The 72089-nt window shown below is 31.5% G+C and overlaps 5 protein-coding genes, 1 non-coding gene and 1 pseudogene across 12 annotated transcripts; 4 read left to right on the top strand and 3 right to left on the bottom strand.

The window, feature by feature from the left end:
- The first annotated feature begins 3290 nt into the window (after positions 1–3290).
- MIR9746H (microRNA MIR9746h) lies at positions 3291–3762 on the top strand. The gene has a single exon (NR_126790.1). It is a non-coding gene; the product is annotated as a microRNA MIR9746h (primary transcript).
- Positions 3763–11491: 7729 nt separating this feature from the next.
- LOC100814412 (DNA damage-repair/toleration protein DRT100) lies at positions 11492–12980 on the bottom strand. The gene has a single exon (XM_014778979.3). The coding sequence runs from the start codon at positions 12940–12942 to the stop codon at positions 11839–11841; it is 1104 nt and encodes a 367-aa protein (XP_014634465.2). The 5' UTR covers positions 12943–12980; the 3' UTR covers positions 11492–11838.
- A 7347-nt stretch (positions 12981–20327) lies between these two features.
- On the bottom strand, positions 20328–26214 carry LOC100813874 (putative tRNA (cytidine(34)-2'-O)-methyltransferase-like). Its single transcript, NM_001252968.2, has 7 exons — positions 25982–26214; positions 25774–25886; positions 23243–23311; positions 23068–23126; positions 22675–22735; positions 22537–22590; positions 20328–20931 (listed from the first exon to the last, which is right to left on the bottom strand). Exons 1-7 carry the CDS (start codon positions 26124–26126, stop codon positions 20650–20652), a joined length of 783 nt encoding a protein of 260 aa, NP_001239897.1. The 5' UTR covers positions 26127–26214; the 3' UTR covers positions 20328–20649.
- A 1517-nt stretch (positions 26215–27731) lies between these two features.
- On the top strand, positions 27732–34732 carry LOC100813337 (SURP and G-patch domain-containing protein 1-like protein). Of its 6 annotated transcripts, none has more exons than XM_014778977.3 (9): positions 27732–27873; positions 29078–29517; positions 31202–31328; positions 31417–31523; positions 32414–32569; positions 32800–32931; positions 33061–33234; positions 34013–34191; positions 34314–34732. In XM_014778977.3, exons 2-9 carry the CDS (start codon positions 29115–29117, stop codon positions 34338–34340), a joined length of 1305 nt encoding a protein of 434 aa, XP_014634463.1. In that variant the 5' UTR covers positions 27732–27873; positions 29078–29114; the 3' UTR covers positions 34341–34732. The 6 variants fall into 6 exon arrangements, with proteins under 6 accessions (XP_014634463.1, XP_003531431.1, XP_040874129.1 ...); XM_003531383.5 differs by having other exon boundaries at positions 32797–32931; XM_041018195.1 differs by having other exon boundaries at positions 31190–31328.
- Positions 34733–44394: 9662 nt separating this feature from the next.
- LOC100812802 (transcription factor bHLH130) lies at positions 44395–47506 on the top strand. Its single transcript, XM_003531382.5, has 7 exons — positions 44395–44591; positions 44945–45601; positions 46134–46468; positions 46580–46750; positions 46854–46919; positions 47002–47070; positions 47174–47506. The coding sequence occupies exons 2-7, from the start codon at positions 44962–44964 to the stop codon at positions 47243–47245; spliced, it is 1353 nt and encodes a 450-aa protein (XP_003531430.1). The 5' UTR covers positions 44395–44591; positions 44945–44961; the 3' UTR covers positions 47246–47506.
- Positions 47507–50169: 2663 nt separating this feature from the next.
- LOC100816894 (clustered mitochondria protein) lies at positions 50170–65927 on the bottom strand. 2 transcript variants are annotated; one of them, XM_006585281.4, is made up of 29 exons: positions 65742–65927; positions 64918–65155; positions 63921–63982; positions 63494–63683; positions 63278–63418; positions 63011–63167; positions 62727–62920; positions 62531–62632; positions 61739–61877; positions 61480–61608; positions 60778–61165; positions 60002–60106; positions 59603–59721; positions 59146–59254; positions 58888–59064; positions 57380–57514; positions 57034–57204; positions 56791–56877; positions 55864–55998; positions 55505–55660; positions 54976–55044; positions 54246–54404; positions 53574–53630; positions 53459–53499; positions 53055–53174; positions 52030–52339; positions 51848–51955; positions 51195–51266; positions 50170–50815 (listed from the first exon to the last, which is right to left on the bottom strand). In XM_006585281.4, the coding sequence occupies exons 2-29, from the start codon at positions 65144–65146 to the stop codon at positions 50345–50347; spliced, it is 4332 nt and encodes a 1443-aa protein (XP_006585344.1). In that variant the 5' UTR covers positions 65147–65155; positions 65742–65927; the 3' UTR covers positions 50170–50344. The 2 variants fall into 2 exon arrangements, with proteins under 2 accessions (XP_006585344.1, XP_003532873.1); XM_003532825.5 differs by having other exon boundaries at positions 61739–61874.
- A 2927-nt stretch (positions 65928–68854) lies between these two features.
- On the top strand, positions 68855–70094 carry LOC100812257 (thioredoxin-like protein Clot; annotated as a pseudogene).
- The last annotated feature ends 1995 nt before the right edge of the window (positions 70095–72089 follow it).

The following is a 72089-nucleotide window of genomic DNA, read 5'->3' as shown; positions in this document are numbered from 1 at the left end:
CTATTAATATATATGTGTGTCAATTTCAGCTTTATATATATTATATATCTCATATCTGGGATGACTAAGGAAAATGAGAAAAAGACATACATAATTACATACCGACGGTGGGTGTTTTTATAAAACGATGTAATCTATAAGTTTTGCACTTATGCTTTGTTTATTGCATGCATGCTCAAAACGATGTATGGTTCTTGATGTTAATTACATACTGATATGACGTTGTCCATGTAAGTTTTTAAAGTTGTACGTGTACATTAAGCCCAAAGAAACAATCGTTATACATTTTAATTAATAATAGATATCGATCCTAAAAATCAAATGTGGTTTTTATGTCTGTGGAATTTAGATTGAATCTAACACAAAAGTAGCATTGACCAGAGATTAAGAAAGTAAACTGCTACTAATAATTTTTCCAAGTTAAAGGGTTACCTAGTTCCTTAGACATCCTAATTATAGGAATTGGCATTAGTTGAGGGTGCTTAGTGATTAAACAGTGTCCATGTAAGCTTTTAAGGACTGTTTCTGGAGACCAAGCTTAACAGTGTAAGTGTCTCTTTTCTCTCTTTCTCTGTGTGTGTTAGAATGTGGATATTAGTTGGTAATGTTGTTCTAATGAATGATTATGGATATATATAAGCGGTTTGAGAGGCATTGACTTTAATTTGGCTCACTCAATTTGCACGTATTTTTTTATCCTTGAAAATAATTAATTTACATCTAACTTATGTTTTATTACTGATTTGTTAGTTGTTGTCCAGAGTATCTTCAGTGGCCAGAGACTATCCTATAACTGATTTCTTTTTATAATTTTTTCGTTGTTTTTATTCTTGCCTATGTTATAAGAATTGTTATTAAAAAATGTACCTAAGAGTATTATTACACTAATTGATGAAATTAACTGGAGATGATTAATTCAATATCCTTCTCTGTCTTCACTTCTTATTTAATTTTATTCCATATAGTACTTATGCATATTGTGCAGACATCACAGCCTATTAAAAATATATTTCTGTGTAAAACAAAAATTTAAGAAGTCATGGTTGAAGCATCATATTCAAATTCGTGAAGTAAGTAGAGAGGAAACAAGGTTCTGAAAACAAAAATATGTTGTTATGCTTTTTCTCTGTTCTCTGATAACCGAAAGTTTTGTGCTTCCTTGCCTTCAATTGGTTTTGCTTTTCAGTTTGGTATACTAACAGTAACATGGCATGTTTTGTGGGAGAAAACTCATTTTCCACATAACCATATGCCTTGGTGTTTGGAACACTTTGTTTTTGGTTATAAAAGTTTTGATTTTTAATAGGCTTGCTTGAAAAAAATTCCAGCTGAGAATGTGTTCTCCTTCTTGGTTTCAATGTACAAGAGGTGGCAGCTGAGGCCACAACATTCTGGTACGTATCAATTTTAAAGTACATCCCTTGATTCTCTTCACATGTTTTCTTCATTTCTTTCATCCTAAATATCTAATACTTGATAACATTGCAGGTGTTCTGTCACTCTTCTTTTGATGGCCAAGAAACACAATTGCTCCCTCAATAACCCTCACATGATATCCATATCGCGACCCAGAAACTGATGATAACTAGACCCACAGATCGAGAGAAAGAGGACACATACACCATCAAGAAACAACTTTGAAAAGCCTACATGGACACCGTCAATAGTCAAATCAGTAAGAACATTTAACTTCTCAAGGAACCATCTTTCTTTTCTTCTTTGTATGGTTCTTGATGTTAATTAGGGTGTTTAATTACTGATATGACGTTGTACATGTAAGCTTTTAAAGCTGTACGTGTACATTAAGCCCAAATAAACAATTGGTATACATTTTAATTAAGAAAATTTATGGTGTTACTTTTTCTTTCTCTTTTGCTCTATTGTTTCACTTGATTAATTTTTGTCTGAAGTGAGATGTACGTGTGTATAATCCCATATGATAGATAGAGGTGTTGACGCCAAAAGGGTGGTGGCAGCAGAGGAGGTGGAGACGGCGGTATCGCGGCTTCATTACTAATCAATGTTGTTGTTTCTCGTACGAAGGGTTTGAACTTTGGATATTGCTTACACAGAGAAAAGGAGTGGTGCAGCAGATCAAGAATCAGGTAAATGACTTGAATCTAACTTTAATTATTAATGATAATGAGTTAAAGATTATGAATTTCTTAACCAAGTCTAGGACTATCTTAGCTTTTTATATTGTATTCTCAAGCTATATTTGTTTCTTTTTATATATGAATTTCTTAACCAACTTCAAAACTTAGAAGTGTCAAATGCTTACGAAGGGAGAAGAGCCTCTTGAATGGAGGAGATCACGTAAACTTTTCTCAGGTATACACTACACACATTGTAATTTTTTAACTTCCCAAGGACATTTAGTAAGGGTGGAAAATTTTAAGTGTGTATAATCCCAGGTGAGAAAAAATTTACATTGTTCGTGTTACATACTCTAACTATGTGTATTTGTGTTCTACAATCAAGAATTAATCTTTCTATCAAAGATAATCAGGAATCTATGTAATTTAAATGCATTTTTCGGGAATATGCATCCTTCTTCAAAAAACTGAAAGTGAAGACAACTAAACACAGAGAGAAAGAACCTTTAACACCATGAAGCTCGTTTGGTCTCCAGAATCAGCCTTGAAATCCTACGTCGACACTGTTAAATCAGTAAGAACCTTTAACATCATGAATCACATAATTAATAATTTTCTTTCTTTAGCTTCTTCATTTAGTTTTATTCTTTCTTTATCACTTTCTTTTCCTCTTGATATGCACAAATGATATATACGTAATTTGTTTGCCATTGTTATAACTTTAGCCTTTTAGATATATTTTCTTGTCCTTGCACGTGTATACATGGTTATGCAACAAAGTAATTGATATACTTTAGTAAATATGTTAGTTTTCACAGAAAATATTCGTACCAAATATCCAATGGATAAGTGGGATATGGATGTCTCCATTGAATATGTATATGAATTATTCACTAGGGTTCTAAGGGAGCGTGATGCTACCATCTGAGAAGCTATTTGGATAGTTTTAAACAGAAAGTTAGTTATGATCAGATGTCCATTTGTTGTTGCATATATTTATTGTTTTACATTGCTTAGAGAATATATAAGACACTTGTTGTATGAAAAGATTATTGTTCTAGGTGTAGGTTTCACCAGTTTCTTATACCTAAATAAAATTGTGAAGAGTTCAATCCTATTTATAAATCAACAATAATCCAATTTTGTGCTTCCATTAATGAAAACACATTCAGTATTTCAAGTATCAAGTTGTTTACAGTTCTCCAATTGAGATTCAAGCACTTTTCTATGTGGCTTTAAGGTGTGTTTTATTGCATGAGCAAGATGTTGAATGCAGGGATTCATAAAACAAATTGTCATACTTTTGCATGCCTTAAGTTCTCAGCTGAGAAGTTATTTTTGGTCAGATTTAAAGCAACTTAACTACATATGTCACCTTAAAACAGAACAGTACTCATCTATTGCTATTACTATTGCGGTGCAACAAATTTAATGTTAGAAGAATGACATTAAACTTGTTGTGTATAGTATTTGAGTACTCTTCTATTTTGAAGCAATATAAGTGGTTAAGTTGTTTCGAATCCAACCAAAAATAGTTTAGCTTAAGGCATGCAATTGTTTGACAATTTGTTCTATTAATTCATTGCATTCAACATTTTGCCTAAGCAATTGCATGGAACACCTTAAATCCATGAAGAAAAGTGTTTGAATCTCAATTAGATAACCATTAGACAACTTGATATGACATAAAAAAAAATATGAAAATAACAAGTATTGAAACAGTATATGTTTTTGGAAACACAAAATTGGATTTTTCTTAATTTATAAATTGGATTGAACTTTCACAATAATAATCTAAGAAACTGGAGAAATCTAAAACTAAATCAATAATCTTTTCCGATGGCTAAAGTCTAATTATATCATCTAAGCAAATATAAAACAATAAATGAATGCAACAAGATGTTGGCATTTAATAAAAATTATAAATTTCTTAACCAAGATTATGAATTTCTTAACAGTATGCAACAGTGTGTGTTTTAAAATTTTATTATCTTTTTATCCTTCAAATATTTATTCAATTTCTTTATTATCTTTTTTAAATACTCCCATATAAAATCCAATGTTTGAATTCATCAAGATTAAGAGAAGTGATTAATTTAATTAATAACAATAAATTTATTTTAAATTTATATTTTTTTTCAAATCTATCATTGTAATTAATATTTCTTTCTCTTTTAATTGTTTGACAATATATTCTCTCTCTTCTTTGAATTAAGGGTATTTTTAGTCTTAAAATAACTAATGCAAGGCACATTGTAGTTTGTGTCTTGTAAAAAAGAATAAATATCATTTTAAACTTGGATCTTATAAATAGAAAGAAAAAGAGAATGTCAATTTTGTCATTTTTATTTTCCAGTCACTTCAATGACTGATTTTATTAAATATTTATAATTTAATAAGCTAGCTTAAAAAATCCAAATAAAATATTATTTAATCAATTTTTTTCTGATTCATTTTTTTATTGGAATGGCCTTGGTTTACTTATAAACACCTTCTTAGCTTCACTTAGTAGTACTTAATTATAATAAGTTTAGGTATGCATGAAATCTCCTCACAAAAAAAGTATACATAGAATTAACCATTTTGGATTAGGCCACAATCTAGAACTAGTAGCAAAAAAGTAAATATTTATAATTTAATAAGCTAGCTTAAAAAATTTCTTTCTAGCTTATTAACTTCTGGTTAGTTTTCCAACTTGCTCTCTTTGTAGCTTCTTACTAACTTTAATTTCCCATTAATATAAATTTATTTCACATTTTAAAGAAAATAATAAATGATAATTTCACTGTTTCTAAAAATACCTAAAAACATAAAATAAAACTAAAATAATAATTTCTATTAATTAATTGAAAATAGAAACAGATAAGAAAATCCTAAACTGAAGCTATTAATATATATATGTGTGTCAATTTAGGCTTGATGTTATGGTTCTTGATGTTAATTACATACTATATGACGTTGTCCAGGTAAGCTTTTAAAGCTGTACTTGTACATTAAGCCCAAAGAAACAATTGGTATACATTTTAATTAATAATTTCTATGGTATTAGAGTTTTTGTTACTTTTTCTTTCTCTTTTGGTCTATTGTTTAACTTGATGTTGCTAATTAATGCTAACATAGAGAGGAGTGGTACAGCATGTAGCATCAACTACTTGAGAGGGTCCCGTCCTAGCCGTTGGATCAAGAATCAGGAGAATAGTACCTTTTGAGAGTAATTTATTTTGTTTATATATGCTGCTTTTATATATGTATATAGGACTATCTTAGGTTTATATATTCTCAAGCTATATTTGTTTCTTTTTATATATGACCATGGGGAGATCTAGAAGTGTCAGATGCGTACGTAGGAAGAAGAGCCTGTTTTATTAAGGAGACTACGTAAACTTTTCACAGGTATACACTACACATATTGTAATTTTTTTTTCTTTATCTTTTGTATTGATTTAGAGGGAGATTAATTGCAATATATTCTTAATTTCCATGGTTAGGCAAAGAATGTCCAGGCCATGGATTCTAGCATCTCTCTAGTAGGTACACATATCATAAAACCTTTTAAACATTAAATTGTGTGAAAAAATTTACAACATGTGTGTACGTTACATACACTAATTTTGCGTATTTGTGTTATAAAATCAAAAATTAATCTTTCTTTGAAAGAAAATCAAGAATCTATGTAATTAAAATACCTTGTTACAGGAACATGAATCCTTGTTTGGTCAAAAACCGAAAGTAAAGATAACTAAAAGGCAGAGAGAAAGAAGACTTACACGCACACACTATGAAGTTCGTTTGATCAGCCTTAAAATCTTACATCGACACTCTTAAATCAGTAAGAACCTTTGTCACCATGAATCATCAAACACATGATTAATAATTTTCTTTCTTTAGCTTTTTCATTGTCTTTTCGCTTCTTTATCACTTTCTTTTCCTCTTGATATTTGATATGCTTATATAGTTAAAATTCTATAAATTAATAATGTCAAGATCGAAGAAATTTATTAATTTAGAGAGTTATTAATTTATCGATAAATTAATAATTATTAATTTAAAGAGTTTTTAAGTAATTATATATATATATATATATATATATATATATATATATATATATATATATATATATATATATATTATGTCAATCTTCCCACACAACTTATGAGTGAGATTGGTTTTTTAAGATTTTTCAAAAATTTTAAATTTAAATTATTTTTATTATAAATATGCTATTATTATCAAATTTAAATTAAATCATATTTTATTCTATTATAAATTACAACATTTTTAATTATATTAAGTTATTAGTATTATTGTTGTTGCTATTATTTATTCTACTTTTTTTTAATCCAAACTAAGTCATATTCTACTTGTAGTTCTATCAACTAGTATTATTTTTAAAATATTATTCTTCTAATTATATTATAATCTTTAAATTTAAATTAAATCATATTTTATTTTTATATTAATTTGATCCGTTAAAATCAATAAAGTAATTTAAATTTATATAGTTGAATAATTGTAGTAAAAATTTACTTAGCCCGTGCATGTGCAAGGTTAAAATGTTAGTTCCAAATATGTTTTTTTTTCTTTCAAAATTGAGATAAATATTGAGGGCATGTTGAACGCACGTAAATATAATTTCCTGCGAAATATAATTTCGTTTAGTTTGTTACTTTGTTTTCCTGCGAAGTTTTCAAAATTCATTATTTTTATGTATAAGTTGCTGATTTTGAGAAATCAATTAATATACATTCCGTATTTAATTATAAGATTTTCTTCAGAAATTCATTAATTCATTTTTATTAGATATTTTAATTTATAATGTATTATTTATTTTGTCTCCTAAACACTCTTCCTTAGTTATTTTTTTTCTAAAAATTAATGAAAAATAATAATTTTAGAATAATAATACAAATAATTGGCATATAAGATATAAATTAGTTAAAATATCATAATCCATGTGCTATGATGGATCCACCACCCTCATCAAATGTTTTAAAAAAAATGATGGTCCACCACGAACCCAAGCTAGACGCATTAGACCTTGTTCCTCTACTCGAAATGGATATATATCCTTTATTCTATTTTATTATGATATATAAGAAACATCGCCTATTTATTGGATAATGAATAAAAAATAGGCAAATATTTTAATTAAAAACTATTATTTATGATTTTGTTCATAGTTAGGCGTTAGATTAGGTTTTGTACAAATAGGTTACGGGTGCCTTTATTCTGATCAGGGATGAAAATGAGCTGAGCCGCTTGTTAAGGGCTTATGGCTTGACCTATTTAAGGCTGGGGTTGACTTGTTTACTATAAAGGTCAAACTCAAGCTTTTTAAAAAAAATTAGATAAAAAGACCAAAGTCAAACTATAAAAAAAACTTGTTAAACTAAGTAATAATAATAATAACTATTATCTATATAATTTTTATGGCATCATGAACGATGAAATGAAGTGACATAAAGTGTTTAGAGAGTTCACTTGCATGCGTAAAATTTTCAAAAAGAAAAAAGATTCAAATTAAAAGGATAATACAACCAGATTAATAATTCCAAAGAAAAGAATGTTTTGTAAAGACATTTTCAGATAATTTAAATATTTTTATTTGGCTATATTAATATAAATTATCTCTAATCCATATAATTTTTAATATTATGTTCTTTTTTCATTTTCTTTTGATATACTTTGTGTTTTAATAACTTGAATTTAATATGATTTTGTTTACCAATTATTTTTGGATTTGTACATTACGAAATTTTATAAGTTTCTTTTTTAGTTAGTATTTCATTAGATTTTAAAACAATTAATTAGTTAAAGACGTTTTTAAACAGACTTTTAAATAGGCTCGTAGGTCAAATCATACTTTTATATAAGTCGAACCAGCCTTTAAAAAAAAAATTATGATAGATAATGAATCTAGCTTAAGCCTTACTTATTCAATTCAAGCCGAGCTCAAACCTAATAAAATTTGACTTGACTCATTTCTACCCTTAATTCCGGCCATGTATAGTTTGGGTTATATGAAGCCTAACCATGCTATACATTTTAAAACATTATAAATTAATTTGTATGTCATTATATCATATGGTACAAGATTATTAGACTACTACCTTGACATTGTACGTCAAGAATTGTGATGCAATTAGTGTCCCTCTGATATAAATAGAGTTCCCACTTCCCATACATTTTAGATATAATTTATAAAATTAAATATTTTTTTATTCTTGTAACTTAACATTTTTTTTCATTTTTTTGTTTTAATTATTATAAAATATGTTTATTTTTTTAAAATCACTTTAAATAATATTTTTATTATTATTCAAAATTTTATCTAAAGGATCTTGAGGATGAAAAAAAACATATTTTACAAATAATAAAACAAAAAAATTATAAAAACATTAAATTGTATGAATGAATGAAAAAAAAAGCATGTAATCCTAATTTGCATTAACTGAAAAATGTATTTTTTTTTCACTTCCTTTAATAAGATTTTCGGTAAGTAAAATAAATGAAAAGTACTCAAAGAAGATTAATGTTGAGCGTGGGTTCACAACATATATTGTCCGTACGTGAGAAGGTGTTTTGTATGACCGAAAGTGTAAAAATTAATTACGAGAGTAAAAATGTACTTAAAGAAAAGACAACAATGATTTACAAAATTAATGTGATGAACACTACATGATTAATATTTTAGTCTGAAAGCATCCAAGAATCTCTCTAATGGTGGTTCATTCCTAGGCCCGTCCCTTTGCTATCTTTCTAGCTAGCTGGTACAAACTAAACTATTTATTATCATCACGTGAATTCATTGTGGGAAATTACTAATAACTATTCGAAAACAATTCCTAGCTTCTAGCTTCTGTCAAAGCTCTAATTTTTATTTTTCTTAGTTTAATATCTGTCTTTTTTTTTAGGAAGTTAATTTAATATCCGTCCAGTGATATTTAAACAGGTAGATTCGTATAAATTTGTGTGAAGACTATTTTGTACCTGTTTTGTACCATATAGGTAATATAGCATTTGGGTTTAATTGTTTTTTTGGTAAAAGTTTTACATGGGGCATGGGGCATGGGGCTGCTGCAATTATCGTGTATCATACTTTGCAAAAGGCTTATGCATCCTTTTCTTCTCCTATGTACATTTTATGCCCACCCTAATCCTCTCATAAAGTTGTAACAAAAAACAAGACTATTATTAGAGATTTCACAAAGGAAAGATTCTACTATAAAAGATACCCGTCAAACATTTTACTAGAAATTAGTGATGAACAAAATTAATTGATATTTTTATATTAATAATATGATAATAAAAAAAGTAACATAATTTAAATAGAGGTAGCATACATGTCCGTAGCATTTCAAACAATGCAGTGTTATTACTCAGTTCCATCCTTATTCTTTTACAAAGAGGACATATATAATTTATGTTTGGTTGAGTGTTAATAAAATTAATTTTAAAATAATGTGATTTATGTTTAAATATTTTTATTATAAAAAAATTAAGTATAAAACTCAGTAAAGAATTTTAAATTCAATAAAAAATTTATTTAAAATTATTTTAACTTAAAATTAATTCTAAATCTTTTTTTAATATAAAACTAAACATGTAAACTTATTTTTTTTCCAAAATATAAATTCAATTAATTTTTTAACATGAAACAAAGCACACCATAACATAAGGGGAGGAACAAACAATAATAAACATTGGTGTGGCCAGTGAGAGGAGGGTTGTAAACTTGTAATTGCTTAGAGTGATTGGATCATGATCCATACTGAACAGGCTTGTCTTCAATCAATCGGTCATGGCATTGGAAAGTGCAGGATCAATTCACATGCATAGAGGGCCACTTAGAATGTGAATGCCAGAGTAGGAATTGGGGGAGGGGTCCACGAATTCATTTTTGCTAGGGAAATGATTGGACCAAATTTATGGTATGTCTTTGGTAGAGTAAAGGCATGCACTATAGTGGGGGTATTAAAAAATTTATAATACTTACATATGATGTTTAAGGAAGAGTTAATAATCACTTAGTAGTGCATTCTCCTTTTTAAATGTGCATTCAATATCTCTGCTTTTTATTATCTTACATGTTACACGGATTTAAATGGCATAAAGACCTGGCTCGTAGTTAATGCTTATGGGAAGGGATGAGGTACAGCACCATGTGCCCCCCAAGTGGTAGTTGAGCTGCATTATTGCTCCCCCATCTGGGTATTCCAATCCTTCTATAAGGATCTAAAATGGCAAAACAGGGAGAACTTGGAAAATGAAAGCAAATGTGAGAAATTAACTAAAAAATTAAAAAAAGGGACAAACTTTTATTGATAGTATTATTTATGTACTCTACTTTGATTTTCATTAATCCATATCTTTAACATGATTTGTTTGGTTAAATCTTATAGTATTAACTTATCAAGACCCTAACCTAAAAGTAAAGCCTCTTGTATCACAAAAGAAGTTTTTTAAAAAAGAGGACAGATATAGATACAGATCCCTTTGCTCAAATACGTATACTCTTCTCAGTAAAATGCAATTTAAATTTAATATTCCTTTCTCTAGAGCGCTAGACTATCAAAATAAAATGATTCATTGTTGATTAAAATTATTGAAAACTAAGAGAAAGTCATTAAATAAAAACTAAAACACCCTCAAAAAATTATATTTTTTTAATGAATTCCAACCACTAATAAAAAGTTATATAAAAAAATGTGAAATATTGTTAACATTTTTCTCAAAATAATGATTAATGTTTTAGTCTTTCATCTTATTCGAAGTTATTGAGCATAAAATCTCACACTTAAGCTAATTAAGTACTCTCCCCCTTTCAAATTATATGATATTTAAAATTTTGACATATATATTAAAAATATAATTAATTTATAAAATTTTAAAGAAAATATTAGGAGTAATCTTTTAATGACTCGTTTATTCTTGTTATATACTATTTTCACTCAGCATTGATTAAAATTAATATTAAAAAATATTTCATATAACATTAATTTTATAAAATGACATATTTTAAAATATATATTTTTAAAAACGTCATATAATTTATAACAGATATAATACATCAAATCAAATTAATTAATAAATCATTTGTTATGTATCAGTTTGGAAAATTTGTATTTCCCGGGTACGTATATTTTTGCACTTAAAATATTCAAACCATAAGAAAATATCTACTGCAAAACTACACATCCACCTCAAGTGGTTCTCATCTTAAAGACCCAGAATGTCTCGTGCATTAATTAGTTCATCTTTTAACTGCCACAACGTAATTGCATACAATGATAATTGAATAATCTAATTAAGCGCACATGTAACTTTTGCATGTGACTATATATATAAATCAAACCCTTAACATTCACAAAAAATAAAAAATAAAACCCTTAAAATTAGTAAAGGAAGAACAGTAATGAAATCATTATCCATATATCTTCTTTTACATTATACTAGTAAAACAAGGAAGCTCACATGCAGCACAGGAATAATTTTCAAATAAGCTTGACCTCCCACACAAACATGAATTCCTTCCTTGAAACCCTTGTCTTGTCGTGCACGTGCACGCAGATGCCTATGCCCTCACTTCTTTTCCTTTCTCTCTTTCAACTTTCTCACTAAAACGTTATATTACACTTACACCACTTAACAACAAAATAAAATAAAATTATTACACCACACCTTGTAAACAAATCGGGTATCTATCCGGGTACGTATTCGGATCCCGGGTCACCCACTATAACTAGCAAGTCTTCAAGGGGTTCCCACACAAGCAATCATTGCTAGTAAACGACGACGCTTCGAGGTGATCGAAGGGTGCTCCGAGAGGAATGGATCCACACAAATGGTTATGGCTAAGATCCAAATGCCCGATAAACTTAGCCGAAGCCAACGAAGAGGGTACCCGACCCTTTAAATTATTGAAAGACAAATCCAAAGCCATGAAATACGAGTGTGACCCGAACACATCGGGTATGGAGCCTTCAAACCCGTTTCGACTAAGGTTCAAAATGCCCATACCCCCATTACTCAACAAACTCGAAGGAATTAAGCCCTCTAAAGAGTTACTATCCAAATTCAGTGTGGATAGAACCGGCATTGTCCCGAGTTCGAACGGGACAGAACCGGATAACCGGTTTGCGGATAAGTCTAAGTCCGCAAGCCGGTAAATCTTGGAGACAGAAACTGGTATTTTACCGGTTAGCTGGTTCCGGCTCAGCAACATGCGGCTCAGCATGCCCAGATTCCCGAAGTCTTCCGGAATCTCGCCGCAGAGCTGATTATTGCTGAGGTCCAGGTGTTTGAGTGAGCCCAGCTGGGTGATGGACGCTGGAATTTTGCCGCTTAGGGCGTTGTCGGCCAGGTTCAGGACGGTTAGACGTGAGAGTTTCCCCACGTCGGCCGGGATCTCGCCGGAGAGCTTGTTCCCTATGAGGTCGAGGATGCGGAGGGAGGGAAGCGCGGTGACGCAGGTGGGGATCTCCCCGGCAATGTCTTTCCAATCAGCGACGACGAGGGTGGTGAGGGTGTCGATGCCGCAGATCGCCTCTGAGAGTTTTCCGGTCATGTAGCCGGAGCGACCGGCTTTCTCGAAGATGGGGTCTTCGGACTCCCCGCGGAGGTTGATGTCGGTGACGCGGCCGGTGGTGGCGTCGCAGCTGATGCCGTACCAGTCGAGGCAGCAGTTGGAGCCCGTCCACGAGTTGAAGAGGCCAAGGTAGGGCTCGCTCAGCGCCTTCCGGAAGGCCAGCAGCGCCGCCCTATCCGATGGCGAGCAACCGCTCACGGCGGAGCACACAACGGCGAGAATGGCCGTCGCTAATAAGAGGAACGAGTGCCAAGCCATTGAGTGAGAGAGAGTGTTTAACTATTTCAGTGCATGTTTGTACGAGTTGTTATATATAGGTGTTGAGTGACCAAATTGCCCCTTGAATGGTGCTGTTATTACAGTCGGTGGTGACTCGGTGTGGTTTTGTGAGTGTTTGTTTCATACTTTTTCACTGTTACTAGGCACATGCCATTGCTAGGGGTATGACATGGTGGGGCTAAGCTTCATGAGCTGACGGTTCGTTTGTTTTGTGTAAATTAGGGTTTTATTTACTTGCATTTTATTAAGAAAAATTGATGTTTTTTAGAAAAGTTATCTTGAAGGATTCGGGTTAATGGTTTTTGGTTTAGGAATGGTATTTAAAAGAATTGATTTTGGTTAAATATTAAATGAAAATAATATTTGTATATGTTTTAAAAAAAGAGAAATTGATTTATCTCAAGCGTAACTTTTTAAGATATATAATGATTATTTATTACAAATATTAAATCTTAAAAAAAATGAGAAATAAATCTAAAAGTTTCATAGTTATTCTTGTTAGTGAATGTTTCTAAAAATGTTGTGAATAACATTTGTTGTTAAAAAAATAAAAAGCTCTAACAAATTTAATTTTATAATCTAGATTGTAACTTAATTATCATCGTGTTCTTTTTTTGGTAAGACACCATGTTGATTTCATGTAACAATACTACACATTGGCTTTTTAGAGAAACCGAGAAAGTACTCCTTATAATGTGTTTATGTTTGTTAATGCACTAGGATTTGTTACTTTACTTAGAATCATCATCAACAATGCTTTTTGACAGAGTGATGAAAAAATTGTATCTACCCGCGGGACCATTTTGTATTAATAAAGGTGATATATATAGAAATTAGATAATATTAGTGTGACGCACAGTTAAATTTAGAGGGAGAATTTTTTGGATTATGTCAAAAAAAATTATAATTGATAATTTTATTAATTTTTTATATTATTGGAAAAAAACTAAAATCAATTCAAATGGTTATGGCTGAATAATACACGGTCAATAACTATCTTTTATATAATATATGATTAAAACATACAATAATTTATTGGCAAAAGAACGTACAATGACCAATTTCTAAAGAAAATCATCGATAGGGATCAAAGAATTAATTTTTAACCAGGTCATTGTCATGTATTAGCCACGTCAATCTCTATTTTTATTTAAAATTAATTTTTTTCAAAATTATATTAAAGTATGTTTAAACGACAAAAAAAAACACACACACATGTATAAACAAGGACATTTTCAAAAAAGTTTTTTCGGTACATGTTTACAAAGTAATTAGAGCAAGTCAATTTTGATTGAGGTGGAGGGTATTAGAGTCGGAATGATTAGGCATTTTAGTAATCATTTTGCAAGAGGATCAAATGGATGCTCAGATGCATCAATTTGATGGGTTGGCAAGGGGGTAGGGGGATTGAAGTAGAATGTTGGATGGTGGTATGCATGGCATGCTGTGGTCAGAGCTATTTGGATTGCCAGAAATGGTATGATTTTTAAAGATCAGAATTTATAGGGTCACGAAATCCTTGAACAGGTGAAGGTCAACAGGTGGAAGTGGCTAAAGCTAGGCTAAGAAGAAATGATTTTTTATTCTCTCTGACTTGATGATGAATCCAGTTGAGTGTATTCGGAAAACATCTAGGTGAAGCCGTGGTACTTGTTGGAGAAGGGTGTTGTTGTGCAATTTTATGTAAATGTTGGTGTGTTTTTCTACTAGTGACAGGTGTGGAGGTTGTGGTGTGTTGTTTGTTGTTGCTGCAGAGAGTGCTTTTCGGCTATTATGGTGGGGTTGTGGAGTTTGTGACTGTAGGAGAATGGAGGGGTGATGAAGGTTGGTGAATGGAACAATATTTTTCTTGCCTTTTCTCGTTGGAGCAAGCATTGTGATGTTGGGAGGTTGGTGTAAGGTGGAGGGTAGCTAGTAGGTTCTCCTTTGCTTGTTGATGGGATCAGTTCCTTTAAACTCTTGGTCTTGATTATTCTATCGTGCAAGTTCTCTTTTTTAGTAGCTGAGGGATGTGTAATTGTGTGGTTCTTTTCTTGGAGGGGGGTCATGGAAAGTTTCCAAGAGAGTCATTGTATTGTTAAAGTGTGGAGTTTTTCCTAGCATTGCAATATTCAGATTGATAGGGGATTTGATTCAAACTATTTGTGGGCACCAGGTTTTGGGTTTGTTTCAATTGTTGTTGAACCGAAAAATTGCATCAAACGCAAATAGTTGGCAGAAGGATTCGAAAGTGAATCAAGAATATGTTATTGTGTATGGGGTTCAAGGCTGGAAGGTTTTTTAGATGCTTCGGAGGAATTGCTATGTAGCGCTGATATATAGATGAAATCTTGAGGGCTCTAATGTAAAGGAATATCATCAGAAAGGGGGGATGTGAGTTAGCTTATTAAGCATGCATATGATGTTGTTACTTTTGTCCTAGTTGTTTTTTTATATTATTATTTTGGTGTAATTTGCATTGTGGGGGTTTATTTGGATAATAACGCATGGGGTGGCAATTGGTAATACGACTTTTGTCCTAGGTGTTTTTTCAATTTTGGTGTAATCTTTATAGATACAGCACGCCATTGTGAACTAGCTTTTGTACCTTGGTGAATTTTTAGTTTGGGCACGACTTGGGCTACAAATTGGTTTTAGTAATAATATTTTGCCTTTCATTTTTTTTAATTTAACCTTTCAATTTTATTTTTTTATCATTTTATTAGTTTGATAATCTTTAATAAAAACTAAGTTTATTGATTAAGTTTTTTCGTCTAGAATGGTTCTACCCAGCTCAAATAAGATTAATTTTTATGTAAAATAATTGTGGCATCATATGGAAAAAAATTATATTTGTGGACCAAATTTAGCAATTATTAATTAGTGAGCGCTAATAAACATCAATATAGCGACTAATGAAGAGTTCTATTAAAAAATATGTGATTTGTAAAGTTTAGTGACTAAAACTATGATTAAATAATTACATAAAAAAGTATATTGTTAAATCAATTGTCATAAATGAATATCATCACATTTGACATATTACTTTTGTGCAACTAATAATCAATTAATAAATGATGATTAATTTAATGGTAAATAGTGGAATAAAAGTTTATGTTGATGACATTATCTTTTGATGTTACTAATGAAACTTTGTGTGAGTATTTTTTGAAGCTAGTGCATAATGAATTTGAAATAAGCATGATGGAAGAATTAAAGTTTTTCCTTAGACTACAAATAAAGCAAACAAACAAAGGAAGGAATATACATTCATTAGACAAAGTATGTGAAGGAGTTATTAAAGAAATTTAATATGAATGATGCAAAAGAGATGAAGACTTCAATGCATCTAACCACATACCTTGGACACAAGGGATCTAAGAAGGTGAACAAAACTTAATACAAAACAATGATTGAATCATTGTTACATCTCACAACGTCCAAACCTGATATCATGTTCAGTGTTTGTTTATGTACAAGGTTTTAGAAAGAACCAAGAAAGTTCATAACATATATTTAGATATCTTATTGGTACTTCTAACCTTGGTTTTTGCTTTAAAAAGATGAAATATTTTAGATTCACAAGACACTCTAATGCTTACTATTCTAGAGATAAGCTTGAAAGGAAGAGAATCAATGGAAGTTGTCACTTCATTGGTTGCAACTTGGTGACTTGGATATGTAAGAAGCAAGGTTTTGTTGCACTATCTACTACTAAAGCAGAATACATATAAGCTGCAAGTTGATGTACTTGACTCCTTTGGATAAAGAACTAGCTTGAGGATTTCAGCATCTTTGAGAGTAATATTCCTATTTTTTGTGATAACAATGTTGCTATTAGTCTTTCGAAAAATCCCACATTGCATTCAAGGGTCAAACATATAAAAATTAAGCATTATTTTATAAGAGACCATGTTTAGAAAGGGACAATGGATCTACAACTTCTACCAACTGATGATCAACTAGCTAATATATTTACAAAACTTCTTACTGAAGAAAGATTGATTCTACTAAGAGGTAAACTCGGAATGAACTTTATTAAATAATGATTAAAGTCTATATGTCGTGCAATGGTACTTCTAAGTTAACATATATGTATCATTGTCCAATGAATGGATGTTTTATCATAAACATCGTGTTACTTAAGTGAAACGCAACGTTTTGGGTAAAAGAATGTTGTAATGTTATGTGCCGAGTCATTTTTTGATTGGCTTGCCTAATGATTATTATTCAAGAAGTGCATGTGTCACTTACTTTAGTTCAAAAAAGTCATGTAATTTAAGAGATAATATTAAAATATTTTAAAGTTTTTTTTGTCAGGAAAAAATCCTTTTAAGTTTTAAGTGGCAATAATTACATGTTTATTTTGAGTTTGGAGCTCTCAAAACCCACGCTCAACTGAAAGTTACATATTCTTGCTTCTCACAAAATAATCCTTTGGTAGCCACATCCAACGTGTAAACAAGCATACCCTAAGTGATTTAATTTAAAAACTTATTTGACACCATATGAACTTACTTTAAATTTTTCTATTTTTAGATATTAATGTGATAACGCTTACACTTTCGGAAACTAAAATAGTTATTCATCCTTTTTTTTTCTTTTTCTCTTATATCTTTCTTCCATATTCTACTTCAAATCCAATTCCAATCATAACATTAAAGAGTAAACTAGGAAGTACCAGAGAATCGTGATGAAAAGCATGAGATAATAACAGTGTTTTTCTTCTCCACTTATTATCATATTCCGCTGGGATGTATAGATAGCATTGTGATAGACTTTATTAAAAAAAAAAAGTATTGTGATAGACATAGACTTATAAAGGTTGCTCCGACAAGGCATATTTATGTACACATGACACTATCCTCTGCGTGGGTCCAAATAACACTAAAATCATTACTTCCATTACCTTGTCAATGTGATCTTGTTGGATTGAGTTGACGAAGTTAGCTTAGCTCTCTCTCTTCTTGCTTTGCCCCTAAAGATATTAAATTCAATTACTCATAAATTCATCAATATTTTCACACAAGACAAGGGTGATAAATTTCCAGCATAAATTGAGATCATTATTGTTTAAAACATCTTTTAGTTTTTAATACAATCGTATTAATTTCATGTTTGTCGATCCCTCTATCCCGGTCGCAACATTATAAGATGTTTAACTAAATTCGTTTACTTCAATCATTTTCACTCTTGCTGAACATTATACCCAACAAATACTGGGCAATTCAGCCTCTTTGTAAAATAAAAAAGGACAAAACTTAGGTGATATATCTTATAGTAATATTCTTATATTCAACATCCTAATACCCTATAAAATAAATGTTAAATTAAAAAGTAAAAGTTTAGTATCTTAGAACTATAAAAAAAATAATCAATTACTTTTTTTCATTTGGTATTTAAGAAGGTTTGCTAAAAATATATTATACAAGAATTTAGAATTGTTCTTTGCTACAATAGGAAATTACTTGATAAGGTGACTCTATTTCAAGCGACAAATAATATCTAACCAAACATTGCAAAATAATTAATAAAAAAATCATTTTTAGTTCAGTAAAAAAAAAGTAGAAAAGTGTTAACAAGTCACTTTTATATAATGTTTTTTATATACTTTATTATCAGTTGAAATTTATTAAAAAAATATATAAATATGAATGGAATTCATTGAATATAGAGTGAAACTTACACAATTTCATAATTCCTAATTACTTTTAATTGATAATAAAGAATATGTTTCAAAATGTATGTCAAATGTTACCCTTGAAAGGCCAACACGAGTAGTTTACATAAGATTCTAGGTTTCAAACTCTATTATCATTATTGTAAAATATGAGTAATTTGCATTAGTTGTAATGGAATCAAATCATTGGTTCCTTTAGTGTCTCCTTTCCTACTTCAATTAAAAAATTCTTTATCAAGTATTTATTATATGATTAAAAGTACTACTTAATCTTTATTATTATAAGATCCAATATAAAATGTTTGTTAGTTTTGTAAAGTCAGTTCTAAATGACATAACATTGAGAGAAATATAAATTCATTAATATTTGTTGATTTTGTTCCAGGGATAGTTTTGAAAGAAAAAGAAATATATTAATCTAGGACAAATTTAATACTCTCAACTAAGTTAACTGATTTTCTTAATCTTGGTTAATCAATTAATTGAATCTTTTAATAAAGACCGGAGGGAGTTACCGTTCAGAAGAGAAATGTTATTTAAAAGAAGAAAGAAAATTAATGACAATTTTTAATTAGAGGGACAAAGAAGCGCACAATTTCAATTCTCTATGATGAACGTAGAGCCTTGGTTGAAGGCTTTGAAAAAAAATGACTTAAAAGAGTTACTGCGAGAATGAGGACTTTGTGACGTTTTCCTTCCAGCATGTACTGGGTTGGCTCCAACTTCCACGTTCTAAAGTTCTCAAGTTGGATTAATGGTCCTCGCGAGCCTAAAAAACCTAAAGGATAATAAGGGTTAATGGTCCTTTTTAGTTATAATGGAACATGAATGAGAGTATTCAGATCAAGACTCATTCGAGGATAAGTCGTCGTGTTTTGGATATCTTTTTAAAGTTTTCATGTGCAAGAGACCGAATGCACCCCCAATGTCACGTGAATGAATGATCACCAAAAAAATTAAAATGTCACGTGAATGAATGTGCGATTAGGTGGATAGAAAGGAGCTAGTTCATGGAAATGATTGAAGCTCGTGAGCATTTAGATTAATTTAAATGAATAAAATATTTTTTTCCTATACTTACAATAAAACTTGGTTTTAGTCTCTGTACTTTCAAATTAACCATTTTGATCATTAAACTTTGAAAAATGTGTGGATTTGGCCCCTAAAATCTGCCATTTCAATTTAAATCATTGGATACAGATTATTGTTCTCTCTAGTCTCGATACTTTTGTTCAAATTGCCTATGTTACTAGAGTTTAATTTTTCAAATAGATTATTCGCCCAATAATTACTTGAGTTTATTTGTCAAACAAAAAGACAAAACGGGAGGAATTACAATATGGAAATTTATGAAAGTAACAAGATAACTTTTTGCAAATCCAATGGAATTATATATGCACATGAAGTTCCAAGTAAATATTTAGATATCCTATTAGTCAATGAAACATCTCACTCAGACATATGTACAAGTATAATTTATATGCACAACCAGTATAAAATTAACATTTACACAAATATCCAATAAATTTTGATCACTTTATCTCATCATCTTATTAGTTAATACAACATGGCAGTAAGAGAAACTGTTATTAGATATTATATAAAAATATTTTATACTACTAATGTATATAAGTTCAACTCTATAATTTGAGCACACAATTGTTCAAGCAGTTAAATGAACTAAATAAAGAAGGAAAACTTGTAATTCTTTGACCTTTCTATTCCCAATATTCCACTACGTGAATTTGAAGTTGAAAAATGTTTAAACCTCCGTGATAAATGGCACAACTATTAGATTGCAATATTACATGAGGATTGGTACAGAATAATATTGATACATAATACAGTCACTACAAAATCTAGTGAGTGTCACATGTAACTGAGTTGTGTGTGAGGAATTAGGTGCAGATTTGGGATTGACTTCTGAATCTGAAACAGACATTTTCCATCTCAGTTAACAAAGAATATAACACCCCCCACTGAATTGGATTGGTTTTCCATCTCAAGTAACTAGAATATTTATGAGATCAAGCAAAAATGTCTTCAGCAATAAATGATTCCTCAGTAGTATCAATACAGCTTTCTGAAGGTACCTGAAGTGACTCATAGTTTAGTTGTCTAGAAGCTTCATACAAAGCTATGCCAACACTTACAGATAGATTCAAACATCTGACATAAGTCTCAACCATTGGAATCTTGATAGTTCCACCACCAAATGGTTCTGTTTTGCAGTCTAGCAAGGCTTCAGGAGGCAGGCCACTAGTTTCAGAGCCGAATATTAGATAATCACCTTTTCTGTAGGAAAACTCCTGCAGGGTAAGAAGGAACCACAATTATTGGCCAGTTCACAGTTTCCTTACATTGCTTTGTTTTGTAAGCTAAGGCACACACTACTTTTAGTACATAATACTAAATAATAAGTAACCTTGCACATATTGCTTGCTTCAATGGCAAAACCAGAAAAAGAAAAAAGAGCCGAAAAACCAAAAAGAATAAAATTGAAAAACTGAAAACCAAATAAGCCTAACAAAAAACAGCAGAAAAAAAATAACTGGATTGGGTTGGTTTTCAAATCCAAACCAATATATAAACCTAAATGGCTTAAATAACCTTTTGGTCCATATCAAATAGGGTGTTTTTGATTCTAGTTCTTTAAAGTTTTTCTTTTGGTTTTTGATTTTAGTTCTTTAAAGTTTTCTATTGGTTTTTTATTTTAGTTCTTTAAAGTTTTTCTTTTGGTTTTAGTCCTTTAAAGTTTTAGTCTATTGTCATGTAACAACATTAAATGATGACGTAACAGCGGCATTGGCAGCCTATTGACTTGCCACATCATCAATTAAAGGACTAAAAAACAATCTATTTTATAGGGTTCCAAAAGGTCATATAAGGCAACCAAAAAAAAATCATAGTCTATACTCATTTAAGAACTTCGCTATTATTCCTGAGTCAAATATTTCCTCTCTTGGATTTAGACTTATATTGTAAGATTGACAATTTATTTAAAATTATATATATATATTTTGCTGATGGTAAGGGGCATTTAAAATTATCCTTAGTTATTAAGAATTTAAATGTATTATATCATCTATTAAAAAAAACCTATTTAATAGGGTCCAAAAGGTCATTTAAGCAAACAAAAATAAATATAGTCTATACTCATTTAAGAACTCTGTTATTATTCCTTGAGTCAAATAATTCCTCTCTTGGATTGACAATTTATTTAAATATATATATATATATATATATATATATATATATATATATATATATATATATATATATATATATATATATATAGTGAGAGAGAGAAAGAAAGAGAGAGAAGACCTATCATACGAGAGGAAGGTATCTTATGAGAGTGAGAGGATTAAATCTAAATTGTATAACCAACCATGGAGGGTTAAGATTCAATGTCATGTGACCACTTAAAAAAGTCATGTGGCTTTTTGACATTAAATCTTAACCCTCCATGTATGGTGATCCAGATTTAATCCTCTCACTCTCGTATAAGATGTTTCCTTTTGATTACATGTCAGTATTAGTCTTTCATATTGACATTCATTATCTCATTTTAAATTGTTATACCTTGAATTTTTTTCCCAGGTTTCCTATTAGTTGTAGACATTGTAGAATAGGAAGGTTGCTACAAGGATCCAAGTTTGTAGCAATATCTTTAAGAGTATGTCATTTGTTGCTGCAATCAACTTGTTAATTCTGAGTTTCAATGCTATAGAAGAGAAACTACTAAGGATTGAGAGAAAATCTTGGATTTTTTATTTCTAGATAAAAGAAGAAATTATTAGATAAGGAGAAGACCTTAGGAGAAGTACTGACGTTAGAGACATCAAGCACCATCAGGAAAAATGCTGTAATTAAAGGAATTATGCAATTAAAATTAATGGCGGGCAACTCACAGAATGAATTTTTGTTCCTCTCTTTGTAAATGCTAGCAACCGTTTTTCACCCTCCTGTACAAGACAATGGTGACATGTCACATGTGGAATCAAAAGAGATGATGATATATGGAATTTATCTCTGAGAATAATAATTACCTGTTGCCTAAAATAATTATGAAAATCTTCCCAAGAATCATGAATTTTAACAACCACATATCTACAATTTTGTGGTAATAATGGAAAACAAATAAAAAGAAAAAATGCAATTGCATTAATGTTTTATCAGTTTTTACTTTTTTTATTTTGGACAAAAAAATATTAGATCAGTTGAAACTACTATACACATTATATTTGAAATGCAACACACTTTTTCCAGTCAAAACAAGCTTTAGAGGAGGTAAAAGCCATAGTCAGACAGAACTCAATTTAAAATAAACAGTGATAGACAATTGCACACTGCCCTGCATGGTAGAAGAGTTAGTCTAGACTAGCAGGAGAGATGCAAGCCAGAAAAAAATTAAACTTAAATAAGCATATGTTCATGGATACGGCCAGTAATCCAACCCAGCACGCTTTAGTTTAGTATCATCCACCTGAAATCCTAATGGCTGAAAAGATAAAGAAATACAAAGGCTACCATTAGTATTGTACAACAAACATGAAAATACATGACAATCTTATCATCAAATGTAAAAAATAATAAGATTTAGAAAGTAAAACTCACCCCAACTAAGTGTAATCCAACAGCTGATGCTGCGCAAGTTCTAGCAATGCACCCAGTGTTTCCTGGAATCTACCAAGGATGACATAAATCCCAGAACAACCTCCAGTGATTAAAATTCCAATCCAAGCTAAAAAAATGGTTACTGAGGCAAATTTTACTATGCAGAGCTTTAACTTCACTACTTGTTTAAAGTGATTTGAACTTTAACATTAACTCAAATCAAAATGCAGGAGACTTGTTCCAGCCCAACACTAACCATTTTGTTTTACTTCTTATCATTGTTATCATTTTTAATTTCATATCCATTGCCCTATTACAAGTTCACATTATTCTCAACAAATATATTAAATTGAAATATAGGTGATCGATCATAGATCAGTACTTGTCAAATCCATAGTTAGATCATTATTTCATAAATGTTGATCATTCTTTTAAGAAGGCACCACTGAAGAATAAGCAATTTGTCAGGAACATGACATAAACCAGTCTTTGTTGTAATATATGCTCTGTGCTGTTAGAATATGAGAGAAAGATGCAGAAATTATCGGTTTTATTGAATTAGATGGAAGTTCATAAAGAGAAGAAACTCCCCCAAAGAAAGATCTTACCTACTTTTCATATCTCGCACTTAACCTCATTACTCTCATACTCTCTCCCTATAACCCCACTGCCCAACAAGATAACTGTCTACCACCTCCGTAATATCAAAATTATCCAAAACTGATAAACAAAGATAATGAAACAATGCTCCCCTCCTGGAAGATGATTCTTCTCAGGCCTAAGCAAATGCCAAATTAGCAAGCCTAACCTCCCTCACATGCTATCACCACTTTTGTAACCAACCCAGTGACCCACACACACATACATTATCTCTGTAACAAACAACTGCACACACTCATACATTCTCTACACAACTAAGAACCAAAGTAATTGGGAGAGGGCACAACATTCTATTCCAATTGCCCCAGTGAGTTTTGCCACATACAATAGATTCGGATAATCTATGGCCTATCAGTTTCACACTGGACAGGATGGTCTTCATCCCCTGTAAGGTCTTGGGCAGTAGTATTAACACTGTCTTGAAACCACAGGTTCAATCAGATGTACTGACAGATTTGACAAATAAAATTTTATTTAAAAAATAAAGAAAATAATCTCTTAGTACTCAAATAGTATTTAACAGGTAACAGTACAAAAGTGTACTAATCAAGGGGGTTTGAACTTTGATTTTAACCAATTCAAATGCAATTCCTGCTTGTTATACTAACTTCGAAAGTAAGAGACTATTTGGATACAAGCTAGAAGAGTTTTCGAGAGCTTCAGCTTCTCTACTGGAAATAACCTGTTTGGATACAAAGGTAGAAGAGCTTTTGAGAGCTTCTCTACTGGAAAAACTTCCAGTAGAGAAGCTCTCGAAAACTCTTCTAGCTTGTATCCAAACAAGCCCCTAGTCTGCTAAGAAAGGTTATTGAACATTGATAAACCATTGACAGCATATCCAATATGTTTAACGCATTAGCAAAGAAAAAATATTTTTGTAAACTATCAACAAAAGCTCCACTCTCATCTAGCATGCACTTAACAACAATACCCTTGGTTCCGACTTCATGTATCCTCCATTAATAGATATGACATTTTCTTTAAGAATGTATGTTTTGCAACCAACTAAAATTTAATTATTGACGCATTCATTACTACCTTACAGGAAGTGGAAGGAGACATAGCCCATAGTCAAGTTCCAATCTCTTCACCAACTCGGCTAGGTCCTCCACCAAGAATCAAAATTCTCTATTGAGGATTCATTCATATCAAAACTAGTGTTGAAGTATATAGTTTTGACAAACCTTTGAGGATTTTTGTGGTGGTTTCTGTTAATATATATTTTAATATGTTTATTGTTGAAGCTTCATCTCTTCCATTCAATAAACTCTTCTTCGCTCAAAAAGGATTGACTAATAAAGTAGCAAATACTACAGCAAAATAGTCCAAAACAACCAGATTGTACAAACAACTACTAATAAAAGTCATCTCCAATCTTATTTCATTTTTTAAAGCTTCGGTTTTGGGGCTAACTTAATGCATCAGTAACTGTATCTTCAAAATTCAAAAACTAACAGAAAGGCAAAGCAACACAAGAAACAGAACAATTAATAACAATAATAAGATTAAAATGCATTTTTGTCTATCATCTTATCTTTTAGTTTTGGTTTCCGTTTACTCTCTAAGTTTAAAAAGTTTCATTTATTTGTGCATTGTTAGATCAAAATTGGTCCTTTCATTAGTTTTTTGCACTAACTGTACTAATTTTGGTTAACATGACAAATGTCCATATGATGCGACATCTATGGTAAAACCGATGAAAGGATAAACTTGTTCTAATACAGACACTTTAAAATACCAAAGTCAATTTTTTTTCAACCAAGGAAACCAAACTGAAATGGAAAATAAAAAAAAGAAGTATGTTAGCCTAATAACAATAATAATAATATATTAACAATATGAAAAATCTCAAGTTTACTGGAATGTGTTACCTGAGGGGACACGAGCACAACCTGAAGAATCTTGGAACTTGACGCTTCATTCACTGCCTCTCCAACGCCACGAGGCAAAGTACCTTCCTTGCTTGTTATCTCTGCTGACCCATCTGCAACACAAGAACAAAAACAACATTGGAACAAGAAAAAGAAAATTACCCATAAATAAAAAATAGAGAGAGAGGCAAAAAAAAAATGAAATTACTGAGAGAGCAATGGGAGATGAAGCGAGGTGAGGAAGGAGTGCGAAAAGGTTTGAAGTGAAAGAAACTGAATGGACGAAAAGGAGAAAATTTTGATGGAAAGGTTGGAAATGGAATGTTGAGGGATTTGAAGGCAGTGATGTCCATTGCGACAACACACACCACCTTTCTTCCCCCTTTGCTTCTTTCTGCTCCGCTGCACTCTCTCTATCCGTTGTGTGTAATTTTGTAGCCTATATCTGCCTATGCAGTGAAATACATATATAATAAATTAATTGGATTTCTAAACTAAAAAAGTAGGTTTTTAAGATTAGCTTATAACAATTTAAGATTATTAGAGAATATAATTTGTGGTAATTTTAAAAGCCTTATAGACTCAATTAAGAAAATATATAATCAACAATTTAATTAAAAAAAATATTCTTAAGACCTATTTAAAAAATGCCAAATAGTTCATGACTTATTCAATAATTTAATCTAAAATAAAATGTATTGTGATAAAATAAATTGTGTGAATTCACTATTTATTTCTCTTTTTTCATTAACATTTTTGCTTGAAACGTCAATATTTATTATAAAGAAATAAAAAGTAATAAAAGACAATTAGGTCTTGTAGTTTTTTAAAAATATTCAATGGCTCATTTATTTTTAAAAGATTTAATTAAATATTTTATTTTATAAAACGGATTTAATTTAAACTGATTATTTCATTTGCTCTAAAAGTTTTAATAAGTATAACCTAAATTGGTTTTAAATAAGATCAAATTAAATCTATTTTATAAAATAAAGTATTTAATTGAATATTTTAAAATACCTCATTGAATTATTTTAAAAAAACACACCAAACATGCAAATAATAAGAATATCAAATTCAACTAGAAAAATAAGTTAGAGGAAAAAAATTAAACTATCTTATTATAAACTATTTCCTTTCTCTAAAGTAAAATTTATGGATCTGCCATACTGGATTTTGTTGTAACTTTTTGTAATGTTAAGATTATAGATGTTCCGAAGAATCTAAAAATACCTATCGAGAATGTTAAATCTAATGCAATGATGCAGTTCCTCGAAGAAAAACTCTCAACTGTGACATGAATCACATGATAGAGTACCAAGGTCTCTGTACCATAATGCAGAAATTAAACATCTAATATTTGTTGTGGTAGTTTGTTAAATATCTAGATTAGCATTATTGTGGACAAAAAATGTTATAGTGTATGATACATCTGATATCAAAGTTTTTATCATAGAGAATAGATGATGATAATGATTGCATTATTTAAATTAATCTACCTATTTTATTGTATGTTTCTATAAGTTGAATGATTAATTGCAAATAATGAGTCAAAATTTTAAAGGATGTTTTTCTTATATTTTACTTAATCATGTATTGGTTTACCGCATTATTATTATTTTTATTCTCATTTCACTTTTTTTTAACTTGCACATGCATAATACTTATATTTTTTATTAGATAATCATTTTTCATAATATACGAAAACTATTTTTTTGGATATCTCCTGTAAACAATTAAGCTTATTTATATTTATTTTAAGTTATTCTCAATGCAAAAAAATCTTATATAACATCTTATTTAAAAATTTAAAAATTCCAACACACGTACATAAATAAACATAAAATAAATTATTAAATTAAAATGAATATATATGTCAATATATAATGAAAAAATATATTATAATATATAAATTTTAATATAACAAAAATGTAAAGACATAAGCGCCATAACATGTGTTTCCGATAGCTTATATAAACGAAAGGAGACGGGAGACAAACATCTATCTATTTGGCTAGGTTTGTACAGCGTTTGCTTTGGGGGCGAAAAATTCAGCCTTTTCCGATTTGCACCAAATTCAACAGAGAACAACACCATTTGGTCAGTCTTCTATGCTTCTGCCTCCAATCTAGGGTTTCCTTTTCCTGAATTGTTATTCTCTTCAATTGATGCGGTTCGATTTGAAAGGATTGAGGGGGTTGTTTGTTGGAATTGGACTCAAAATTAGGGTTTGTGTTTTAGGATCGTCTCGTGTGAATCGATTCTGTTAGCCGGAGTTGTTGGCTTTGTTTATTCGGTGCGTTTTCATTGTTGCGAATTGTTTTCGATCAAATCGATCCCCTCTATAGCATGGTGTCATTGCGTCGTCGTTGTTGTCTTTCACATGTAATAGACCCCAAAAATTTGCTTCTTTCTGTTATCCCCCCCGAATCTGTTATGTTAGACTTTGATTAGGTTGTTGTATGCTGCTGTGGCTGCGGATCGTATATGGTGGAAACTGTGTAATTGGTGTGGCAGTGGTTTGATTCTGTAATTTTATAGGGATTCGTATGTTCTATCCACACTTTTTGTCTCCCTGGTTAAATGCTGAAAACTCTATATATCAACTAACATATGTAAGAGAGAAGCTATTGCACAGTGAGAGTGTAAGATGAAGAAAAGAGTAAATCTTGGCCATATAGTTGCATACGGATGTTCAAGGTAGTGTTAATTAGTTTTTATCTTAGCCATCCGTTTTAATTATATGGTTGAGATTTGCTTCTTTCAAGCACTCATCTTTCACCTGGTTCGTCATCTGTGAAAAATATATGATGTTAAGAATGTTGTTGAAAGGGAATATTGAAAAATTGTGGGTCAGTATTGTTTCTTTCTTTTGAACAAACGTTTTTCATTGGAAGGGCCCCTCTTTGTTTTATTTGTGGATTGGTGGAATATATTTGTTATTGTTATACATTTAGTAAAATCTACTACTTGCCATTCTATGGGCTTGTATGTCTTGTTTTGAATGATTTATGGTCGTGTTTAATTTATTGTTGATGATATCAGGTTTGGCATTGAATTTATAATTCATCTTGTATTATAGTATGTCTGGGTACTGCTTTTTTGTGAGAAAAAAATGGCTTATTTTTCAAAAGCTGTCTTTGGAAGCTGACAAAGAAAGTAATTGGTTTTCTAAAATAAATTGAACCAAATATGTTCTTGAATTATCCCATGTATAAATGTATTAAAAAATAACAAAGTCAGATTTAAAACTTAAAAGTCAACTGCATCATCTAAAAGGCTTTAAAGCTTGCGTGTCAAACAGTGGATTGCTGTAAACTGCATTATTTGGCTGTTAGCTAATGGACAAGGGGGTGCCACCTAGCCTCTTCGTCAATGACGGTTCTTTCATGGAGAGGTTCAAGCAACTTCAGCAAGAGCAGGAGAAAGGGAAGAATGTCAAATTGGAGGATTCTAAACCAATTAAGGTTAATTCAGGGTCTTTGTCTCCCAATCACTCCATTACCAAAACGCCCGTGGACTTGAAGGTTAATGACACAAGAAAAACATCTCAGGGTGGTTCCAGTGGCAAGCTAGCTTTCAGTTTAAAACAAAAGTCAAAGCTGGTGCCACCCCCTGTTAAGTTAAGTGCTGATGAGGATGAAGAAACTGAAGCTGGGTATGTTTCAAATGATGCACCACTAAAACGGCAAAAGTTAGGCCAGGAGGAAGGCATTGACCAATCATCAAGACAACTTGATGTTGGTAATTACTACTTAAACTTTCTAGTTTCTACTGATAGTGTTGGCTAATGATTGTTATTCCTGCTGATTGCAACTTTTATGTTGGAATAGTCAAGTAGTAGCTTAATTAATTCTTTTATGTTCAGCATGTCCATTATGCCATGCCTTTATATGTCATGCTAATTTTTCATTACGATCTTATTTTATCTTTATTATTTCCTTAATAATTTTTTTAGTTCATTAATGCATTTCTGTATGTAAATATTGGTAATATGTCATAATGCTAACCTCTCTTCTGATTTTCTTTCCTTCCCTACATGTCTTGTTATTTTGTTCTGCGTCCAAATCTATCCACCATAGCTTTCTATTAGACTTAAAAAACTACTCAAAAGGCTTTACCTAGAAGCTTGAGGTTTTGGGGGTGATGGTTCTTGGCACAGTATCAGAGTAGCCGAGTGATCAAGAGATCAGTCCTTGCCAATTCTAATTAAAAGTTCCATTTTAGCACATGGTAAGGTGGGCCTTTGCATTGTTCTTGCACCAGGCCCCAAGGGCTTGTTGGCGGGGGAATTAGATATAAAAAACATTACAACCCATGCTTTTAGGAGAGTTGGTTATTGACAATTCCATTTCTGTTTTTCAACTCAATCTGAGAACTAAATATTTTTATTTTTTTTGCCTTCAATAAGAATGCAACATTGTTTGCATCATTAAGAATTTCTTAATTTTTTATGCCTTCCATAAACTCTTTTTCAATGTGACTTAGAGAAAGATTGTTTCAGCCTTTTTGATGAAAAAGTTGCTTTAAATATTTTTTTAGTGTGTTTGTCTAAGCTTTTAAAAAAAATCAAAGTCCGATATTTTTTTTACTATTTTTGAGTGGCTTTCTCAAAAAACTACTATGAAGAGCCAAAGATTATTGTATAAAATGTCTTGAATATTTTTGTTTGGTTAAAAGTTATAAAAGCATTCTAAAGCCAAACATAGTAAAAAACCATAAGCCAAACATAATAAAAAACATTATAAATGCTTTTATACAATGAATAGCTTTTCATAACACATTTTACAGAATGATTTTATAATTTTTTAACCAAACATAATAATCTTTGGCTTTTCATAAAATTTATAAAAGATAAAATCACTATTTTATACAATATACATTCTTAAAATCAGCTTTTTAAAAGCATAAATAAACAACAGGCCCTTATTCTTTTCTCTTGGCAATGGAAGGAAGGGGGGACATAAGTTTAATAGCATTGAAATAGGAACATGCCATTTCATTTGTACTCATCCTTTCGGTCACACAAGGAAGTAACGGAGAAGGAAGAATGGTTTAAAGTCAGGTTTCTTTGTGTGTATGTTCAGAACTTCTCCTACAGATATTTAGGTGAAGGAAGATGCCAGTTTTGGCATACAGTTGTGATTACACCATTTCCCCCTTCCTTTTTTCTTCACATGAAAATAGAGTCATCCTCTACATTACCTGCGGTTTCATTGTTGAAGAGGTCAACTCGGTGTATACCTTTGCCCATTAAAGTGGCATGCAGCAAAGAGTAGAAAATCTCTTGAATATTTGTCTCATGAATGCAGCTTATTCCCCAAGTACCTATCAAGAAATGGTGTATTGGCAGGCCTGCTACAAGACTAATTTGCATTCCCTTGTTCATGCTCTCGGTATTAATCAGTTTTATAAGTGATATATGCAGCACCTCATTCCCCAAGTGATCCTACAGTGAAGAAAGTTGCTGACAAACTGGCAAGTTTTGTGGCTAAAAATGGAAGGCAATTTGAGGATGTAACACGCCAAAAAAATCCTGGGGATACACCTTTCAAGTAAGTATGGAGTCAACTCCTTGTCCATTAATCCTTTGTTTATGCTTCCCAATTTATGATTATATGTGGTGCATGTTTTAACTTGCAGATTTTTGTTTGATGAGAGATGTGCTGAATACAAGTATTATGAATATCGGCTTGCTCAAGAAGAAGATGCTCTTGGGCAATCAAGGGAATCACAGGTGCCTCGTAACGGTTAGTATTTCAATACATTTTCATAGTTTTAAACCAATATATTTTCGATGTATTTCAATATATTTTCATATTTTTAAACCAGGTTCTTTAGGTGTTTTAGCTGCTTTTTTGGTCTGGAAGTTGTAAACCCTAGTTTTATTCATTGAAGTTTTTATCCATTTAAATACAAGTTTTTGGTTAATGTTTATTGTTGTATTTTCAAGTATTCAACGTATTTCAATATATTTTCATATTTTTAAACCAAGTTCTTTTGGTGTTTTAGCTGCTTTATTGGTCTAGAAGTTGTAAACCCTGTTTTTCTTTTTCATTTAAAGTTTTAATCCATTTCAAGTTTTTGGATACGTTCATTGTAGTTGATGTTAAGCTACCTTGCATATGTTTGTTTTTAGTTCAATATCGCCAATAAGACTGATAACCATGTTTTTAGAAGTATTTTACACTGCAGTGAGAGGCTAAACAACTAATCTTTGAGAGATACATTTGTTGGCTTTCCTTGTTTACTACAACCCATAAGTCATAAAACGGTCTGTCATATTGTCAATCTAGAAGTGGGTCCCAGTAAATTATGGGTCATTTGATTGATGTTATTGATGTAGTGGATGATATCTTAAGACTAGTTTTAAATTCTTTGGAGGTCATGTGATAACTGATAAAGACCCATAAAGAAAATTGTTTTGGGAGTGTATATGTTGATTTTGATTTGCATTTTAACTATATATGATGGATGTTTGAAGCATTAGTCATATATGTGATATGTCTCTTAGTAATGTTGCTTAGTTCATCAACCAGCCTGTGGATTTGAGAAGTTTTGTTCTCTTTGATGTGTGGAATATGCCTTCTCTTCTACCTCCTATTTTATATTTTAATTTGCATGTGATGGTTTTATTCAGGGGGTACAAGCACTTCATCTTCCAAACAGGCTAGTGGTCATCAGAGATCATCTCAGCAGCATACATACCAAATTCCTGCATCTGCTTTATATGAAAGTCCTGACAATCCAAGAGCTTCTGGATTTTCAATTCAAACATCACCAGTAGGAAGCAGTGGTAATTGTTATATTGTTGTATATTGTTTTCACAGTCTGTCAATTTGATAAAGTTCAAGGTGTGTTTGAAGCAAATCATAAATTTGTTCCATTGCATTTCATTGACTCCCAAAATGGGGAGATAAGCTATCTGAGCTACTTATTAGCTATCATTTATTATTAGCTCTTCTCATGGACTTGGTGTGCAACCATTTTTGTTGCTGTTTGCTTTGTGTATTTCTGCTGCAGAAGAGCCCAGTGGTTCATCAAATGCTGATTCTTTGGCGCTAATGGAGTTCTACATGAAAAAAGCTGCACGGGAGGAGAAGTATAAACAACCTAAGCATTCAAAAGATGAGATGCCCCCTCCTGCTTCTCTTCTAGGTTAAAATTGATTTTTACTGGCTTTTTCTTGGTTATAATATTCATTTAGTTAAAACTGTTCCTTTTATGCATTTCTCCTTTTAATGGAATAATATTTTGACTCCTTCCTTTTGGTTGACACATTGCCAGGCAAAAAAGGCCATCACATGGGTGATTTCATTCCTCCAGAAGAACTCGAGAAGTTCTTGGCTACCTGTAATGATGCTGCAGCGCAGAAAGCTGCTAGGGAGGCTGCAGAGAGGGCTAAGATTCAGGCTGATAATGTAGGCCACCGGCTCCTGTCAAAAATGGGTTGGAAAGAAGGTGCTTTGTGATTTTTCCCAGTCCTGTTTTCAAGCTCATCCTGTTTTTCATTGACACGTGCTTAAAGGGAATGCTTTTAAAACTGGACCCGTCATTGAACCAGTCAAGGCTCTGGTTTAAGGTTCAATCTAGTTGAACTGGTATTAATAAAGTAATAATAATAATTAAATAATTCATAGAATAATATTAAAAAACATAATATCAAAATTTTATAATACTAAAAACTAAAATAAAACATGATTTTATACGCTTTTAACATTCAAAGTACATGCAAAAAGTTTAAATCAAATGTTATAATACATAGGTCTAAGTTTAAAAAATACACAACAATATCCATTAGCAATAACAAGTTTTACGTCTTGAATAAAAAAGAAAATGATAAATGCTTTAGGTTATTTTTTTATTGAAAAAAAATCAAAATGCTATATTAAACAATTTTCATTTATCTGCCGTGAACCAGTTTTTCTCCAAGCTAGTTTTGTGGTTTATTAACTATTAGACCAGTTTTCTGGTTTGACCAGCCGGTCTCGTCTGGTTTTTTAGAACATGCCTTAAAGGATTTGAGTCAAGCATTGAGCTTTAGTAAAAAGTTTCTGGTTTATTCTTTGATGTGCAATGTAAAACATATGAATACTAGGAATCCGCTGCAAGTTTTTGTCTTGTCCGAGTACCATAGTTCTTTTTAAATTTAATGTTGGGAGAGTTTTGCTTGAAATTACATTTATATATTAAATTTTCATTATGGTTGTTCCTTGTGCTAACAATCATTGGTTCCCAGGTGAGGGTTTGGGTGGATCCAGGAAGGGTATTGCGGATCCTATCATGGCTGGTAATGTTAAGAAGAATAACTTGGGGGTTGGTGCTCAGGAACCTGGGGAGGTGAGTGCAGAGGATGACATATACGAGCAGTACAAAAAGCGGATGATGCTTGGCTACCGTTACCGACCCAATCCCCTGGTAAAAAATGGTTACAATGTTTTTTTTTTTCTTTCTCTAAATCATGTTGGAGTTTCAATGACTTTCATGGTTTTTTGTTTCGATAACCCTTGATTTCATGCTTTCATTTTTTGTTTCTGCAGAACAATCCCCGCAAGGCTTATTACTGAACTTGACAGTGGGAGCTGTCTGCAAGTCTTTTCAGGAAAAAAGTGAACTTTTCACAATGTTGGATGAACTGGTGTGTTGATAGTAGGGTTTTTATTGTGCGTTGCACTGCTTGTAAGTCTGCTGAACTTAAGATTTGGGGGAGAAAAGAGGGGGAAGGGTGTAATGTTCATTACAGCCGCATTTTTATCCGCCAAAGAATAATGGGTTTTTTTTTTTTGTTACTTTTACTTGTCAGAGCTTTTGAAAGATGTTTTTTTATCGCTAGTATATTATGAAGTGGTACAGGGATATTACGGTGTATAAGGTTTGTTTAATCCGGGAAACCTAGTCTTTTAGATATTGATAATAGTCTGATGATATCTTAAATGAGGAACCTGGCTTTTTATTGTCATGATTAAGATGTTTGATTTAAGCGGAATATGATTATTGAGAGTGGCAAAAAAACTCTACTGCATTAAAACGCAGTTGTATTTCTAAGATTTGAATTGGAGATTAAATGATAAGTTAAAAGGGTCTTCTGTTAATTAGTGTTTAATATGGATTAATTGATGTACAGGACACTAAACAATGTTCAAACTTAAAATTTCAATTTACAATTCACAATTTTGTATACTAATAGTAGAATATGATGTGTAATAAACGTTAATTGGGGGAACGAGAGGGATGACAAACAAAAATGATAAAAGTAATGAGTAGTAGTTATTGCCACTCTCTTTAGTTAACACCTTCCCCTATGCCACTTCCAGACAAACAAATAATGTGAAACAGGATGATAAAATCAACCTATCATCTGACACACGTGTCTAGACACGTTTCCAAAATCACGTTCAATTGCTAAAATCTGCGAAAGCAACAAATAGTTTAAAAGGCTACAGGAAACCTTGTTAAAAAGAGGAAATAAAATCAATTAGGATCAGTAGATCCAAGCTTGGGCAGCAAAATGAATAACCAATCAGACATAATGCGGTATTAACCCACATGCCTAACTTTGAGTCGTAAAAATCTTATCTGCGTGCCAGAGTCACTTCCCTATTCTAATTCCTAAATCTTGATATAAGGCCCAATAATGTAGTGTAGTCTATTTCAAATAAAGTCCATGCTCCAAAATGTGAATGGAATCTCCATCAATAATGTAATCCACTGAAACATGTCAGCCGACATGCCAAGGAGAAATCTTTTGTCCAATTATGCTGTTCAATTTCGAATGTTCTATGCGCACTCCCAAGTCATAACATATCCAGAAAAATAGGCTTTAATATTTCTGATTTACATAAATATATCTGTTTTATGGCTTTAGTTCCTTTTTTTCTGTTTTTGTCTATATAAAATTTTGTTTTATGATTTTAGTTTTTTTATATTATATTTTTAGTCTTTATGAAATTGTAAACTATTGATATAGATTACTATCATATTGGAAGACATTCATTTAGTCCATGTTATTTAAGAAGCATGAGGTCTATTGTAGTATTCATTGACTTTGTGGATAATTAGTTTTCGTCCAAAAATCTAATTGAAAACTTTTAATAAGGTTCTTTCTTTTTAATCATTTTTTTTCCATTTATAATACTCAAACTTAAAACCTTGTTTAAGGAGATCGAGTCTAATAATATTCAGAATAACAGATTATTGATTAATTCCTCTGATATAAATAAAGGTAATAAGATCAAAACCTTTTGATGCCTATCACCAACTATTACTTCATAGTTAAGGTACCTCTATTTTTGCATGCATGCTACCCAACATCCAACAATTTTATTTTTGATCAATTTTAATATTTCTTTTCCATATGGATTACAGCTAACCCTCAAGAGGGGAATCGATCTTATGAAATCTTGCCTTTTGTTAAGGATAGGGATGCAAAAAGAAGTGAGGAGCAAAGTGCTTGTGCTGCCTACCTCAGACATTGGAATAAAATAAAATAATTGTACTTCATTTCTATATTCTTTTTTGGTCTCATAATGTGGCATATTCTAGCATGCAACCTCTAGAATTCCGGAACAAGGAACTTATCTAATAATATATGATTGCAAGAGAACGAGATTCCAGTGATATCCAAGTACTGCTTTTCGTCTGCAAACCTAATCTTATCTTCTAGCCCTTCATTCTATTGGAGACTAAAGTGACAAGTGCACGCTGTAAAAGTCTAAATGCTGAATTGGTGACAGGTGCAAAATGCAATTTATTAGTTGAAGTGAGGAAAGAAACAAAAAGGCAACAAGATTTGTCGTTTTGGAAGCATACTATGATTTTGTACCTAAAATAGGATCAGGTGAAGTCATTAAAAATAACCTGGGATCTTCCATGACATCAGAGAGTGTATATCTATTATAATTGCTGCGAAAAGGTTATAATCTTCGGTGCAAAATAAATGGAGAAACACCGAAATGCGTTGGGATTGAACCTGTTAGTTAGACGACCTCTTTCTTGATATATTAATAGATAAATACTGATTTTTGATAGATTAATTTTTAAAAAATGAAAAATTTAAATTTAATTTTCGAATGTACAAAAAGAGAACAAATTGATCATGCCATTAACTTATCTTTATGAACCTAAACATACGTGTATGTGACATTTCTGTTGATATCGTAACAGCTGATAATTGTCACATGTTTTTCACGCAATTGTCATACATTTGAAAAATAGTTTTTCAATTTATTCTTTAAACTTAATAATTTATTGTTATTTTAATCTTTAAACTTAATTACTTAATAATATTTTGATCATTGAACTTAATCGCGTACTGATTTTTTGATCTCTGAATATACTTTTAAATTTTTAATTTAGTCTCATGTTGCATGTCAATAATTAGCATAATCATCACCATATCTCATCCATTCTATATCTCATATTTTTCATCTTCTTCTTCCACACTTAGTAGTAGTTCACCTAAACTTTTCTATCTCTACCATATACATGCAAAGTTAGTCATTTATTCAATTGAAACATAAATTCTAATAGGAAAATAACACAAAAACATCTTAAAAACTATTTAATTTTTCTCTTAATTAATAAACATTGTATAACTACATTTTCAATTAAAAACTATTCTTTAAGAAATATATTTTATTCAATTAAAAATTTTCAAATAACCCTTTCAACACTCTTAAGTAATCACTACATTTAAAATTAAAATTCTTTGATGTATAAATATACATTGCAATAGTAGTTTATATGCTTCATCCTTTTACTTAGATCATCGATCATGTGCCAAATATCACATGGATTATATGTCACCTCTCTCACTTGCATCTCCTTCATTCTCAAAATTTTTCACTCTATATACTTCAAACATATTCAAAAGAACAAAAAAGACATGTGCTTCACATGCTACATAGGATCATGTCCATTCAAATCCTCTAGTATTCTATCTTTGAAGGACGATGTGAAATATACAAAAATTATAAAAAATAGGAGACAATATATACTACACTTGTCCCATCAAAAGAGAATACTTTCATTTTTCTTTCATTTGTAATTCTCGAGTTTTTTTAAACTCTTTTTGTGATTAATGTTATTTCATAAAATATATTAATTAAATAATTAATCTAATATTCAGTTAATCAAGATGTACTGCACATTGGTAATGTGCCCACAAAAGCTATGGACATTCCCTTGTAGCAAAATCTGATTTGTCGTAGCATTGATTAACACCGGTTGATTCCCTTGTAACGATTGTCTCAAGGAAGGACTTTGCATGAGATTTCCATGTTAAGCTACTCCTAAGTGAATTTAGCGGTAAATGAATGTTGTAAACGACTAAAGTAAAGCGCTTAAAAGTATAGAAATGTGATTTAAACGTAATAAGAACAGTGAAGAGAATTGTAAAACCGAGCAAGAAAATGATAATTTGATTTATGAAGGTTGTGGATTGTTTACATCGTGAAAAATCCTATTTATAGGGATAATAAAGATGATCACATATCAGATTCAGTACCTAACCACTATCCGAAAATTGAGGAGATCATGATTTACATGTTTTCAATGACCTATCCATTAAGTTGTTACATGAATCTTGCTCAATTGCTTTCCTTTTGTCAGATAAAATAGTCGTTGTGTCATGGCTAATCCTGTCTCGTAATCGGCTAATAATTTTGGTTCCAACAAAACTAGAATTTGTTTCTTATAAAAACAGTCGCGAGGAGTAATATATTTTACATTATAAGTGAACACGTTTTATATTTTCATTTAAAGTTGAGACTTAAGACAGAGCACGCGTTTCTACTTGAAGTTGTGGCCCTCCCTTAAAACAAGGGATCTTCAAGAAAACTGCTGATTGAAGCAGCGGTTTCAAAACCTTCACGGTTTTCGTTTTTCTTCTCCTGTTTTCTTGTCCCTTTCATAGCCTTTTTGAGTTAATTATTGTTTTTGGTCTTATGTCGACAAGTTGCACAATGTCAAATGCATTTTCTTATTTATTAGTTTGCAGATTATGCTAATTAAGCCTTCCAATTTCCAAGTGGATCAAACTTGGTTGCAGTTCACACACTTTGACTAATTGAAGGCCGTCAAGACTATCTGAATCTCAACGGTTTGTATTGTCCCAAATGCTATATAATTTGTGGGTCATCTTTGTCTTTGTACACTTAGAAAATTTATAGTTTGTGGACCCATCTCTGTCTTAATTTGTACCCTAAATTTTTAAATGAGTAGACCTCAAGAGAAATTGGAACGACGTTAAAAACGGAGAGAGAAATTGGAATACAACTCCAGCTATTTTGTTTTTCAAAATAGGTTAGTTTTTTAAAACAAAGATCTAAATTTGCTTTAATAACTTCATGGTTGTGTTTCGGAGGAAGATTTTCAGAAGAAAAAAAAATGTGTTTTCATACTTATGACTTATGAGTTTTGTGCGAGAAGAATATCTTTTTTCTAAAATAAAAATTCATAAATCTAATAATTTAATTATGTAATGTCATCTTGATAATCATAAGTGTTAAATTTTAAATAAATTTAAAATTTAAAATATATGCAGTTTTATAATCAATATTTATTTATATCTTAAAAATATAATATAAAAATAAAGTTTATTGATATAGTATAAAACATTTTTTAAATCATATGAAATTTTATAGACATAATCTATTTATTAGTGATTAGATTAATTAATTTTTTTTATAAAAATATTAAATAGAATAAATTAAAGTTGACTTATTCTTTTATACACACAAAGTAATTCTCTTATTAGAATAGACTAGTATTCTACCTTAACTTCCCTTAAAAAAAAGTATTCTACCTTAACTACTAGAGCTGGTAACCTTTTACATGTAACGGATTTCCTTCTCTTGGTAGAATGGACTAGTATTCTTATATGTATGGCTTAATTTTTTTTCTCTACTTATTTGACTCTAAAATTTCATTCCATGTCAAGTTAAACTAATTAAACAACAAATAATATGAAAATCAAAATAAAAAATAATAAAAGTTAGAAAGATTAATAAGGATGTCTCTCCGAAAGAAAACAACGGATTTTTAAACTTATAGACAAATATAAAGGCTAACAAACGCATATACTAAAATAAGGTTAAAAAAAATGCTACACCAATACTTTTTAATGTGCTCAACATAAATACTTCTAAGAACCCTTCACTTAAATATGATATATTTTACTTGAAGAAAAAAAGAAAAGAAAATTTGTTCAATATATATTACGAAATAATACTATTAGGCTTTAATTGCTATTTTATTGATCTAAGAGATTACCATATTTTAATTTAGTTGAAACATTGAAGATGCAAGAACAGGATTTATAAAAATAAGCTTAAGGCACTACAGGATCTTTTTATCAACTTTTCATGTGAAAAATCACCTATATTAAAAAGACAAAGGCCAAAGTCGGTTTACAAATTGAGGAGGTTGAATGAAAGTCAAAGTCTTCGAAAGGGACCCAAGTAAGGTTAGAAAGTATGAGTGGCAACAAACACATATACGTAATATTTGGGTCTAAGTTTTTCAAATCCTTAAAGAGAAATTGGCAGATAACGTCGGCCATGGGAACAACAACTACATTGGCTAGTTTGATATGACTAATATGAATGGGCAAAATAAACTGTTTACTTATTGAGTATACCAACAAATTTTGAAAAAATTGACCTACGCGCATTTTTGGTATGAAAGAAACGAGATTTTTTTTTATATCAAATTAACTAGTATATTTTCATTTTTTTTTTACAATTTTCATTATGAATAATTGCATTATTGGAGCATTTTTTATTAAATATTTAAGTTGTAATTTGGTAAAATACTCATTTTAAACTATAAATAATTGATTAAATTAATAGATTTTTATTTATTTTTAAAGGAAATATTATAATGATGCTTAGTATATTATACTTTTCCATTTTAAAAAGAAAGTACATCATCATAATGTTCTTTGCACTTGTTCTCTACAATATTTTATATTTCCTAGACGGGCATATATATGTTATTTTAATGGTAGTTTTATAGTTGTCAACATAAACTTATCATAATTAGAGGATGTGGAGGTAGAAGAAATTGATTGTGACATAGATATTATTCTTTGATTTACTAAACTATGTGAGAATATATTATTATTATTATTATTAAATTCCACGTGTTTATTACCCAAATCTCTCACTAAGTCATAGTGAGTTATTCAGTTTATTTTAAAGAAATATTTATTTATATATTTATCACAATTATGAGAGATTTTTTAAATAATTTATTTTTCAACTTACTTATCAAATTCAAAGATTTTACAAGAGTTAAAAAGAAATGAACTTTTACTCATTTTTTTAACAGTAACATGGGTTAGCTTGCGGGGATGGACACATATATAATTTTTCAATACTTGCCAATGTATCAGATTCAAGAGGAACACTAATGGGCCAATCATACTTTAGTTATACAAATATTAATTAAAAAGAGTAATTTTTTTTTCCTACAACATTTGTATTAATTTTTTATTCATTAAAAAAGAATATATTTTAAGATATTAAATACATAGCCTTTACAAAAAAAATTCTATAAAATATTTAAAAATATTTTAAGAAATGATAAATTAGTTTGAAGGTGTTGGTACTTTGTGTTTTTGTTTGGAGAGCCAAGTTGCTCCTTAAACTTGGTTCTTATCCATGCCACTGCATTGCTTACAGCAGGGGCAACGAATTGAAGTTATTGAAGACTTGTGTGTCTTTGCACCTCTCACAGGGAAAGGTGTATGTTCTTATCCATTTATTTTTATCAAGGAGTTGACGTTGAATCGTTTTTCATTATTTATAATATCTCAAGTTTTTGATAGTGCCTTGCAACACGAGAAATGCGTGCAATTAATTGCTATCGAAGAATTAGGTTCAATCCTCTTCAGAAAAAAAAAATGGAGTTAGGTTCAGTCAAACCAAACAACTAATTAATTACAAATCCCTCGGTTTTAAGTAACTGTTTTAGAAGAAGAAAAATCTCATTTTATTAAAGTATTTTAATTTACGAGAAAACATTAATAGAGTAAGAAAATAATTTAATAAAATATCACTAAAACTATTTTATATATTCTGTAATTTTAATGTAAAATTGAAAATAATTTATATTTTCAAACTAAACAGTATTAGAATTTAATTTAGATGAACCAACTTAATCACAAACTGTCGTGTATAACAATTTTTTTATTTTTTATAATAATTCTATTAAAATACGTACTTGAAATAATTTTTAATTTGTTAATAGTATAAAAATTGACATTATATATAAATTAAACTCATATATATAAAAATTGACATTATATATCAATGTCTGGTTGCGGCACATTGGACTTCCTTTTCAATAAGCTATTGATAAATCGTCATTATACCAGTTTATAAATTGTAGAAAATGGCATATTTCTATTATATTTTTTAATATTTTGGTACTAAATTTACTTATTTTCTCTTATTTATGACCAGAAATCTTACTGCCTCCAAGGGATTATTAGTTTTGTCATCTGTGAGTTTTGTGGAATAGTTTATTGTGAAAGGGGTAACACAGCTGGAACTTGGAAGCTTAAGCACACCTTGACTGAGAGTTATTTGTCTTCTTATCCTTATTTCATTGAACATTGGCTGCTGAAACTTGTGGTCCTAACTGAGTTGGGGCATTCTGACATCAGACTTTATTCTATTTAAAATGTCCTTGTTCACATATAATTAAATAAATACCAGCCACCCTAGGTACAGTGTACTAGTTAAATGTTTTAACTGAAATAATGAGGAGAATTTATTGATATACATTCTTAATGTAAAATTTTTGTAACTAAAATATGTTTTACATCTCTCAAATTTTGATCAAAATTAGTCTTAATCTATATATTTAAAAATGGTAATTTTGAGTCATATTTTTTATAATCGATGAATTTTATCCCTTATCCATTACTATAAAGAGAAACAAAATTCATCAATTATATAAACTACAAGGATTACAATTATCGTTTTTAAAATATAAAGACTAAACTCAATGTTGACATAAATTAAAATACTTTAAACATATTTTACTCATTATTTTTATACAAATATCTAATAAAATTGGATTATTTTACCCATCATTTTATTTAATGATAAGGTAAAATATATTTTTAATTCATGTAATTCTGATCAAACTTGATTTTAGTCTTTACAGCTTTAAATCGGTCGATTTGTTCTTATATTTCAAAAAATAGGTGAATTTGATCCCACACATTGATAATCAATAGACGAAATAGGGACTAAATCCATCGTACTTTTTATATAAGGATCAAATTAATTAGTTTAGAATTACAGGAACTAAAGTAATGTTTAACTGAAAATACATGAACCAAAAATATATTACGCTTAATATAATGCAAAATGGTGAATGTAAAAATATTTTACACTAATATTAAATTCTGATGAGAAATTAGTAGGCTATGAAGCACACGCCTCAGACTTATGTTTTCTTTGCTTCAACATTCTGGGATGTAATAAACAGGTATATAAATATTATAATAATATCAGCAATCTGAATACCAATACAAGCTACTATACCATAACCACCCATAGTTTCTTAGAAAACAAACCCTGCCAGTTTTTTGTAACTCATCCTAAGAATTGTACTCTTTTTTCCCCCTTTGACTAGTAAGTAGTAAGTTCAATGAAGATTTTATTTTTATTTTATATCCTATTAGACAACAGTTTCAAATATGGCCCAAATAATTATTAGCCCAATCCATAGAATATTATCATTTTAAGGATAACCAGCCTCTTCGAAAAGTACCTTTCTGTGGTAACCTACAAATACGTTCTTGAAGAAAGGGACAATTTTAAATAAAATAACAGAATCGTTAGGGATAATGCATGAACATAAGAATTAAGAAAAGTAAAAGCTGGTGTCCTTTGCTGCAACCAAAGAACACCAACCATACAATTTCCCTGCATCACAATCATCCCTAATGCATAGACAAAGGTCGCTTGATCTATAAGCAAAGTTATTCTTCCTAATATGAAATGCAATTTTCATAAAATTGCACGAGTCTCTTAAACATAAAGGGATTTAAATCTTAATCGTGTATATTGAAGAAACTTGGTTAGAAAAGATAAAAGTCATTTTTAATAATATTGACACCGTGAAAGAACTGATTTTAAGTTAAAGATACTCTTGGCCAAAAGAATGAAAAATCTAGCAACTACTTATTATAATTTCAATATGTGTATAGGTTTTTTTATTTATTATTTAATTTTTTAATACAGTTTCTTCAAGTCATTAATTTGTCTAACAAAAAATTAAGTAGAAGTAACCAAAGATACAGAAAAGTGACGTGACACAGCATGCTTCTGTAAATTAGTACATCTTTGTGGTTATTTTCTATTTTAATTTTATGAATTTAGAAAGTCTAATAATAATAATAAAAAGTATGTAATTATCCACTTTCACTATTCAATATGCAAAGCCAAATTTAGATCCCAAGAGTAAGATTTTGATTATTTCTAGTTCAAGGACTTTAGTGGTCAACGGCAAGAGAATGAAAAATCATGGTTACACAATGGACCCCCTCGTGTCATCAAGGTATAATCGTTATTATTGTGGAATCACAAGGGTTGTTACTGAACATGAAACTGCATAAATATGCCACAGGTGCAAGACAAAACAATAATCTCTGCTTTCTAGTTTCTACTCTCACAGCTGTTTATTTTCTTCCTCTTCTCAACTGTGTTCGTGTGTATGCATTTGAGTTGAAAGCCAGACTCAAGGAGCTGAAAGACAAAAGAAGAAACTTGGATTTGAATCAGCCAAAATTTGAGTTACACGTATGCCCTTTATTGCCTTTCAAGATTTTCTGGGCTTTCTTGTCCCCAAAACTAATTTGATTGCAGTGGGCACGGAATTCAAGAAAAATTCTCATCTGAAATGTTGTTTTGTCATCATTGAAATAAATTTATTTTTTTTCATTTCTAACTCAAGAAAGATGTTGAGCATATAGTTTGAATTTCCCATGGAAGCATAATTTTTTGAGATATCATGCATAGTAACCTCACCAAGGCAGTATTCATATTTTAAATTATTAGTATACTACCATGTCTTGAAAAGTTGCTTAGCTAGCTATGCAGATGAATTATAAGTTATAATTATAATGATGATAATCTTTTTGAGTGATTTTCAGGTAATTGCAAAGATAAGATGAGTGTTATGTATAGTCCTGTTCTCAATTACTCAGATGTGGAGCATCAGCTAAGGAAAAACCAAGACATGGATTCAAGTATTGGACATCCACAACAACACTGTCACCAACCCAATTCTGGACTATTGAGGTATTGTTCTGCTCCAAGCTCATTGCTGGCAAGCCTCATTGACAACACCATTCATGGCTGTGTCAACGAGGAATCGTTCACAAGTGAGAATCATCATCATCAGCAGCAGCAGCAGCAGCAGCATTATCTTCCATCTACAAGTTCAGAAATGGAGACCATGTTATCCAAATTGCTACCATCCAACAATGGATGGAGCAATTCAGAAGCTTTGCAAGAATTTGGAGGCAAGCCTGTGAAGCAGGAAATAGGGGAATCTATTCCACAAGAGCCACCACAACAGAATGGTTATTCTTATGGTGGCTCTCAGTTGATTTACCAATCTCAGCAAATTCAAGGCTTGCCAAATGGTGGATCTTCCAGTGCTTCTGGCAGTGCTTTTGATGGCTCTTTTGGTGTGGTGCACTCCATGGCTTCAGAGGACTCCATTCAATCTAAAATGGGTATCAGGAATTGCTCCAATCTCTTTAGGCAAAAGAGTTCCCCTGCTGCATTTTTCTCCATTGAAAATGGTATGCATTTTTTCTTGCTTGCTAGCTTTTTTATTTTTTTTCCTAGGGTTTATTAATGTTTTCTCATATAAGTGAAAAATGAAACATGTTTGCTCTATCTAATCAGTCTCAAAATCAACACCATATATCGTTGAAATGTTCAGAATTAACTACACCTAGCAAGATACTTATTGTTAAATCAAATCACATCCCTGTTTTCTTCTGTTGTAATGATATTAGAGTACAGTAATTGAGAGTTAGTTTTTTACATTATTCTTGCAGAGAATGGGAAGCATATTTAAGTGAGAGGTAAAAAAGAGTATGAGAGATGTTAATCTTAACTATAGAATCAAATTAAATAGTAAGATTAGGTTTAAGTAAATCATTGTGAGGGTTGTATGCTCAAAATTGACTTCTCTTATCTCTCATTAAATATGTTCCCAAAATTGATAATATATATATATATATATATATATATATATGCAATTGTGCATAATAATAAAAAAGACAGTTTTGATGTTATGACTAATGAATACTTCTCTATTTATTATAGATCTTGCAGCATTGAGAGAAGTAGGAAGCTTTAAAGCCGATGATGTTTCAAATGGACTAGTTACTGCATCAACTGGTGGGTTGCATAGTTCTCATACTTTCTCATCTAGGCCATCTTCATGCTTGAAACGGTTGCCACAAATAGCCGAAAATGGAAATGAAAGCCTAGAAGAAAATTGTGACCAAAGTAGAAACCTAGTAAATGACAATGGTAGCTCAAAATGTTACATACCTAGCTTCACCAATGAATTATGGGAAAGTTCTGCATTCAATGCCCCAAAAACAGAGAATGAAGATGAAATCATGTTTTCCACTTCAAATATTTTGGAATCTCAGGTACGTAACAAATTTTATATTGACCAATTGAACTTTTAGTTTATGAATTTACTTTCAACCAATTGAAATTTTTCACGGTTGATCACTGAAAATTGTTGTTATCATCATCAGGAAGCAGATTTCAGCTTTCAAAATCTGGGTTTGACTCACCATTTGAGTCTACCTAGCTCTTCTACTAAGATGTCATCCATAGAAAAGTTTCTTCAGATTCAAGGTTCTGTTCCTTGTAAAATTCGAGCCAAAAGAGGCTTTGCCACTCACCCAAGAAGTATTGCAGAGAGGGTAAAATTCTATCACATCTAGCAATTTTAAATCTATAGTCAGTTAGTCAATTTCCATACTAACAAGGCCATGAACTTAACGGTTTTATATTTTTTATCCTCAGGTAAGAAGAACAAGAATTAGTGAAAGAATCAAGAAACTGCAAGACCTTTTTCCAAAATCAGAAAAGGTAACTTTATTTGAAATTCCATTTGATTGAAATTTCACTCACTTTGAAAGTTGATGATAACTTATAATTCTTCCCTTGGCAGCAAACAAGCACAGCAGATATGTTAGATTTGGCAGTTGAGTATATTAAGGACCTGCAGCAAAAAGTTAAGGTACTAGAGAAGTATAAATCTTTCCATAAATTCTGAAAAGAATATACACATTAAACTCCACCAAAGTTATAGTGTCTAACTAAATTTATTTCTCCTCGTGCAGATACTCTCAGATTGTAAGGCAAAGTGCAAATGTACAAGTAATGAGAAGCATTACACTAGAACTTGTGCTTGATTTATTTGCATGTAGATAGCAAAAGGATGGAAGATTTTTTAGTGTGCCAAAGTTAGCAATTGTAATTAGATAAAATAATGCTGACATTTGCCTGGAGTGAGTTTAGGACCAGGTGAATTTTTTTTTTTACTTTTTTTTTTCATTTTTTCCCTTAATTTCTTTTTCTTCATAGTTTGATTTAAGGATCATAAAGACCTAGCATGTTTAGCATGAGTTTTGTAGCTCTTCATTATTACATATAAGAATTTATGTTGAAATTTATATGGAGACTGCTTTTGAAACTAAAAATTATGATCTTCCCTCCAGTCAGGTTCGAATATATAAAATGTTTTCTGCCCACTAAGATACACTATCAGTAAAAATGTCCGGTACTGTATGAGAAAGCTTCTCCAGAAATACTTTTAAGAGAAGAAATAAGAAGAAAAAAATGCAATAAACTTCTTTACAAGATAAAGTTAGATCAGTTAGCCATTATTTAATTTGTAGATGCCTTCTCATCTTTTAGAAAAGTTATATGAGAGAACTTCTACAAATCAATTAATGATTAATCAATGAAAAGATAATTTTAGCTTATCTAAATTTCATTTCATTTTTTTAAAAAAAAAATTGTCTCTTAAAAGTATTTCTAAAAAAATTTACCCAAATAGATGATATATATACTCAATCTATTCATAATATGTAAAACTTGAAGCACCAACTCTGACATTCACATCTAAACAAAATTTTCACAATTTCTAGTATGTTTGATCTCACGTGGAGATGTGATTTTTTTACATTAGGCATGAAGTCATATGATTTTCACGTTTTAACAGAAATGTACGGGGTTTCTCTCTTTCCAACAAATTTTCAAATACACTTCTTATCATATCAGCATTTTAATTACTGTGGCGACTCGTGATTTGTTCACCTTCTAATTATTATTTCAACTTCTACTCTCTTCAATTTCTAGAATTAACAATTAGGTAATTATGTTAGGAATATCTCTGACAATAGTTTCTCAAAATAATGATCAAAATATTGTCAATTCGAACACAATCTTGTATGATTTCTTGCCGAAAAAAATCATAATAATTTCAAATTTTCTGCCACGTTGAATAATTCATTGTTAAGGTTTAATTTTCATGTAGGTAGGGACGTTTGTTTTATTGACTATTTTATTATTCCCGAAAAAAAATTATTCTACCTTTGTTTTGAAGTCATAAAAAAAAAATGAACCAGGATATATTTTATCCTCAGGAAATACACAATCATAGATAATCCCACAATTTACAAAAGGGGCAGGAAAAAATTAGTCTCATGGGATAGAATTCCTGTATGAGTAAAAATTCAAATAACTCCTCTTGCTGACCTTTCTACTTTCTTTGTCAATGCAAATTTTATTCCTATTCAATTAATATTCTCACAATTTGATTTACTATCAATTTCATTCTTACATTTTACAATAATTTTTTCTTTCCCTCCAATACTCCTTTTTTATTAGGCAATTCTTGCTCTTATTTCACTATCGTATTCGAACACATGGGAAGAGGACAAGGGCTGTAACTAGAATTTTTATAATAAGAATATTTTACTAATTATAATATATATTCTTAGGAAAAAAATAACTCAACCAAATACATTTTTTAATATACCTGAAAATACCACTCTCATGTTATATTCCTAGACAAAATATTCCCAGACTAAAAAAAATTATTTGTAAAACAAACGTCCCTTAGTATAAATTTTTTTTATCCGTCAACTAGTTAAAAATAATAATAAATTTACTTTTAAAATAATTATTATAAAAATGATCAATCTTATTATACATAAAAATTAATTGTTTAAATTTTTTTTGTAAAAGTATAAATTAACAGTATAAATATTTTTTTTATATTGCTTTCTAGTCATAAATTGTTAAGAATAATAAAATTAATGATTTTTTTACAATAATTACTTTTACAAATTTGTAAAAAAATTTATTGGATTAAACATATAATTTAGTCTACATAAAAAAACATTTAAATATTAACTCCCTTAATATTTAATCCGTGTACATATAACACATTCTTAATTTGATTCCTATATCCAATTTTTCAGTTAAGGATCAAATTATTATTTTTATCCTTAGAAATTAAATATTATAACAAAAAATTTACAACACTTATCACTTCCACACCTGTTCAACCAACTATACTAAATCCCTTCATATCATATTTAAGAAAATTAACTATTTAACCACCTGATTTTACCAATTTAAACGATTATCTAATTAACTATATTCAACCACTTTCTCGTAATTACAGGAATAACCATTAGAAGCATGTAGCCAGGAAGAAAAACACACCAAAAGTTGACCTGATTTGTTAGAATCTTACAACCCACTACTCAATTCAATACAGAATATATCAATTTGCATGGATAATCTCACTCTCGAATAACTTCAAATCTTACTACACATGAACAAACCATACACACAAATCAAGCACTTCAAAACATATTCATATATTAAATACATGGGTTTAGAATTATCTAAAAAAATGGTTTGTCAGAACAAAACTGATACAAGTCACTTATGAATTTAAGTAAAGCAAAAAAAAATGTCACTTGATGCAATTCTTCCATTCCGAATAGGTAACCTGAATCAATAAAGGTGACACTAGAACTAGAAAATCTAGGCACCAAACCCTACTGAAAATCTTATATATTCAGTATAGAATTCACAGAAAATGTCACCAATTTTATTAATAATAATAATGTCATACAAAATTGCAGCAAAAATTTCTACAAGGTAGATTATGCATTGAATGTGCCTCAATTCAGCAGTCAATTCAATTAGTTACAGGGTTCATTGTCAAAATCATAGTTATTACCCTGTATCCCCCAAATATATAGTTTACTTAAAAATTACCAGTAATTGACCAAAAGAAAAAATAATAATGCACTTCTTTACCATCACTTGCATTCACTTGGATGTTTAAATATACCAAATCTACATAGAAAGGGCAACAAAAAAAAAGACAAAATTACTTCGGATCGCTGCAACCCTCTTCATAGAAAAAAACTGAGCAAAAGTAACCCGTTAATCCAACCATCTCACAAAGAATATTTGAACTCAAAATTTCAAGCACCAGTCTTTGGTTTCGATTTTTGTTTCTTTGCATCCAATGATGACAAGCCCTTGCCCAAACCAACCGGAGCTTGTTCCTGTTGTTGCACAGGAGTTGTTTGGCCTTTCTTGGTATCAATTAGATCACTTGGAGGAATGTCATTTGCTTCCTTCTTTACTCGATCTGCATTTCCATTGTCCACAGCATCTGAAGTCACACCTGGATTTATAATATTCAGAAGTTGGGTAAGGGGAGGCAAGGCTTGGACTGGTACACCATGGGGACGTATCATCAGGCCCCTTGCTGCAGCCTTTCTCCTGACTTCAGCAGCTGCACGTGCAGCCCTTTCATCAATTCCCCTTCCTCTGGGCAGTGCCTCACCCATTACTGCAGCATTGAGAGATTTGTTAGCAGATGCACCTGAACTTCCAGATCCCCCAGCAACTGCGGCAGCTTGGAATGCATGTATCAAATCAGGGTGAGCCTGTAATATTAAATCCTTTTTTAGTAGGAATTAAAATACCAAAGAAATGACAGAATATAGAATAGGAAATCAACTGGAACAAAATGTAATAATCTCTAGCACGTTAGGAAGCTTCTATAGTCCTATGTTTTTTGAAGGAAATAAAATTCTCTGAAAAAGAAAATACAACTGAGATTGTTGCAAACCTATGAAATGTTAGGAGGAAAAAATAGAACCAATGTAAAAGTAGAGAAGTTTTGACCAAAAAATAAACTAGACCTACTGAGTATCTCCCTGTTTACAGTTACGCTAGATAGTATACAAGCAAGGAATACATGATCACTAGCTATAGATACTGTCTTATCATATTGCATGCAAAAATAAAACGAATATAGGTTACCTTCAAGATATCAATAGCCTTCTGAGCTGAAGCAGCATTCAGAGCTTGACCCTTTTGTTTTTGAGCATTCATCTGTCAACAAGTTGCGAAATGTCAATAGTCAATACTACATGACTACAATGAAACTACAATGAAAGTTTATTTTCAATGTAATTTATAATTCACAGAAAATAAAAAAGTATAAAATAGTCTAATCCAAAACATCTGCATTATGCCAATATGGAAATTATTTAAGACAATTGTCAGATAATTCAACCTGTCTGCAAATGCTCACAAGTCACAAAATATGGGAATGCTGATGAATACATATTGATATGTTTGCTAGCCTTCATAAAAGTATAACACCTAAACCCACCTAACCAGCTAACCTAGAAGCCCACTCTTCTGCCTCTTGGTCATTGAGCCTCCTGTCATCTATCATTGTCATTCTGTCGAATCTCTATCTCACTTACACCCAAAATACTATCTTCATCTATCTTTCTCTTCCCTCCAGTGTTTATTGCCTGGTTTGATGTGATAATTGCCTAATTCCCCTTGTTATAATATTAGTCTCTTAAATTTTCCAAGTCTCTCGAGAATACATTTTTAAGTACGCCAGTAAATTGATGCCATGTGGGGATGTATAATTCTGAGTTATGGGACTGTACAGATACCTGTAGCTCACGCATCTTAAATGTGTTCATCCAATTCTGCGAATCCCGTGTCCTTGAATCATCTTCACCAAGTTGTTTGACCAGTATATCATATGTTTTCTTCTCATGCTGTCAAACCAAATGCCAAAATCTGTTAACCACCTACTGCTACTATCAGAATTCAACTTTACCACCACACTTACCTGGTGAGAGAGCTTGAAAGCACCCATACAATTAAATGCAATAGCAAGAGCATGATAACAAACAGCAGTTTGAATATGTTCCTCTCCAAGAAGCCTTTCATTCTTCTTTAAAGCTTCTTGTAGATAACGAAGAGCTGTGTTCATCTTTCCTATATCCTGATACATCATTGCAACATTGATAAATGTTGCTGCAACATCAGGATGATCTGGCCCCGATGAAAAACTTAATAATAGCAAAGCACGGGACATATGGCGAAGTGCAAGTTCTGTCTGGTTAAGCCCGTGGTAGAACAGAGCCATATTTCCATAACTGCAACAACAGTACTAAATATCACAAATTTTTCTTGATCATACTTTCTTATAACATACACTTAATGTTTTAAAAACCAGACCAGTCCTTGAACTGATTACAGGAGAGGTTCAAGATTTTGTGGTCAACCAAGGGTAGAACTAGGTTTGTGAATATACATGTATAAATATAAATGCAAAAAGATAGATAAAAATAATATATATATATATATATATATATATGGCAAGAGTGAGTATACAAGTAAACCATTCAAATAAACTGAAATATATCTGAAATCAAATGGCTTCATGACACACCTAGTAAGCCAAAACTTTAAAGATGTACACAATAATAAGCATAAAATCATGAAAGGCAACAATTTAAAAACTTGAGTCAAGACTGAATTTAACAACTCTCATCAACCAGGAAAAGGAAAAGACTGAAAAAACAAAATGAAGTCAACATAGGCTCAAAAAAAAAAAAAAATAGCCTGAACCTGTTCAACAATGACCGAATGTTCAAAATTAGATTTGACACTGGCTTTTAAACTCAGTTATAGACATCTGAACAGTCAGCTTGGTTCCCAATCTAGTCTAGTTTTCAAAACCATGCATACATCCCAATTATTCTGTAACCTGATTATCTCAATTTATATTTTTGGTCCATCACAATTTGTAAGATTCCAATATACAATAAAATAGGAAAGAACCAAGAAGATCAATAAAATAGGGAATGCCTGTGAGCAGTATCAGGATGATCTAGACCAAGACAACGTTCATTTATAATTAGTTCCTTGTGTTGTTGCATAATAGCCCCAGCCATATCTCCAGCATGATACAAAACCATGGCAAGATACCTGAAATACAATATTTTCAATAGGGATTAAATATACCACATACAAATATATCATCTGAAACTTGACAAGCAGGATTTTATAACAAAGGACACAGATGTTGGCCATAAATCTTTTTACAAGGAATGGCAACTGAAAATGACGAGATTCAATTCACATTCACTATCCCGGTCTAAATAGTAAATATTCAGCACAGCATGCAGAATTTCATATCATTATTAAACTATGATTTAAGTATAAAAACTTTTAGGATCATGCCAACATGATAGAAACAATTATTGACATACCGACAGCAATTAGCAACCTCCCGATGCATCGGACCAGTAACCTGCAGCCCATTTAACAGTAATTAATTCATGCTCATGTCATCCAAGAAAAGACAACAAAATCAGAATTTCATGCCTGTTGTAGAATCGAGAATGCCTCTGAGAATAAAGTGTAGGCTTCACTGAGCATGCCCTGCAACAAACAATAAATTACACTGTTAGAACTAATGTCTTTTGTATTTTGTATATGTACTTTTATATTACTTTATGCTTGTACTGCCTGTTCTTTTCTTTGGCTGAGTGTTGAGTACTCAAGCTTTACCAAAATACTATAGTTCCAAAGTCTCAAGTTACACATTAACAAATTCAGTCAGGAAAACGAAATAAATAACTAAATAAAATCAAGCCTCAGCAATTTATATCGCATCACAGTATTGAACACATTTAAGAGTTCCGTCTTATGAACCATAATTACTTCAACTCTAGTGAAGTTATACCAACTCTTGTGCAACTTCAAGAAGATAGCCCACTACAAAATTGTTAAGATTTCCATTAACCTTTAACACTACTTCACCCAAAAGGTAGAATCTCAATTTAACAAAAAAAAAATGCCACAGATACCAATAACATTGTAGCTTACTTCACCCAAAATGTGAATTGTATTCAATCCCTTTCCATTGTATGTGGTTAGTGCCTATGATCTGCTACAAACTATCCAAACCACTTAAGTAGTAGCCAACCCCCGTGGCTTAAAATGTATTTATTAATTCATGTTAAGGTCAAAAACAATACAAGGCATGGTAAATACCTCAGCCAATTGAAGTTTTCCAGTTTCCACAAGTTCCTTGGCTTCTGAACAGGAAGGAACTGAATGCTTGACCACCGGACGGATATCCAAGACATCTGATGTTTGGAATGGAGTTGCGGAACTAAGATCATATTTACGAGCTGCAACAGTTACACCAACCTGAAAACCAAATATGGCAAAACCCACTCACAAGTTTAGCAGTTATATTCAACACGAGGTGTGGGCCTGTGCCGAAAACACGGATTTTAAAAAAATCAATGTTAAGATTTTATAAAAAGAGAATGAAAAAAAAAAGATTTTTTACTGTCCAGAATCCAGCAGCCAACACGTGGCAAGGTGCTGGACAGATTTTATAAATATATAGATAAGAGTTCCAATAACTATTCACAAGTATTACCAATACCATGACCAATAAATTTTAAAAATATTTGTCAACAGCAAGTGCAAGCATGCATTGAACACAAACACATGAACAAAGTTGGAGAGATTAAAATACCGAATGTATTATAAATTTAGAAAATTATCACTATGTTTGCAACATTAAAAGGAAAAAATAGTCATAACATTTTACATGATATAAAAGATCACCAAGTTGGTATTTTTCAAGAGCTTCATACTATTGGAACTCTTTAAAAGATTAGAAAAGTTGGGACATGAAAAATCCGTAACAATTATTTACACCACAAACATTCAAATGTGTACTGACTAAATTGTAAAATCTTGTGCTTACCTTCAGACAGAGATTACGTATAACAGAAATTTTCTTGGCATGAGACCTAGCATCATCAGGTAATTCAAACTGCAACAAATTGATTTGAAGTTACAATGTATAGAAGAAGAGTTAAGATGTAAAGGATAGAAACACAAAGCATAAAAAAACACATTGCTGTAAACAATCTAGAAAAGAAATACATATTTTCCAAAAGAAATTGCATGTGAAATGAAAGAGAATAAAGAAATTGGGGACTTCAAAGAACACATAGCTCTGCCCCTGCAGGAGGGGTCTGAGAAGGGTAGATGTGTGCAGCCTTACCCCTGCATGCACAGAGGCTGTTACCCAGATTTGAGCACAGGGCCTCTAGGTCACAACTCACAATCCTACATCCTTACTATTGTGTAAAGGCAAGCCCTCATTCGACTAAAAACAGTTAAAATAACAAAATGTGCATACTTTCAGACTTATTTTAAATGGATAGGAAAACACCGAACCTCAATGTCCCAGTTAATATTATATATTCAGATTAGGTAATAGCCCATACCTTATATTTAACCATTGCAAATTCTTGAATGTCTGACCAAAGAACTTCCGAGCTGATACTCGCATACAAAGGTTGAGTCTTTCTTAAAGATGCCCTGCCTTTCCACCGAGCCTGCCCTTTGGAATGTTTTCCTGGAGACCGTTGCCCTGCATGTTCCTGTAAATAAAAAAAGACAGGATCATAGATTAATTAACTGGAACTTAAAAACTTATAAAATTAGACAAGAAAACAGAATGTGTTCCGTACAGCCTAAATAAAAAGAGAAGGAGAAGTTCACAGATTGATTGAAGTGATCATAGCACAAAAAAACTAGCAAATTAAGTTGCAGCTATCTTGATAGACAGCCATAAAGGACATGCCTTTCTAGGAGTTTTGGACTGCGTGAAATTAGCAGGAACTTTTCCACCGGGAGCTTGACAGCTTCCAAATAGGCAATTTAAGAAATGAGATAGTGCTGGTGCAAGATCGTGGTCCTCTGTCTCTCTCAATAAGTCCTGAATATCAGAAACATGATCTTAAATATTATTCATGTTCTCAATGCAAGTGGATTAAGAAAGTTATTTTCAGAGTATGTTGGCCTACTCTGAATGATCCATCATGTCAACAACAAAATATATCATGTTTCTCATGCTCAAGTAATATCTTATAGCAGTTAAAAAAAACAATCATTTATCAGCTAAAACATGAATAAGATATATGCATAGTCGACCAGGACAAAAATTATAGAACTAGCAAACTAAAGTCTAAAGCACTCAAGTTATACAAAACATGGTTATCAAATCAGGAGTCAAATCATGGATTGGAAGCCTATTTTGAAATCATTAATCATAAGATTCATAATCAATAATTAGAAATAGCATAAAATATATTTTTCACATGATACAGCATTACAAACATTTAGATGATAGCATTTTTAGGACAACCAACCCATTATATAGCTAACAAATATAAATCTTAAAACAATATTTAAGTCAAAATAGTCAAAAAGACAAATTTAATTTTCAGGGTATGATAGTGACAGCATGGTTCAGACCCTCCAAAACTTCACTATTTAAAAAGATACCACATCACTATTTCCTTGCATATTTAAAAACTTCTAAAAGAAAAATGCTTTTTTTATATAAAAATGAAATAAAAAATACTAGTTTTGAGTGTTGGGCTTTTGCTCTGATTGTATCAGAAAGCTTGCTGAATTGGATTTAATTGCATGAATTAAATCAAGATTCATACTATTCTTAGCAGATCAAGGGTAAATGAAGTTCTTAATGTACAAGAGCTTTTCTCACCTTGATAATATGCTTAGCAGATCTGACAACAATTTCATTATTACAAAGATCCCACAGATGAGGTAGATGTTTAGTCCCTCCAGCCACCTTTACAGAAAAGTGGGCATTCAGAAGTAATAAAAGAATTATCAAAAGTACGCAAGCAAACCACCATATATATTAAACGGAGCGTAATTCACTTTATCAGCTTCAAAAAGAATAATTACAGCAGTATTTCAGTATACCAAAATACACAGTGCTTACTTTGCCAATATAGCGAACATTAATTCCATGAGCATGCAATGCTTCAGTTAATGTCTGGCCATCCATTGGTGAAACTTCAAGTGTACACAAGTCTTGTATAAACTTTGGAAGTACCACATCAGTAAGATATTGACTAACTTTTCTAACATTATCTTCATCAGCTGCTATTTCCTGGTGAATGTGATCAAAAGCAGTAATGTAAGAATATTATGCTACGAGGCATTGTGATGTTTTCAACACATGCGCACCACAGAGAAATAAATGGGCAATCACAATGTTTACATAGATGGAGAGAGAAAGTAAAGTTGTAGTTAAATGTAGAAAAAAGGCAAAAGGGGGGGAAAACCTCTGGACTCCCAGCAAGTTTGAATTCAGTGAAAACATTGGGATTAAAAACAATATCCTCGCAACCATCAGAGGCTTTGGTAGTCACAGAAGCAAGCACTTTAACATCCTCAGTTTTTTCTTCCTTTGTTGAGTCCTGCAAAAAAGCAAGTAAAAGACATAGTTACAGTCTACACATGCAATTATAGGAACTTAATCACAAAGACGATATTCCTACCAGACATAAACTAATAATCAGTCAAATACAGAAAACATGATATCCTTACAAGCATTATTTTTGGTTGTTCAACCAGACAACTAGTCAAGCATAAAAGCAAAACTATTTTTCATCAGAACCAAAGGTTGGATCATACAGTTAAGATATATTTTGAAAAATAAGAAAAAGATAAAGAAGAAATAAACATAAAAGGTGAGCAAACAAGAATACTCAAATTAATGTTTCTGCTTTTCCATTCTAGACGTAATCCTTCATGTGAATACATCAACTGAATACTCAAGTTACTAAATATCTTTTACATTATTTTGATCCCACAGGACCTGGATAGATAAAGTGTGTGCGGTATGGTATCATGCAGTAACATTCAAACAAATGTACAAGCAATAAAGTGATTATGGTACTAAATAAATTCAAACAGGTACTTTCCTTTCAGAATTGATGTTGGAATCAAATCTTTTAGATACTGGGAATTGCTACATTAAAGTCTAGGATACATGAATGTTCATACATAGTGCTACTCTTATGTACTTAGGAAAGTTCATTTATATTTACTCTTCTTAAATGTAATTAATTCTGAAATGTATATATTTATTCTTCCATTGCAAAATGACTAGGGGGCTGTGGTGGGAATCCATGTGCTGGATTCAGGCTATAGGAGCTTTCTCAGCTGATCCTGCTAGCCACTTTATCCAATTCTGTGATGGATTTGGTGCAGGGAGAAATCATAGTAGGAGGGGCGGGTGGTGGATTGCTTTATCTATTACAATTTGGCAGCATAGGAATTCCTTGCTGTTTCAGGGCATTCCTTTTGAACCTCAAAAAGTGTTGGATGATGCCTTATTTCTAGCTTGGTCTTGGCTAAAAGTTGGAGAGAAAGGTTTCAATACATTATTTAACCACTGGTCTACCAATCTTGTGGAGGCCTTTGGTTAAATTTACTGGTTAAATGTATTGGTGTCCTTGTGGTGGGTTTTTGTTGGGTTTTGTTTGTTTTTTGGAAGGTGGCACTTTTGTGTCTAGTATCTGTTATCTTCAGTACCTTTGGTACTGTTCTGTTTATTAATAATATACATATTTTTGCCTTCCAAAAAAAATTCTGAAATGTATATAAATACATAAATAGATATAAATATAAATATATGCCCAGCTGAGTGCATTTCATTTAAGCAATTCAACAAATTTGTTCTCAACTTGATATCAGATAAATGCATGAAGGTCTAGATAAATACATTTGTTTCAGATAAACATAAATTAGAAAGGGACAAGCATATGTTACACTGCTAAACATTTACCAGCTTGTCAGCATCAGTAAGATTTTGGGAATCATTTACCAGCTGGTCAGCATCAGCAGCATTTTGGGAATCATTTACCAGGTGATCAGCTTCGGCAGCATTTTGGGAATCAGTGACCAAATTGTCTGCCTCTTGAGGATTCTTCTCCTTAGATTTCAATATCTCTGCTGCTTGGGCCTGTTCCCACAAAGAGCCAGCTGTGTAAAATTGAAAATACAAAAGAAAATCCACATACTCTTAACAACATGGTGTACTTACCCGGCAATAGGCACTGATTAATTCTGACCTCAAGATACAAAATCGAGAACCAGGTCCAGTATAGTTGGCATCACGAGGAGTTACCCTCAACAAATCAAGAAGATAATGTCTGATTTGGTTACAAAAAGAGCAAAGCATCAGAGCATAACAGTAGCACAACAGGCTATAGAGATTACAAAAAAAAAGGATATAATAAACTAAACTAAGAAGGTTGCAACAGATAACAACTTAGGTTAACTTCAAATGTACTTGCATTCAACAACATATATTCAACAATAAATAACATACAAAAAAAGTAGCCAGAATGGAGTCAAAAAGGAAAAAAATATAGTAGTGATCTTAAAGTAAAAAACTTCTTGTAATTGGAAATTATGCCTTTCAAATGATGCATTAGGAAATCTGCAGAGAACATGTCACCAACAAAGCACGCGAACTGTAAATAACCAACTAAAATTACCGGTCATCACCACCAACAATGCCCTTGCATTCCACTGGTGCAGCTAATTTGAAAAGATTTCCAGATCCATCAAGGACTAAATGTTCCTTCAAATGAAGGCGTTTGGCAGCCTCTGACACCTAATAACATAAACAAGCTTAGAAGACAAAACACAATTCATCTGATATGGAACACAGGAGATACAGAAAAAATACCAATTGATAAAGAACACAGGGCAAAAAGAAAGTGTAGTTACACTTCACATATAATGCAATTTAAAATTAAAACATACTTATTTTTTTTCACCTACCAACAAATTTTCTTACAATTTAAATTCACCCACAGTAAGTTCAGTAAAATGCTTACAACTCAAATCAGACAATCTACCTAAAGTTAAACTGCCACACCCTTCTTCCTTACCTTAGAATGAAAGTCTTCATTCCAGCAAATTTTCTTTCCGTTGTCAACAGAGCCGTACAAGAGGGAGTCTGACTTGTCCCCTTGAAGAATGCCTGGTAAGACACTCTGCAGTACAATATACAATTTGAAATCAAAACAACAATTTAAATTTAGAATAAGGGTTCATAAGGTTTCAAATTACAAAACAACAAATTAAGCAGATTTTTAAGTACAAATCCAGCACATAGCTCAAGTGAAACAACATAAAACTTCTATAGACTTCATAATCAATCTAGAATTATTAATAGAAAGCAATTTAGGACATCACAAACATTTTTTCCTGCACAGCTAACAATATTCTTACAATATAAAGGAGCCATTTATGTACTGAAATGAATATAAAAAAATAAGTTCATATAATAATAAAGAAAATAACTGAAGAAAAATAGTATACAACATATGTTCATCCTTATAAGGCTATAAGCTATTAGAAATAAGAAATTCAAATGACTTGCCATGTTTTAAAACCATCTTGACACATTTCAGCATGTCCTAATTCTTTTTTCTCACCATTGTGAAGCTGTTCTGACAAGCTCTAATCCGTTCAATTGCATTTCAAAATATTTTCGGAGCAAATAATTCCAAAAGGCAAATGGATTGGTTAAACCATCAAATAATCATATCTATGCTTCTTAGACAAGCATACACCAGTAGTAAATTGATGTCATGAACTATAACCACACTTTCATGAAAAAAGATAAAGTCAGCAATAGGTAAATTTGTCCTTCACTACACACCTGAGCTACCACTCTATGACCCCTGTAGTCAATTATAGCCATAGCAAGATTATAAAGTCCAGGAACATCAGCTTCTTGGTAAGCCTTTGTGCCCTTCAAATCATTGTTTGCAGAAGCATATGTGGCTTGCTCATTCTCGGCCAGCTGAGCTTCTGGAGAAACATCTTGAGTAATTTCTGTGCCATTAAGATCTTCTGAACTTGAACCGTCATCTTTTCCCCCATTAGGAACCTGACTTTCTCCATGAAGTAGAGTGGAAGCTTTATCAGAAGAACTTTGCGAATTGCCTGAGCTCCAAGTTTTTGAATTAGCATCCACACGCTTCTTTGACAGCTTCTCAAGGTCAGCATCAATAGCAAAACTAAAGAATATATTGTTGTGCACATACCTTCACATAAATTACAGCAATGAGCCAAAAGGCATTCCAAGTACAAAGGAAAACTCATGTGAGTAAAGAGGCAATATCAAAGATACCAACAAATTATATGAATATGCTTTTTACTAGTAATATTTCTGGGCCAAGGAACAATTATCTTCCGCTCCCTATTTCCCTACCCCCTACCCCAAAGAAGAAAAATGTAACATGCAACTTCCTCTAGACATTACTTTAAAACATTTTAAAATAATATACTATTAGAATGCAGGAATAACTATTCAGAATTTCAAGAAAATAAAGTTTCAGGATTTAAAAGACCCACTAACATGTGAAAGCATTCAGGGTCAGTTGGGTTTATTGGAGGAATGCAACCACTAATCACTCCAATAGCGCCATTAATAGCTGCATCAACAAAGTCTGACGTCACTTTATAAAGTGCCCGATCCCGCAAAATCCTACAGCAATGAATAAATCACACAAGAAACAAATATAATCAATGATAATAAGTTATTGCCAACCAACCAAACTAAAGAACAAGACTAGTCCCAAAAATTCCATTAATACGAATGAGAGAAAATAAAACACCTCTCCTGTGGAGAGGTATGAGGAAATTCTCTACAAGACTGCAGCTCTTCATTCCAGTCTCTTTGCATGCCAATTGGTTCATTGCCATAAAGAAGTGTCAAAGCATTCTCAGCCCTGGCTGCATCGCGTCTGTGGTCTGCTAACACGTGAAACCAAATTAAGAATACATCAAGCCAGTCTGAGATTCACTATTTGGTCTTCTTAGATGATCAAATCATCTTAGAAACAGTTCTACATTGCTTTCGCCAACAGTTGGCTACTCCAACTTCTTCTTTAACAAATTCATTTCAAATTATCTACGCTTGTATGAAAATCATTCATGAAATTCTCAACTCAGCAACACTCAGCTTAAGCTCTTGTTATCATTATTAATAATAACATACTAGAAATCGGAGTTTCCCAATCATCCTTAATCAACAATAAATTTCAGATCCAAAACAAGTTGCAATGTAGGACCATTGTTTCAAAAGTTTATTTCATCTGTTATTCTGATTTGACTCATTGTTATAACAATATAGTTTTTGAAATATATTCATCAAGCAAATATATGATAGTAGCACACTGCCAAAAATGGCTGAATAACTTCCTTCTGATGAAGCATATGATACCAACAATGCATGAAAACTACCGAGCCAAATAGACCAAACTGTAGATGCGCCAAAAGAAAGATGTTCAATTAATGTGCTCTTACTAAAATAAAGGCAAAACTATCATCAAATCCAGATAAAGAACTACAACAAAAAAAAATTTGAAAAGAAACGCTGATGAAACAAAATGACAGGTAAAGCTCACCAGGAACAGGGTATAATCCAAGCCAAGAATTAGGTGGCAACAAAGATTGCACATTTTCAAAAGGATGGGCAGCTGATCTACCCTCCAATACTTCACGGAAAGCTTCAAAATTGAACAAAAGGTAATAAATTTTTGGTGTTGAAGCAATTCTTTGAAAATTTTAAGTCCTAAACAATGAGTTATCACACTTCAATACCTTTTTTGAACTTGGGGCTAATCTTTTGTAAGAGAGCAACAAGAGTTGTTGCTTCAAAAGTAGCTTTACTTGGCTTTGGGTCAAGATTGTTCGCTGAGCTTGAGTTGACATAAAACATTTTTGTACTCCCCGTAATACAAAATTTGTTACCCTCAAGAGTGATCACATCCAAATAAATTAAATCTCCAACAAGCCTACAGAACACAGAATGGCCTCGTTAGCTGCATATAAACTAAACAAGGCAATGGAATTACATTAACTGAAGCGGATGCTTCTTGTGTTACCTTCTATAGCTTGGAGGAGGATTGAAGGATGAAAACACTATGCTCTCAACACATTTAATATCCTTCAATGGGGACGATAATAAATTACCCAATGAGCCAGCGATGTCCTCCATATAACCAAGCCCATCAAGCTCAGGAACTTCAGGTTTCAAGGTATCTGATAATTCCAGGAAATGAAGCAGACTAGTAACTATCCCATGCCTCAAATTAGAACAAATCAACTAATTACAGCAAAATTCAATAAAGGAAAAGAGAACTATCCCATACCTCCTGAATTTGCAGATTTATTATGTGCTATCTCATTCTGTAGGGCAAGTGATGTTGATAGTGAAGCATGGAGGTTAGAAAGGGAAAGCAACTCCCTTGTACGATGAACATGGGCCCTTATAGATCGATCCTCATAAAATGCTGCAAAGAGGATTTATCATATTATATAATCCACCAATGTTTAATCATCATATTACTACTAGTTCATTAACATACCAGAAACCATTTCCAAGGAGCAGCCACCAGTAGTAATATCAGCTACTTCAGAAATTTCATTATAATCTTCAAGGTGATGAGTGGATCCATCCTTTGTATGCAAAAGTAAATCATAGCATGTAATAAAACATGTCTCAGGAGCATCGAGGAGGAACTGTCTAACATCCATGACAGAGTCTCCAGGATTCAACTGTGAATAGATTATATAAGTTAGAGGAAGCTTGATTTCTCAACTTTTCTCCATGTGAAATAGTAACAGATGTAAACGGATATGATAAATAGTTAAATGTTCAAACAATTTTAAATCAATAATGAATGAATGGAAATAGTTAGATCTCTGACAAGATCATCTTGGAACAACTTGATTCCTCAGTTTCTCTCAAGGTGAAATAGTAATAGTCAAAATTTTCAAATGAAGTTAACGCACCTGAAGCTCAAGCTTCTCCCCAGTTTGTGTTTTAACAGAAACAGGGTAAAGTTGAAGATCACCTGCATGATCAAGTTGGGAAATGTTGGTCATTAAAGGTAGTTGAAGTTCTGGCATATCCATAACCATAAAAGAATGAAATCAGTTTGATTAAATTGACAATTTTCACCATGACTAAATTTGAACAACAAATTATCAATGCCTCACAATTAACATCCCAGCCTCTCCTTTATGGCAGGCCACTATTGCCAGCTATGATCTAAAGTTGGCAAGAATGAATATACCAATTGTTTCCTCCTCAAATAAAAACTACCCATAGTGAAAAACAAATGACTCGGCACGTGCTTAAAATTGCTGATATTTTAAATTTCAAAGAGACACAATTTTGCAAGAATTGGTTGACTTTGACTTTTGAATTTGGAATAATCAATTGGGACTTGGGAGTATTATCCACAGGTGAAATTGCTGTTACACTAATAGCATAAATTATTTCTGCAGATGATATGAAAATAACACCATTTTTTAATAACCATAGGACAAATTTGGTTACTTCCACAAAACTTATGAGTGGGGATTCATGCCATTAATTTTTTTTTATTTAGTTTTGTCCAATGACATGGCAGCTTCTACAGCACAGCATGAATTGTAAAGCAACAAACACTCAAGCTAGCACAAGGAGTAGTCAATATACTTAGTGGAATGGCAACAGAATTCAATTTTGGGACTTCCAAAAAACACTCAAATTATGGTTTCAAATTGTAATTGTGGTTGTAATTTCAAGTTTATTATGGCAACCACAATTTCACACAAACGCACCAATGCGGCCACAACTGCAGTCACAATGTGGTTGGACATAATTGCTATTGAGAACCACAATTAAAAATCATTTTCAAAGATGCACTTAAAATAGGACTGTTTTTTCTTCAAAAATACACTTAAATACCTTAACTACTAAACATGGCAATGCAAATGTATAAAAGTGTCAAGCCCATTTCACCTTGCTTTTGTTGGCTCCCTTCAGTTGCTGTTTCATTCTCCTTCACCTCGGGATTGGCAACAATAGAATCGCCTCCAGCTGCAACTTCAGCAGCATCAGCTTTTGCTGATTCCAAAGTGACTTCCACATTATCCTTCACAGGAACATCGGAATGGACTGCAGATTCTGAAGCACTGGATGCATTATGGGACCCTTTTCTGTTCCTCCCCTTGCCCGATTTTCCAGCCATTTCCTCCTTCTAAAATCCAAAACAGCCATGTCAACATACCACAAAAGGAACGATAATATAAAGCGCATACAAAGGGCCCGTTTTACATATCAAAAAACATGCAAACAATCACAACCCATCTCACAAAATCACCATTTACCTAATTCAAAAGCATGTAAACCACCATAAATGTAAACTCAGCCACACCACAGATAATGAAACATAGTAAAACATTAAACTAATGTCACCATCCCTCAAACAATTCAAAACAGAATTTTCAAAATAAGCTTATAACCCCAACAAAAGAAAATTCACATAATCAGAGAAAAAAAATTGAAAGGTCTCAACTTTTACTACAAACAGAACCACACACCATATTACTTCCACTTCTGATAGCTGATTCCCACAAAACCCACGTATAAAAAAACAAAAAATATGAATTCCAAATAATGACAACGACGACGACGACGTTATCTCCTTAATTCCCACAAAACCCACATGGAAAAATCATCAAACATAAAACCCATTTCCAAAAATTAGACATTTAAAGGTTCCATTTTTTATTTTATTTTATATTTCGGACTGAAGAAAAATATTATAAGAGAAGGTTTGTTACCAGTTAGAATAAGACTCGAAGCAATTGAAGGTGAAGTACGGATTAGATAAGAAGAAGAAGATGCATAGGAATAGTGAAAGGGGTTTTAGAAGGTTTTGAGGCTTCACAAAGCGAAAGAGAAACCCACGAAACAGTCAGTGGCTGAGGCGGCTTCTTCCTTGCGCGAGACGAACAGACGAAGCAAACAGAGCGTGTAATAATAATTTGGAACTAATGGGCTTGGGCCCTTTACTCTTTTTTCTTCTTCGTTTTTTTTTTCTTAAAAGAAGATAAATACCAATTTGGTCCGTGAAAATTGTGGCAGTAACATATTAGTCCGTAAAAGATAAAAAAAATAAAATAGTCCTTCGATGAACAAATTGTGTGATATATTAATCTTGTCATTAACATTAAGGTTTATGCTTATGTATTGATAATTGTCACGTGTCATCTGCATGATTGTCGTGTGTTATCCATGTGTCTGAAAATTAATTTTGAATAAATTATGAATTTTGCATGCAGATAGTGGAGGTGAAAATTAAGATGAATTACAAAATGTGGAAGAGGAAAGTGAAAAATATGAGAGATATGAAATGGAAATAAAGAAATATGGTGATAACCATGCTAATAATTTATGTGCATTATAATATTTAATTAAAAATTTAAAAGTACTTTCATTGACCAAAATATCAGTATGTAATTAAGTTTAAGATAAAAATGACTATACGTTAAATTTAGAGACTAAATTGAAAATTTAACTTTCAATTACATGACAATCATATGAATGACATGTGATAACTGTCAGTTATTATGTTAACAAAGATGGATTAATGACAGGACTAATATGTCACATTTTTTACATATTCAAATATTAAATTTAAATTTTTCATCTTTCAAAAATTAATAGGTCAGTATTATAAATTTTTAGAGACCAAAATGAGTATTTACCCAAAAAAAAAAAGTATGTACAAAACATTTTTATTGAATGAAATTTATATAAGTTGGGTTTTATTTTTTATTTAGTTAGTTTTTTTTATAAAAAAATAATTAGTCTTGTTTCCAAAAATAAAAGGACTTGTATTTTAGTTAATAACAAGAGTGTGTTAAAGAATATGACTTTTTATATTAGCATTCCTTTTCTTTTATAAATGTGAATGTTTTTTCCTAAAAAAAATGTACGAGCATAATAAAAATTAGAAATTTTAAAATTTAGATGTTAGGGAGTAGGGACAACAATGGTTAATAGATCATGTGGCTAACTTAAAAATTATCCACGGTAGCTTGCATGATTACTTGCTTAACAGGTATAGGTACAAATACAAATAATCACTCACAAAATTTGTCTATACTTTAATACCCAATTGCTCTATATCCGTTCTAATATACATGTGTGTGTGTCTGCATATATATATGTACATTTGCTTGCATGTGCATTTAATAAATATGTATATGCATATTTATACATGCACACACAAATCTATAACATATGCAAATAAAATAAATAACATAAACATTTATTTCCAAACTCACAAAACACCCTTTTTAAAGTTCAATTTACAATGAAAGTGCAAAATTACTCTCCACACTTACTCGTCATTTTTTCTTTTGTGTTTCTTAATGTAAGCATGCATATAACATCCACTTTTTGTTTTCCTCATAATTCATTAGCTATATTAATGGTTTAAGATTTTGTATGTCCATTATTTTGTTATTTTTTTTTTAATGGTTCCTAATTGTTTTTGCCCTTTATTAAACCGCAAACATAGGATGCGTCTTTAATATAAGGCCTTTACATTGGAAGCATTTTATGGTCGACTATTGTGAATTCTTTTATAGGCCTTATTTATATTTTTTTTTTGTGGAATGAATAAATCTACACCTCTTTCTAATAATGCATTTATACAAAGTGAAAATAGCTTATGATACCACCCTGTGTTCTTTTTTGCTTTTTATATGTTAACGTAGGCATCATTTGTGGCTTAGTAGTTCATGTGCATTTGTGGTTTTTGGAATTGGACATCTACATTGAAATATTAATGGTGAGGTGCTTGCTCAAATAGACCATGATTGGAGGGGTTTTGGCTTTGAGGTTGGTTTTTGGCATTTACCTTTTTTTATACATCTGTTAAACATGTTAATTTATTTGAGTTTTTTCATATGAATATATATAATAAATAAACAAGTAAATCAAATGATGTATGATTGCTTTAGCTTAACTAGATGTTATCTTGAGTTTGAGTTATGAGTATTCAATTATATTAAATACTTGAAAGGAAAATTTTATCTCAAATTGATCTTATTTAACATAATTACGTTTTTTATTCCTAAGTTTTTCTTTTTGACAAATTTTACATCTATTTTTTTCTTTTTTGACGAATTTATCCTTTTTTTTTAGCAAAATTTATCCCAATTTTTATTCTTATTATGAGACAAATTAGACGAAAATAAAATATGTAAGTTTTTTAAGGAATTGAGAATAAAATATGTCAAATAAATTTATTGAAAATAAAATTTGTCAAAAATTAAAAAATATGAATAAAAATACAATTAAGCCTAGTTTTTAATTGAAGTGGTAAAAAATAAACTTGATCTAAACTTAAATGACTAAACAATATTTAAAATTCTCAAAAACAAAAAAATATTTAAATCTTATATTTGGAGTCTAAACGATGAATTCCTTTCATGTATAGGTAGTCATATTCGTAAGGAAGTCAATGACTTAGTAGATAGTTTTGCTAAACTTGACTTATCGTTAGTAAATGATTGTGTATTCTTCAATTTTATCCTTGATTTTGTTGTAACCTCCTTATCGTTAGTTCCAAGTAAAAAGTTAATTGATTTGGGTTTTGGGTGGGGGTGTTTCTTCCCCAGTTCATTCAAAAAAAGAAAAAAATAGAAAAAAATCTTCTACACTAAAGCAAAACAACTCACCATTTTAAGGTCAATATCTCATTTTAGTTCCTATAAAACTGCTACCAAACTGAAATTGACAGTAAAAAATTGTAAAAAAAATATAGACTTGAGTTTTGTAACATTTTTAGAGGATCTGAATATAATGTTGTTAGAAGATTTTAGAAAAAAAATGTTGCAACGTAACTCTAGGGACCAAAGGGTAGTTAAACCTTATTTTTATCATAAATTATAAATAAATAAACATAAAACGCAAGGGGGACTACTGGTCAGTCATACTCTCCAGAAAACGTATGACAAAAAATTCTTTCTCGGAAAGAATCTGCAAATTTTGCGGTGTGAATTTTCGTTTGCAGAGAAGAAAAAGATGCCTTTGAAGGTGTTAGATGCGACAGTGTCGAGCTTTGATGGGGTTTTTGACAAGTTCCGATCAGAGGCTCCAACAAACAAAGCCAATCTCCTCCTCTGACCCAGCTGGTGCCCTGGTCTCTTTCTCTTCTTTCCCTTTTTCATTAACTGCTTCTCTTTTTGCTCTTACCCACATCAAATTTTCTTCATTTGTTGTTGTTGCATTCACCCAGTTAGCAAATGAGAATCGTTTGATAAAAAGTCGGACGACTCAGATTTTATCTTAAAAAAACTTTCTCTGATTTAATACTGTGTGAGAGTTCGAATTTGGTGACTGCACCAAATCCATTTCGAATCTTGCATAAGATTTCAGGGAGAATTTGGCTATACCAATGGGAATTCTTTTCTGACATAGCTTAAGAATTTGGGGGAAGGAAGGGTTTTTTCTATGCCAATATAGGGGAAAACAAGTATATTTGTTAACTTGTGGTGGGAAGGAAGGGTTTTATGAATGCTTTAATTTATTTCTTTCATTCTATGGTGGTGAATGTAAATTACCAATGAAAGTATTATATTAGACAAGAAAAAAAAAAGGTGAGATTGATATTGATTACTGTTAGAATTTGGTTACAGTTAGAGAAGCATGACTACTTTATCAGAATCCATGAATATGATTTGTTTTTCCCCTTCTTTTTTAATATTTTACTTTTCCTTCTTAGATTGTGTGAGAGCTGAACCTGTGATCTACAAGAAGCTGGAGGCTTCACCTGATGACATTGCACTTTTGAGAGCTTATGTTGGAGATAGACCAACATGGAGGAATCCCCAGCATCCATGGAGGATGGATCCCAGGTTCAAGCTCACTGGGGTGCCAACCTTGATCCGTTGGGAGAACAACACCGTCAAAGGTCACTTGGAGGATCATGAAGCTCACATTGAAAGCAAAATTGAAGCTCTTGTTGCTGACAAGTGACAAATGATTGCCAGTGCAGTGTTATAGTTGGTATCACATATAGTTTAAACAATGTATGATTTACTCTTATCAGCAATTTGTCCCTCATACTTGTAACTTTGTTGCTGAAGCATATAATAAATGATGAGTACCAATGGTGACAAGGGAAGTCTATAAATCAATGGTTGGTTCTTACATTGTGATTTTATATTTGTCTGTGGTTTTGGGCATCGTATTTTCTGGCTAATCCTAGATAATGTTCAGCTTGCTGTGTATATAACCGAAGTCAGCATGAATTTTGCACCAGATACCTGTGGTGATTATGCAGACTGAAAAATAGTTTACTGAATTTTGATTGATACTGCCTAGTTGAGAGCAAGAACCATATTTATAGCCTGTGTGGGCTAGCTTAAATTTTAACTTTTTGGCTGTTTTTCAGAAAAAAAATGTTTCTGCCAAACATGCTGCTTCATTTTTCCTGTACAGTCACTAATTTCATCCCCTCCAGAGTCAACACAGAAAGTTGGGTCAGCGGTAAAAAATGTTAAATTCAAACACACTGATGAGCTTAGATAAAAAAATATTATCTCATTGATTATTGAAGATGCTTGTGCTATGTTGAACATGATGAGCTTGAGTTACATCATACTAAATCTATTCATGGTTTTGAATTGCATGGAAATCCTTGAGAGCCTAAGCAAAACACTATCACAGACCCATTGAGAAGCGAAGGCAGGCCACTTGGCTAATGGAGCATCATCCTTTATCTCCCAATTTTTGTATTGTATACAACCCTACTAGAGGGTTTCTGTTACATGACCTTCATTCATATTTGACATAAATTATACGTCAAAGACAAGTATAAATAAGTCCTCGTTTTCATAAAATGCTAGAAAACAACTAAATTATATGTCACACTTTATTATTAATTGGATAAAAGAATCAGACCAAACTACAAGGTGGAAAATCAAATTTAATCCTTAATTATGTTCTTTTTTTGCCAACTATATATGGATTAAATAAAACAAAAGTCAATCATTATAGATTAATATAAATTAAACAGAATATACATGCAAAACAAAGTGACAAAAACCATGTCTTCTAGCTGGTCATAATTTGACTGGTGTCTGCTATACACATTCAACTGCATTTCCGTTCTGTGCAAGAAACCCAACTGCAAAATCAGTATAGAAAATTTGTGAGAACTACCTTTTAACATGTGGACAAGCAAACAAAGACATTTCAAACGATATTTTGGGTTCTACAGTAAGTGTATCCTCTAAGCAAAGAAGCTTCAAGTTAAAAGCATTCTTCAGAGAGAACTTTTATTTACATTCTTCCATTTTCTTCTCATCCCTGGATTTCTCTAGAGAAGGAATATGATAATGGAGTATCAAAATTGAAAAGCAAAGGCATCAGCATACAAGGCACAAAAATATCAGGAATATTGAGTAAAGTGACTTTAAACTTAAGCACATATTTGAACAAAGCTAAACTGCCTGTTTGGTACCACACCTCTCTGCCATTGACGCGTCAAGTTGAAGCAAGTAATACTTGCTTTCATGTTATTTTTGCCAATTTGACGTGAATGTGTATGAAAACATGGATATTCACCATAACAAATCCAAACATGCACAAAATCTACAAACACAAGATTTGGGGAGGGAGCAGGGCAAGGCTCCTCAAGTGCATGATGATATTAACACCGATTAAATTAAACTTTCTCATTTAAATATTGTATTGGTAGAATTTAGAAGTCACCCATGGTATTATAAAGAATACAAACTCCAAATCATTACACAAGTCTTGTGGTGAATGTTGCATGGATATGAGTACAATACCGATATCGAGTATATATATAGTTGTACTTGTATGATTCAAATTTATCGTTTTCATTTCATTCACACAATAAAAAGAGTTTTCACGATTTGATTGAGTAGTAGGGAGAAAAAATGGGAAAGTAAGAGCGAGGGGGAAGTCCCTAATTTTAACCAAAAAAAAGCTATCACTTTTATGGGGAAAAAAAATCTGACTAGCACCCAAGAATACCTAGCCATACCTCAAACTGCACTTAGTCTCAGTTAGAGTTATACCCCAGCATACCCTCTTCAAATAATTTTCATGCCAGGTACAACTTGCAATGAAATACCCATGCTTCA

Source organism: Glycine max, chromosome 8, assembly GCF_000004515.6.
Source record: "Glycine max cultivar Williams 82 chromosome 8, Glycine_max_v4.0, whole genome shotgun sequence".
In the NCBI taxonomy this organism is placed as follows: Eukaryota; Viridiplantae; Streptophyta; class Magnoliopsida; order Fabales; family Fabaceae; genus Glycine; species Glycine max.
This window is presented reverse-complemented; position numbering and strand designations above follow the sequence as displayed.

Coding starts and splice junctions, on each gene's coding strand:
- LOC100814412 (XM_014778979.3), bottom strand. CDS start 12,942: ATGGCTTGGCACTCGTTCCTCTTATTAGCGACGGCCATTCTCGCCGTT.
- LOC100813874 (NM_001252968.2), bottom strand. CDS start 26,126: ATGGACATCACTGCCTTCAAATCCCTCAACATTCCATTTCCAACCTTT. Junction 23,312..25,773: donor TTGTGCTCGTGTCCCCTCAG/GTAACACATTCC, acceptor CATCCTTGGTAG/ATTCCAGGAAACACTGGGTG. Junction 20,932..22,536: donor GAGGAACAAAAATTCATTCT/GTGAGTTGCCCG, acceptor CTTACCCTGCAG/GAGTTTTCCTACAGAAAAGG.
- LOC100813337 (XM_041018193.1), top strand. CDS start 29,115: ATGGACAAGGGGGTGCCACCTAGCCTCTTCGTCAATGACGGTTCTTTC. Junction 32,570..32,796: donor ATCACCAGTAGGAAGCAGTG/GTAATTGTTATA, acceptor TTTCTGCTGCAG/AAGAGCCCAGTGGTTCATCA. Junction 34,192..34,313: donor GTTACCGACCCAATCCCCTG/GTAAAAAATGGT, acceptor TTGTTTCTGCAG/AACAATCCCCGCAAGGCTTA.
- LOC100812802 (XM_003531382.5), top strand. CDS start 44,962: ATGAGTGTTATGTATAGTCCTGTTCTCAATTACTCAGATGTGGAGCAT. Junction 46,469..46,579: donor CAAATATTTTGGAATCTCAG/GTACGTAACAAA, acceptor TATCATCATCAG/GAAGCAGATTTCAGCTTTCA. Junction 46,751..46,853: donor CAAGAAGTATTGCAGAGAGG/GTAAAATTCTAT, acceptor TTTTATCCTCAG/GTAAGAAGAACAAGAATTAG.
- LOC100816894 (XM_006585281.4), bottom strand. CDS start 65,146: ATGGCTGGAAAATCGGGCAAGGGGAGGAACAGAAAAGGGTCCCATAAT. Junction 62,633..62,726: donor TAGCCCCAAGTTCAAAAAAG/GTATTGAAGTGT, acceptor TCAATTTTGAAG/CTTTCCGTGAAGTATTGGAG. Junction 59,065..59,145: donor TAATCAGTGCCTATTGCCGG/GTAAGTACACCA, acceptor TTGTGGGAACAG/GCCCAAGCAGCAGAGATATT.